The following is a 72,089-nucleotide window of genomic DNA, read 5'->3' as shown; positions in this document are numbered from 1 at the left end:
GGGGGGGGGGGGGGTCACACAGGAGCACATTGAGAATGTATTAAAATGGCATTAACATTAACATTGAAGTTCAACCTGGAGTCGACTAGTGTCTCTCTCACAACAACTGTGGATGGTCGTGTCCAGCAGTCCTATTTTAGACATGTTATTAATACACAACCACAACAAAAACAACTACTTTTAAAGAGGTTTAGACATGTTTATTAAATGAAATTCAGCATCTCAACATCTAAAAAGCTATGAGGTCAAGTTTTCAGGATGGATGGGGGCTGGGGTTGGTTGGTGGAGGAGGTATCTCTCTTCAGTTATAGCAGGGGTCATCACCATGCTTTCTTGTGGTGGACAATTTGGTGTAAATTCCATTTTTGCCACAGACATGCAAAATGAGTGGACAATAATATTACCAGAAACACATAAAGAGCCCTGAATGACCTTATAACAGGTCTGTAACTCTGAGAGTGTCTTTATGGAACCAAATGGACCCTTACGGGTCCATTTGGTTTCATTTGCACTCTCAGAGTGGTGGTCCTTGCAAATAAAACATTTGTGAACCACTAGTACTAGTAGGACTCCTAATGTGCCATACATAGTGTCATAGTAAATCAGAGTCATACATATTCTGAAGAAAACTAAATAAGAACATTATAATGGTGTGTAAATCAAAAGATTTGCCACGGACAAGACCAAGTCTTTGCCACGGACACATTTGTCTGTGTACGGACATGTTGATGACCCCTGGTTATAGTCTTGCTTGATCTCTTTTTTTAAAAACATTTTTAGTTGGCAGCCATGACCTGGTCCTGTTTTTTTACCAACACACAGACGTAAAGGGTGTTCAATGGCCCTGATCTATGGAAAAACATGCAAAAGCGTCGCAAGCTGGTTTCTGCCGGACAGCATAATTGTTGCTGTTAACACTTAAAGGGATATTTCACTTTAAAAAAAACTTTGGGTCATTTTATCGTCTTACTCAGGCTTTTGGGAGCACCCCGGACAGTTTTTAAGTTGCTTGATTCAGTATTTAGATATTTGATATTCATTTTATCAGACACGCCCCCTTCCTATACAAACCCATTGTAACTACAAACTCCATTTTAACCATGTTAGATTCATCGGAAACACCCGTCCTTGGTTCTGGTGACTGATATTGTCCTTCTAATACGTGAGGAGACTGTTTTTCATTTATTTTTAATATATTCTTTGGAAAATGAAAATAATTAAATACCACAAAAAAATGTATAAAAAATGGAGAAGAGATCAACATTGGAGCAACACAGACTTTTTAAGCGTGCGTATGTCAGAAGTGTCGGCAGTGTCCGCCGGCGCCGGTCCAGTGTCCACCGTTGTCTGAAAACTGCACTTTTCTGACCTCTGACCTCACTGGACGGTCCGCCACACTCTTTTTTACATCTCTCGGGCTTATCCGAGAGTGTGGCGTTGTAGGGGAGGTGTCCCCGCACGCGTGCGTATGTCAGAAGTGTCGGCAGTGTCCGCCGGCGCCGGTCCAGTGTCCACCGTTGTCTGAAAACTGCACTTTCCTGACCTCTGACCTCACTGGACGGTCCGCCACACTTTTTTTTACATCTCTCAGGCTTATCCGAGAGTGTGGCGTTGTAGGGGAGGTGTCCCCGCACGCGTGCGTATGTCAGAAGTGTCGGCAGTGTCCGCCGGCGCCGGTCCAGTGTCCACCGTTGTCTGAAAACTGCACTTTTCTGACCTCTGACCTCACTGGACGGTCCGCCACACTTTTCTTTACACCTCTCGGGCTTATCCGAGAGTCTGGCGTTGTAGGGGAGGTGTCCCCGCACGCGTGCGTATGTCAGAAGTGTCGGCAGTGTCCGCCGGCGCCGGTCCAGTGTCCACCGTTGTCTGAAAACTGCACTTTTCTGACCTCTGACCTCACTGGACGGTCCGCCACACTTTTCTTTACACCTCTCGGGCTTATCCGAGAGTCTGGCGTTGTAGGGGAGGTGTCCCCGCACGCGTGCGTATGTCAGAAGTGTCGGCAGTGTCCGCCGGCGCCGGTCCAGTGTCCACCGTTGTCTGAAAACTGCACTTTTCTGACCTCTGACCTCACTGGACGGTCCGCCACACTTTTCTTTACACCTCTCGGGATTATCCGAGAGTGTGGCGTTGTAGGGGAGGTGTCCCCGCACGCGTGCGTATGTCAGAAGTGTCGGCAGTGTCCGCCGGCGCCGGTCCAGTGTCCACCGTTGTCTGAAAACTGCACTTTTCTGACCTCTGACCTCACTGGACGGTCCGCCACACTTTTCTTTACACCTCTCGGGCTTATCCGAGAGTGTGGCGTTGTAGGGGAGGTGTCCCCGCACGCGTGCGTATGTCAGAAGTGTCGGCAGTGTCCACCGGTGCCTGTCCAGTGTCCACTGTTGTCTGAAAACGGCACTTTTCTGACCTCTGACCTCACTGGACGGTCCGCCACACTTTTCTTTACACCTCTCGGGCTTATCCGAGAGTCTGGCGTTGTAGGGGAGGTGTCCCCGCACGCGTGCGTATGTCAGAAGTGTCGGCAGTGTCCGCCGGCGCCGGTCCAGTGTCCACCGTTGTCTGAAAACTGCACTTTTCTGACCTCTGACCTCACTGGACGGTCCGCCACACTTTTCTTTACACCTCTCGGGATTATCCGAGAGTGTGGCGTTGTAGGGGAGGTGTCCCCGCACGCGTGCGTATGTCAGAAGTGTCGGCAGTGTCCGCCGGCGCCGGTCCAGTGTCCACCGTTGTCTGAAAACTGCACTTTTCTGACCTCTGACCTCACTGGACGGTCCGCCACACTTTTCTTTACACCTCTCGGGCTTATCCGAGAGTGTGGCGTTGTAGGGGAGGTGTCCCCGCACGCGTGCGTATGTCAGAAGTGTCGGCAGTGTCCACCGGTGCCTGTCCAGTGTCCACTGTTGTCTGAAAACGGCACTTTTCTGACCTCTGACCTCACTGGACGGTCCGCCACACTTTTTTTTACACCTCTCGGGCTTATCCGAGAGTGTGGCGTTGTAGGGGAGGTGTCCCCGCACGCGTGCGTATGTCAGAGTGTCGGCAGTGTCCGCCGGCGCCGGTCCAGTGTCCACCGTTGTCTGAAAACTGCACTTTCCTGACCTCTGACCTCACTGGACGGTCCGCCACACTTTTTTTTACATCTCTCGGGCTTATCCGAGAGTGTGGCGTTGTAGGGGAGGTGTCCCCGCACGCGTGCGTATGTCAGAAGTGTCGGCAGTGTCCGCCGGCGCCGGTCCAGTGTCCACCGTTGTCTGAAAACTGCACTTTTCTGACCTCTGACCTCACTGGACGGTCCGCCACACTTTTTTTTACATCTCTCGGGCTTATCCGAGAGTGTGGCGTTGTAGGGGAGGTGTCCCCGCACGCGTGCGTATGTCAGAAGTGTCGGCAGTGTCCGCCGGCGCCGGTCCAGTGTCCACCGTTGTCTGAAAACTGCACTTTTCTGACCTCTGACCTCACTGGACAGTCCGCCACACTTTTCTTTACACCTCTCGGGCTTATCCGAGAGTCTGGCGTTGTAGGGGAGGTGTCCCCGCACGCGTGCGTATGTCAGAAGTGTCGGCAGTGTCCGCCGGCGCCGGTCCAGTGTCCACCGTTGTCTGAAAACTGCACTTTTCTGACCTCTGACCTCACTGGACGGTCCGCCACACTTTTCTTTACACCTCTCGGGATTATCCGAGAGTCTGGCGTTGTAGGGGAGGTGTCCCCGCACGCGTGCGTATGTCAGAAGTGTCGGCAGTGTCCGCCGGCGCCGGTCCAGTGTCCACCGTTGTCTGAAAACTGCACTTTTCTGACCTCTGACCTCACTGGACGGTCCGCCACACTTTTCTTTACACCTCTCGGGCTTATCCGAGAGTGTGGCGTTGTAGGGGAGGTGTCCCCGCACGCGTGCGTATGTCAGAAGTGTCGGCAGTGTCCACCGGTGCCTGTCCAGTGTCCACTGTTGTCTGAAAACGGCACTTTTCTGACCTCTGACCTCACTGGACGGTCCGCCACACTTTTTTTACACCTCTCGGGCTTATCCGAGAGTGTGGCGTTGTAGGGGAGGTGTCCCCGCACGCGTGCGTATGTCAGAGTGTCGGCAGTGTCCGCCGGCGCCGGTCCAGTGTCCACCGTTGTCTGAAAACTGCACTTTCCTGACCTCTGACCTCACTGGACGGTCCGCCACACTTTTTTTTACATCTCTCGGGCTTATCCGAGAGTGTGGCGTTGTAGGGGAGGTGTCCCCGCACGCGTGCGTATGTCAGAAGTGTCGGCAGTGTCCGCCGGCGCCGGTCCAGTGTCCACCGTTGTCTGAAAACTGCACTTTTCTGACCTCTGACCTCACTGGACGGTCCGCCACACTTTTTTTTACACCTCTCGGGCTTATCCGAGAGTGTGGCGTTGTAGGGGAGGTGTCCCCGCACGCGTGCGTATGTCAGAAGTGTCGGCAGTGTCCGCCGGCGCCGGTCCAGTGTCCACCGTTGTCTGAAAACTGCACTTTTCTGACCTCTGACCTCACTGGACGGTCCGCCACACTTTTTTTTACATCTCTCGGGCTTATCCGAGAGTGTGGCGTTGTAGGGGAGGTGTCCCCGCACGCGTGCGTATGTCAGAAGTGTCGGCAGTGTCCGCCGGCGCCGGTCCAGTGTCCACCGTTGTCTGAAAACTGCACTTTTCTGACCTCTGACCTCACTGGACGGTCCGCCACACTTTTCTTTACACCTCTCGGGCTTATCCGAGAGTCTGGCGTTGTAGGGGAGGTGTCCCCGCACGCGTGCGTATGTCAGAAGTGTCGGCAGTGTCCGCCGGCGCCGGTCCAGTGTCCACCGTTGTCTGAAAACTGCACTTTTCTGACCTCTGACCTCACTGGACGGTCCGCCACACTTTTCTTTACACCTCTCGGGCTTATCCGAGAGTGTGGCGTTGTAGGGGAGGTGTCCCCGCACGCGTGCGTATGTCAGAAGTGTCGGCAGTGTCCGCCGGCGCCGGTCCAGTGTCCACCGTTGTCTGAAAACTGCACTTTTCTGACCTCTGACCTCACTGGACGGTCCGCCACACTTTTTTTTACATCTCTCGGGCTTATCCGAGAGTGTGGCATTGTAGGGGAGGTGTCCCCGCACGCGTGCGTATGTCAGAAGTGTCGGCAGTGTCCGCCGGCGCCGGTCCAGTGTCCACCGTTGTCTGAAAACTGCACTTTTCTGACCTCTGACCTCACTGGACGGTCCGCCACACTTTTTTTTACATCTCTCGGGCTTATCCGAGAGTGTGGCGTTGTAGGGGAGGTGTCCCCGGACGCGTGCGTATGTCAGAAGTGTCGGCATTGTCCGCCGGCGCCGGTCCAGTGTCCACCGTTGTCTGAAAACTGCACTTTTCGGACCTCTGACCTCACTGGACGCGTGCGTATGTCAGAAGTGTCGGCAGTGTCCGCCGGCGCCGGTCCAGTGTCCACTGTTGTCTGAAAACGGCACTTTTCTGACCTCTGACCTCACTAGACGGTCCGCCACACTTTTTTTTACACCTCTCGGGCTTATCCGAGAGTCTGGCGTTGTAGGGGAGGTGTCCCCGCACTCGTGCGTATGTCAGAAGTGTGGTGCAGTGTCCGCCAGTGTCCAGTGTCCACTGTTGTCTGAAAACGGCACTTTTCTGACCTCTGACCTCACAGGACGGTCCGCCACACTTTTTTTTACACCTCTCGGGCTTATCCGAGAGTGTGGCGTTGTAGGGGAGGTGTCCCCGCACGCGTGCGTATGTCAGAAGTGTCGGCAGTGTCCGCCGGCGCCTGTCCAGTGTCCACTGTTGTCTGAAAACGGCACTTTTCTGACCTCTGACCTCACTGGAAGGTCCGCCACACTTTTTTTTACACCTCTCGGGCTTATCCGAGAGTGTGGCGTTGTAGGGGAGGTGTCCCCGCACGAGTGCGTATGTCAGAAGTGTCGGCAGTGTCCGCCGACGCCGGTCCAGTGTCCACTGTTGTCTGAAAACGGCACTTTTGTGACCTCTGACCTCACTGGACGGTCCGCCACACTTTTTTTTACACCTCTCGGGCTTATCCGAGAGTGTGGCGTTGTAGGGGAGGTGTCCCCGCACGCGTGCGTATGTCAGAAGTGTCGGCAGTGTCCGCCGGCGCCTGTCCAGTGTCCACTGTTGTCTGAAAACGGCACTTTTCTGACCTCTGACCTCACTGGAAGGTCCGCCACACTTTTTTTTACACCTCTCGGGCTTATCCGAGAGTGTGGCGTTGTAGGGGAGGTGTCCCCGCACGCGTGCGTATGTCAGAAGTGTCGGCAGTGTCCGCCGGCGCCGGTCCAGTGTCCACTGTTGTCTGAAAACGGCACTTTTCTGACCTCTGACCTCACTGGACGGTCCGCCACACTTTTTTTTACACCTCTCGGGCTTATCCGAGAGTCTGGCGTTGTAGGGGAGGTGTCCCCGCACTCGTGCGTATGTCAGAAGTGTGGTGCAGTGTCCGCCGGCGCCTGGGCTCCTGTCCAGTGTCCACTGTTGTCTGAAAACTGCACTTTTCTGACCTCTGACCTCACTGGACGGTCCGCCACACTTTTTTTTACACCTCTCGGGCTTATCCGAGAGTGTGGCGTTGTAGGGGAGGTGTCCCCGCACGCGTGCGTATGTCAGAAGTGTCGGCAGTGTCCACCGGTGCCTGTCCAGTGTCCACTGTTGTCTGAAAACGGCACTTTTCTGACCTCTGACCTCACTGGAAGGTCCGCCACACTTTTTTTTACACCTCTCGGGCTTATCCGAGAGTGTGGCGTTGTAGGGGAGGTGTCCCCGCACGCGTGCGTATGTCAGAAGTGTCGGCAGTGTCCGCCGGCGCCTGTCCAGTGTCCACTGTTGTCTGAAAACGGCACTTTTCTGACCTCTGACCTCACTGGAAGGTCCGCCACACTTTTTTTTACACCTCTCGGGCTTATCCGAGAGTGTGGCGTTGTAGGGGAGGTGTCCCCGCACGCGTGCGTATGTCAGAAATGTCGGCAGTGTCCGCCGGCGCCGGTCCAGTGTCCACTGTTGTCTGAAAACGGCACTTTTCTGACCTCTGACCTCACTGGACGGTCCGCCACACTTTCTTTTACACCTCTCGGGCTTATCCGAGAGTGTGGCGTTGTAGGGGAGGTGTCCCCGCACGCGTGCGTATGTCAGAAGTGTCGGCAGTGTCCGCCGGCGCCTGTCCAGTGTCCACTGTTGTCTGAAAACGGCACTTTTCTGACCTCTGACCTCACTGGACGGTCCGCCACACTTTTTTTTACACCTCTCGGGCTTATCCGAGAGTGTGGCGTTGTAGGGGAGGTGTCCCCGCACGCGTGCGTATGTCAGAAGTGTCGGCAGTGTCCGCCGGCGCCGGTCCAGTGTCCACTGTTGTCTGAAAACGGCACTTTTCTGACCTCTGACCTCACTGGACGGTCCGCCACACTTTTTTTTACACCTCTCGGGCTTATCCGAGAGTGTGGCGTTGTAGGGGAGGTGTCCCCGCACGCGTGCGTATGTCAGAAGTGTCGGCAGTGTCCGCCGGCGCCGGTCCAGTGTCCACTGTTGTCTGAAAACGGCACTTTTCTGACCTCTGACCTCACTGGACGGTCCGCCACACTTTTCTTTACACCTCTCGGGCTTATCCGAGAGTGTGGCGTTGTAGGGGAGGAGTCCCTGCACGCGTGCGTATGTCAGAAGTGTCGGCAGTGTCCACCGGTGCCTGTCCAGTGTCCACTGTTGTCTGAAAACGGCACTTTTCTGACCTCTGACCTCACTGGAAGGTCCGCCACACTTTTTTTTACACCTCTCGGGCTTATCCGAGAGTGTGGCGTTGTAGGGGAGGTGTCCCCGCACGCGTGCGTATGTCAGAAGTGTCGGCAGTGTCCGCCGGCGCCTGTCCAGTGTCCACTGTTGTCTGAAAACGGCACTTTTCTGACCTCTGACCTCACTGGAAGGTCCGCCACACTTTTTTTTACACCTCTCGGGCTTATCCGAGAGTGTGGCGTTGTAGGGGAGGTGTCCCCGCACGCGTGCGTATGTCAGAAATGTCGGCAGTGTCCGCCGGCGCCGGTCCAGTGTCCACTGTTGTCTGAAAACGGCACTTTTCTGACCTCTGACCTCACTGGACGGTCCGCCACACTTTCTTTTACACCTCTCGGGCTTATCCGAGAGTGTGGTGTTATAGGGGAGGTGTCCCCGCACGCGTGCGTATGTCAGAAGTGTCGGCAGTGTCCACCGGTGCCTGTCCAGTGTCCACTGTTGTCTGAAAACGGCACTTTTCTGACCTCTGACCTCACTGGAAGGTCCGCCACACTTTTTTTTACACCTCTCGGGCTTATCCGAGAGTGTGGCGTTGTAGGGGAGGTGTCCCCGCACGCGTGCGTATTTCAGAAGTGTCGGCAGTGTCCGCCGGCGCCGGTCCAGTGTCCACTGTTGTCTGAAAACGGCACTTTTCTGACCTCTGACCTCACTGGACGGTCCGCCACACTTTTTTTTACACCTCTCGGGCTTATCCGAGAGTCTGGCGTTGTAGGGGAGGTGTCCCCGCACTCGTGCGTATGTCAGAAGTGTGGTGCAGTGTCCGCCAGTGTCCAGTGTCCACTGTTGTCTGAAAACGGCACTTTTCTGACCTCTGACCTCACAGGACGGTCCGCCACACTTTTTTTTACACCTCTCGGGCTTATCCGAGAGTGTGGCGTTGTAGGGGAGGTGTCCCCGCACGCGTGCGTATGTCAGAAGTGTCGGCAGTGTCCGCCGGCGCCTGTCCAGTGTCCACTGTTGTCTGAAAACGGCACTTTTCTGACCTCTGACCTCACTGGAAGGTCCGCCACACTTTTTTTTACACCTCTCGGGCTTATCCGAGAGTGTGGCGTTGTAGGGGAGGTGTCCCCGCACGAGTGCGTATGTCAGAAGTGTCGGCAGTGTCCGCCGACGCCGGTCCAGTGTCCACTGTTGTCTGAAAACGGCACTTTTGTGACCTCTGACCTCACTGGACGGTCCGCCACACTTTTTTTTACACCTCTCGGGCTTATCCGAGAGTGTGGCGTTGTAGGGGAGGTGTCCCCGCACGCGTGCGTATGTCAGAAGTGTCGGCAGTGTCCGCCGGCGCCGGTCCAGTGTCCACTGTTGTCTGAAAACGGCACTTTTCTGACCTCTGACCTCACTGGACGGTCCGCCACACTTTTTTTTACACCTCTCGGGCTTATCCGAGAGTGTGGCGTTGTAGGGGATGTGTCCCCGCACGCGTGCGTATGTCAGAAGTGTCGGCAGTGTCCACCGGTGCCTGTCCAGTGTCCACTGTTGTCTGAAAACGGCACTTTTCTGACCTCTGACCTCACTGGAAGGTCCGCCACACTTTTTTTTACACCTCTCGGGCTTATCCGAGAGTGTGGCGTTGTAGGGGAGGTGTCCCCGCACGCGTGCGTATGTCAGAAGTGTCGGCAGTGTCCGCCGGCGCCGGTCCAGTGTCCACTGTTGTCTGAAAACGGCACTTTTCTGACCTCTGACCTCACTGGACGGTCCGCCACACTTTTTTTTACACCTCTCGGGCTTATCCGAGAGTCTGGCGTTGTAGGGGAGGTGTCCCCGCACTCGTGCGTATGTCAGAAGTGTGGTGCAGTGTCCGCCGGCGCCTGTCCAGTGTCCACTGTTGTCTGGAAACGGCACTTTTCTGACCTCTGACCTCACTGGAAGGTCCGCCACACTTTTCTTTACACCTCTCGGGCTTATCCGAGAGTGTGGCGTTGTAGGGGAGGTGTCCCCGCACGAGTGCGTATGTCAGAAGTGTCGGCAGTGTCCGCCGACGCCGGTCCAGTGTCCACTGTTGTCTGAAAACGGCACTTTTCTGACCTCTGACCTCACTGGACGGTCCGCCACACTTTTTTTTACACCTCTCGGGATTATCCGAGAGTCTGGCGTTGTAGGGGAGGTGTCCCCGCACGCGTGCGTATGTCAGAAGTGTCGGCAGTGTCCGCCGGCGCCGGTCCAGTGTCCACCGTTGTCTGAAAACTGCACTTTTCTGACCTCTGACCTCACTGGACGGTCCGCCACACTTTTCTTTACACCTCTCGGGCTTATCCGAGAGTGTGGCGTTGTAGGGGAGGTGTCCCCGCACGCGTGCGTATGTCAGAAGTGTCGGCAGTGTCCACCGGTGCCTGTCCAGTGTCCACTGTTGTCTGAAAACGGCACTTTTCTGACCTCTGACCTCACTGGACGGTCCGCCACACTTTTTTTTACACCTCTCGGGCTTATCCGAGAGTGTGGCGTTGTAGGGGAGGTGTCCCCGCACGCGTGCGTATGTCAGAGTGTCGGCAGTGTCCGCCGGCGCCGGTCCAGTGTCCACCGTTGTCTGAAAACTGCACTTTCCTGACCTCTGACCTCACTGGACGGTCCGCCACACTTTTTTTTACATCTCTCGGGCTTATCCGAGAGTGTGGCGTTGTAGGGGAGGTGTCCCCGCACGCGTGCGTATGTCAGAAGTGTCGGCAGTGTCCGCCGGCGCCGGTCCAGTGTCCACCGTTGTCTGAAAACTGCACTTTTCTGACCTCTGACCTCACTGGACGGTCCGCCACACTTTTTTTTACACCTCTCGGGCTTATCCGAGAGTGTGGCGTTGTAGGGGAGGTGTCCCCGCACGCGTGCGTATGTCAGAAGTGTCGGCAGTGTCCGCCGGCGCCGGTCCAGTGTCCACCGTTGTCTGAAAACTGCACTTTTCTGACCTCTGACCTCACTGGACGGTCCGCCACACTTTTTTTTACATCTCTCGGGCTTATCCGAGAGTGTGGCGTTGTAGGGGAGGTGTCCCCGCACGCGTGCGTATGTCAGAAGTGTCGGCAGTGTCCGCCGGCGCCGGTCCAGTGTCCACCGTTGTCTGAAAACTGCACTTTTCTGACCTCTGACCTCACTGGACGGTCCGCCACACTTTTCTTTACACCTCTCGGGCTTATCCGAGAGTCTGGCGTTGTAGGGGAGGTGTCCCCGCACGCGTGCGTATGTCAGAAGTGTCGGCAGTGTCCACCGGTGCCTGTCCAGTGTCCACTGTTGTCTGAAAACGGCACTTTTCTGACCTCTGACCTCACTGGACGGTCCGCCACACTTTTTTTTACACCTCTCGGGCTTATCCGAGAGTGTGGCGTTGTAGGGGAGGTGTCCCCGCACGCGTGCGTATGTCAGAGTGTCGGCAGTGTCCGCCGGCGCCGGTCCAGTGTCCACCGTTGTCTGAAAACTGCACTTTCCTGACCTTTGACCTCACTGGACGGTCCGCCACACTTTTTTTTACATCTCTCAGGCTTATCCGAGAGTGTGGCGTTGTAGGGGAGGTGTCCCCGCACGCGTGCGTATGTCAGAAGTGTCGGCAGTGTCCGCCGGCGCCGGTCCAGTGTCCACCGTTGTCTGAAAACTGCACTTTTCTGACCTCTGACCTCACTGGACGGTCCGCCACACTTTTTTTTACACCTCTCGGGCTTATCCGAGAGTCTGGCGTTGTAGGGGAGGTGTCCCCGCACGCGTGCGTATGTCAGAAGTGTCGGCAGTGTCCGCCGGCGCCGGTCCAGTGTCCACCGTTGTCTGAAAACTGCACTTTTCTGACCTCTGACCTCACTGGACGGTCCGCCACACTTTTTTTTACATCTCTCGGGCTTATCCGAGAGTGTGGCGTTGTAGGGGAGGTGTCCCCGCACGCGTGCGTATGTCAGAAGTGTCGGCAGTGTCCGCCGGCGCCGGTCCAGTGTCCACCGTTGTCTGAAAACTGCACTTTTCTGACCTCTGACCTCACTGGACGGTCCGCCACACTCTTTTTTACATCTCTCGGGCTTATCCGAGAGTGTGGCGTTGTAGGGGAGGTGTCCCCGCACGCGTGCGTATGTCAGAAGTGTCGGCAGTGTCCGCCGGCGCCGGTCCAGTGTCCACCGTTGTCTGAAAACTGCACTTTCCTGACCTCTGACCTCACTGGACGGTCCGCCACACTTTTTTTTACATCTCTCAGGCTTATCCGAGAGTGTGGCGTTGTAGGGGAGGTGTCCCCGCACGCGTGCGTATGTCAGAAGTGTCGGCAGTGTCCGCCGGCGCCGGTCCAGTGTCCACCGTTGTCTGAAAACTGCACTTTTCTGACCTCTGACCTCACTGGACGGTCCGCCACACTTTTTTTTACACCTCTCGGGCTTATCCGAGAGTGTGGCGTTGTAGGGGAGGTGTCCCCGCACGCGTGCGTATGTCAGAAGTGTCGGCAGTGTCCGCCGGCGCCGGTCCAGTGTCCACCGTTGTCTGAAAACTGCACTTTTCTGACCTCTGACCTCACTGGACGGTCCGCCACACTTTTTTTTACATCTCTCGGGCTTATCCGAGAGTGTGGCGTTGTAGGGGAGGTGTCCCCGCACGCGTGCGTATGTCAGAAGTGTCGGCAGTGTCCGCCGGCGCCGGTCCAGTGTCCACCGTTGTCTGAAAACTGCACTTTTCTGACCTCTGACCTCACTGGACGGTCCGCCACACTTTTTTTTACATCTCTCGGGCTTATCCGAGAGTGTGGCGTTGTAGGGGAGGTGTCCCCGCACGCGTGCGTATGTCAGAAGTGTCGGCAGTGTCCGCCGGCGCCGGTCCAGTGTCCACCGTTGTCTGAAAACTGCACTTTTCTGACCTCTGACCTCACTGGACGGTCCGCCACACTTTTCTTTACACCTCTCGGGCTTATCCGAGAGTCTGGCGTTGTAGGGGAGGTGTCCCCGCACGCGTGCGTATGTCAGAAGTGTCGGCAGTGTCCGCCGGCGCCGGTCCAGTGTCCACCGTTGTCTGAAAACTGCACTTTTCTGACCTCTGACCTCACTGGACGGTCCGCCACACTTTTCTTTACACCTCTCGGGCTTATCCGAGAGTGTGGCGTTGTAGGGGAGGTGTCCCCGCACGCGTGCGTATGTCAGAAGTGTCGGCAGTGTCCGCCGGCGCCGGTCCAGTGTCCACCGTTGTCTGAAAACTGCACTTTTCTGACCTCTGACCTCACTGGACGGTCCGCCACACTTTTTTTTACATCTCTCGGGCTTATCCGAGAGTGTGGCATTGTAGGGGAGGTGTCCCCGCACGCGTGCGTATGTCAGAAGTGTCGGCAGTGTCCGCCGGCGCCGGTCCAGTGTCCACCGTTGTCTGAAAACTGCACTTTTCTGACCTCTGACCTCACTGGACGGTCCGCCACACTTTTTTTTACATCTCTCGGGCTTATCCGAGAGTGTGGCGTTGTAGGGGAGGTGTCCCCGGACGCGTGCGTATGTCAGAAGTGTCGGCATTGTCCGCCGGCGCCGGTCCAGTGTCCACCGTTGTCTGAAAACTGCACTTTTCGGACCTCTGACCTCACTGGACGCGTGCGTATGTCAGAAGTGTCGGCAGTGTCCGCCGGCGCCGGTCCAGTGTCCACTGTTGTCTGAAAACGGCACTTTTCTGACCTCTGACCTCACTAGACGGTCCGCCACACTTTTTTTTACACCTCTCGGGCTTATCCGAGAGTCTGGCGTTGTAGGGGAGGTGTCCCCGCACTCGTGCGTATGTCAGAAGTGTGGTGCAGTGTCCGCCAGTGTCCAGTGTCCACTGTTGTCTGAAAACGGCACTTTTCTGACCTCTGACCTCACAGGACGGTCCGCCACACTTTTTTTTACACCTCTCGGGCTTATCCGAGAGTGTGGCGTTGTAGGGGAGGTGTCCCCGCACGAGTGCGTATGTCAGAAGTGTCGGCAGTGTCCGCCGACGCCGGTCCAGTGTCCACTGTTGTCTGAAAACGGCACTTTTGTGACCTCTGACCTCACTGGACGGTCCGCCACACTTTTTTTTACACCTCTCGGGCTTATCCGAGAGTGTGGCGTTGTAGGGGAGGTGTCCCCGCACGCGTGCGTATGTCAGAAGTGTCGGCAGTGTCCGCCGGCGCCTGTCCAGTGTCCACTGTTGTCTGAAAACGGCACTTTTCTGACCTCTGACCTCACTGGAAGGTCCGCCACACTTTTTTTTACACCTCTCGGGCTTATCCGAGAGTGTGGCGTTGTAGGGGAGGTGTCCCCGCACGCGTGCGTATGTCAGAAGTGTCGGCAGTGTCCGCCGGCGCCGGTCCAGTGTCCACTGTTGTCTGAAAACGGCACTTTTCTGACCTCTGACCTCACTGGACGGTCCGCCACACTTTTTTTTACACCTCTCGGGCTTATCCGAGAGTCTGGCGTTGTAGGGGAGGTGTCCCCGCACTCGTGCGTATGTCAGAAGTGTGGTGCAGTGTCCGCCGGCGCCTGGGCTCCTGTCCAGTGTCCACTGTTGTCTGAAAACTGCACTTTTCTGACCTCTGACCTCACTGGACGGTCCGCCACACTTTTTTTTACACCTCTCGGGCTTATCCGAGAGTGTGGCGTTGTAGGGGAGGTGTCCCCGCACGCGTGCGTATGTCAGAAGTGTCGGCAGTGTCCACCGGTGCCTGTCCAGTGTCCACTGTTGTCTGAAAACGGCACTTTTCTGACCTCTGACCTCACTGGAAGGTCCGCCACACTTTTTTTTACACCTCTCGGGCTTATCCGAGAGTGTGGCGTTGTAGGGGAGGTGTCCCCGCACGCGTGCGTATGTCAGAAGTGTCGGCAGTGTCCGCCGGCGCCTGTCCAGTGTCCACTGTTGTCTGAAAACGGCACTTTTCTGACCTCTGACCTCACTGGAAGGTCCGCCACACTTTTTTTTACACCTCTCGGGCTTATCCGAGAGTGTGGCGTTGTAGGGGAGGTGTCCCCGCACGCGTGCGTATGTCAGAAATGTCGGCAGTGTCCGCCGGCGCCGGTCCAGTGTCCACTGTTGTCTGAAAACGGCACTTTTCTGACCTCTGACCTCACTGGACGGTCCGCCACACTTTCTTTTACACCTCTCGGGCTTATCCGAGAGTGTGGCGTTGTAGGGGAGGTGTCCCCGCACGCGTGCGTATGTCAGAAGTGTCGGCAGTGTCCGCCGGCGCCTGTCCAGTGTCCACTGTTGTCTGAAAACGGCACTTTTCTGACCTCTGACCTCACTGGACGGTCCGCCACACTTTTTTTTACACCTCTCGGGCTTATCCGAGAGTGTGGCGTTGTAGGGGAGGTGTCCCCGCACGCGTGCGTATGTCAGAAGTGTCGGCAGTGTCCGCCGGCGCCGGTCCAGTGTCCACTGTTGTCTGAAAACGGCACTTTTCTGACCTCTGACCTCACTGGACGGTCCGCCACACTTTTTTTTACACCTCTCGGGCTTATCCGAGAGTGTGGCGTTGTAGGGGAGGTGTCCCCGCACGCGTGCGTATGTCAGAAGTGTCGGCAGTGTCCGCCGGCGCCGGTCCAGTGTCCACTGTTGTCTGAAAACGGCACTTTTCTGACCTCTGACCTCACTGGACGGTCCGCCACACTTTTTTTTACACCTCTCGGGCTTATCCGAGAGTGTGGCGTTGTAGGGGAGGAGTCCCTGCACGCGTGCGTATGTCAGAAGTGTCGGCAGTGTCCACCGGTGCCTGTCCAGTGTCCACTGTTGTCTGAAAACGGCACTTTTCTGACCTCTGACCTCACTGGAAGGTCCGCCACACTTTTTTTTACACCTCTCGGGCTTATCCGAGAGTGTGGCGTTGTAGGGGAGGTGTCCCCGCACGCGTGCGTATGTCAGAAGTGTCGGCAGTGTCCGCCGGCGCCTGTCCAGTGTCCACTGTTGTCTGAAAACGGCACTTTTCTGACCTCTGACCTCACTGGAAGGTCCGCCACACTTTTTTTTACACCTCTCGGGCTTATCCGAGAGTGTGGCGTTGTAGGGGAGGTGTCCCCGCACGCGTGCGTATGTCAGAAATGTCGGCAGTGTCCGCCGGCGCCGGTCCAGTGTCCACTGTTGTCTGAAAACGGCACTTTTCTGACCTCTGACCTCACTGGACGGTCCGCCACACTTTCTTTTACACCTCTCGGGCTTATCCGAGAGTGTGGTGTTATAGGGGAGGTGTCCCCGCACGCGTGCGTATGTCAGAAGTGTCGGCAGTGTCCACCGGTGCCTGTCCAGTGTCCACTGTTGTCTGAAAACGGCACTTTTCTGACCTCTGACCTCACTGGAAGGTCCGCCACACTTTTTTTTACACCTCTCGGGCTTATCCGAGAGTGTGGCGTTGTAGGGGAGGTGTCCCCGCACGCGTGCGTATTTCAGAAGTGTCGGCAGTGTCCGCCGGCGCCGGTCCAGTGTCCACTGTTGTCTGAAAACGGCACTTTTCTGACCTCTGACCTCACTGGACGGTCCGCCACACTTTTTTTTACACCTCTCGGGCTTATCCGAGAGTCTGGCGTTGTAGGGGAGGTGTCCCCGCACGCGTGCGTATGTCAGAAGTGTCGGCAGTGTCCGCCGGCGCCTGTCCAGTGTCCACTGTTGTCTGAAAACGGCACTTTTCTGACCTCTGACCTCACTGGAAGGTCCGCCACACTTTTTTTTACACCTCTCGGGCTTATCCGAGAGTGTGGCGTTGTAGGGGAGGTGTCCCCGCACGAGTGCGTATGTCAGAAGTGTCGGCAGTGTCCGCCGACGCCGGTCCAGTGTCCACTGTTGTCTGAAAACGGCACTTTTGTGACCTCTGACCTCACTGGACGGTCCGCCACACTTTTTTTTACACCTCTCGGGCTTATCCGAGAGTGTGGCGTTGTAGGGGAGGTGTCCCCGCACGCGTGCGTATGTCAGAAGTGTCGGCAGTGTCCGCCGGCGCCGGTCCAGTGTCCACTGTTGTCTGAAAACGGCACTTTTCTGACCTCTGACCTCACTGGACGGTCCGCCACACTTTTTTTTACACCTCTCGGGCTTATCCGAGAGTGTGGCGTTGTAGGGGATGTGTCCCCGCACGCGTGCGTATGTCAGAAGTGTCGGCAGTGTCCACCGGTGCCTGTCCAGTGTCCACTGTTGTCTGAAAACGGCACTTTTCTGACCTCTGACCTCACTGGAAGGTCCGCCACACTTTTTTTTACACCTCTCGGGCTTATCCGAGAGTGTGGCGTTGTAGGGGAGGTGTCCCCGCACGCGTGCGTATGTCAGAAGTGTCGGCAGTGTCCGCCGGCGCCGGTCCAGTGTCCACTGTTGTCTGAAAACGGCACTTTTCTGACCTCTGACCTCACTGGACGGTCCGCCACACTTTTTTTTACACCTCTCGGGCTTATCCGAGAGTCTGGCGTTGTAGGGGAGGTGTCCCCGCACTCGTGCGTATGTCAGAAGTGTGGTGCAGTGTCCGCCGGCGCCTGTCCAGTGTCCACTGTTGTCTGGAAACGGCACTTTTCTGACCTCTGACCTCACTGGAAGGTCCGCCACACTTTTTTTTACACCTCTCGGGCTTATCCGAGAGTGTGGCGTTGTAGGGGAGGTGTCCCCGCACGAGTGCGTATGTCAGAAGTGTCGGCAGTGTCCGCCGACGCCGGTCCAGTGTCCACTGTTGTCTGAAAACGGCACTTTTCTGACCTCTGACCTCACTGGACGGTCCGCCACACTTTTTTTTACACCTCTCGGGCTTATCCGAGAGTGTGGCGTTGTAGGGGAGGTGTCCCCGCACGCGTGCGTATGTCAGAAGTGTCGGCAGTGTCCGCCGGCGCCGGTCCAGTGTCCACTGTTGTCTGAAAACTGCACTTTTCTGACCTCTGACCTCACTGGACGGTCCGCCACACTTTTTTTTACACCTCTCGGGCTTATCCGAGAGTGTGGCGTTGTAGGGGAGGTGTCCCCGCACGCGTGCGTATGTCAGAAGTGTTGGCAGTGTCCACCGGTGCCTGTCCAGTGTCCACTGTTGTCTGAAAACGGCACTTTTCTGACCTTTGACCTCACTGGAAGGTCCGCCACACTTTTTTTTACACCTCTCGGGCTTATCCGAGAGTGTGGCGTTGTAGGGGAGGTGTCCCCGCACGCGTGCGTATGTCAGAAGTGTCGGCAGTGTCCGCCGGCGCCTGTCCAGTGTCCACTGTTGTCTGAAAACTGCACTTTTCTGACCTCTGACCTCACTGGACGGTCCGCCACACTTTTTTTTACACCTCTCGGGCTTATCCGAGAGTGTGGCGTTGTAGGGGAGGTGTCCCCGCACGCGTGCGTATGTCAGAAGTGTCGGCAGTGTCCGCCGGCGCCGGTCCAGTGTCCACTGTTGTCTGAAAACTGCACTTTTCTGACCTCTGACCTCACTGGACGGTCCGCCACACTTTTTTTTACACCTCTCGGGCTTATCCGAGAGTGTGGCGTTGTAGGGGAGGTGTCCCCGCACGCGTGCGTATGTCAGAAGTGTCGGCAGTGTCCGCCGGCGCCGGTCCAGTGTCCACTGTTGTCTGAAAACGGCACTTTTCTGACCTCTGACCTCACTGGACGGTCCGCCACACTTTTTTTTACACCTCTCGGGCTTATCCGAGAGTCTGGCGTTGTAGGGGAGGTGTCCCCGCACTCGTGCGTATGTCAGAAGTGTGGTGCAGTGTCCGCCGGCGCCTGTCCAGTGTCCACTGTTGTCTGGAAACGGCACTTTTCTGACCTCTGACCTCACTGGAAGGTCCGCCACACTTTTTTTTACACCTCTCGGGCTTATCCGAGAGTGTGGCGTTGTAGGGGAGGTGTCCCCGCACGCGTGCGTATGTCAGAAGTGTTGGCAGTGTCCACCGGTGCCTGTCCAGTGTCCACTGTTGTCTGAAAACGGCACTTTTCTGACCTTTGACCTCACTGGAAGGTCCGCCACACTTTTTTTTACACCTCTCGGGCTTATCCGAGAGTGTGGCGTTGTAGGGGAGGTGTCCCCGCACGCGTGCGTATGTCAGAAGTGTCGGCAGTGTCCGCCGGCGCCTGTCCAGTGTCCACTGTTGTCTGAAAACTGCACTTTTCTGACCTCTGACCTCACTGGACGGTCCGCCACACTTTTTTTTACACCTCTCGGGCTTATCCGAGAGTGTGGCGTTGTAGGGGAGGTGTCCCCGCACGCGTGCGTATGTCAGAAGTGTCGGCAGTGTCCGCCGGCGCCGGTCCAGTGTCCACTGTTGTCTGAAAACTGCACTTTTCTGACCTCTGACCTCACTGGACGGTCCGCCACACTTTTTTTTACACCTCTCGGGCTTATCCGAGAGTGTGGCGTTGTAGGGGAGGTGTCCCCGCACGCGTGCGTATGTCAGAAGTGTCGGCAGTGTCCGCCGGCGCCGGTCCAGTGTCCACTGTTGTCTGAAAACGGCACTTTTCTGACCTCTGACCTCACTGGACGGTCCGCCACACTTTTTTTTACACCTCTCGGGCTTATCCGAGAGTCTGGCGTTGTAGGGGAGGTGTCCCCGCACTCGTGCGTATGTCAGAAGTGTGGTGCAGTGTCCGCCGGCGCCTGTCCAGTGTCCACTGTTGTCTGGAAACGGCACTTTTCTGACCTCTGACCTCACTGGAAGGTCCGCCACACTTTTTTTTACACCTCTCGGGCTTATCCGAGAGTGTGGCGTTGTAGGGGAGGTGTCCCCGCACGAGTGCGTATGTCAGAAGTGTCGGCAGTGTCCGCCGACGCCGGTCCAGTGTCCACTGTTGTCTGAAAACGGCACTTTTCTGACCTCTGACCTCACTGGACGGTCCGCCACACTTTTTTTTACACCTCTCGGGCTTATCCGAGAGTGTGGCGTTGTAGGGGAGGTGTCCCCGCACGCGTGCGTATGTCAGAAGTGTCGGCAGTGTCCGCCGGCGCCGGTCCAGTGTCCACTGTTGTCTGAAAACTGCACTTTTCTGACCTCTGACCTCACTGGACGGTCCGCCACACTTTTTTTTACACCTCTCGGGCTTATCCGAGAGTGTGGCGTTGTAGGGGAGGTGTCCCCGCACGCGTGCGTATGTCAGAAGTGTTGGCAGTGTCCACCGGTGCCTGTCCAGTGTCCACTGTTGTCTGAAAACGGCACTTTTCTGACCTTTGACCTCACTGGAAGGTCCGCCACACTTTTTTTTACACCTCTCGGGCTTATCCGAGAGTGTGGCGTTGTAGGGGAGGTGTCCCCGCACGCGTGCGTATGTCAGAAGTGTCGGCAGTGTCCGCCGGCGCCTGTCCAGTGTCCACTGTTGTCTGAAAACTGCACTTTTCTGACCTCTGACCTCACTGGACGGTCCGCCACACTTTTTTTTACACCTCTCGGGCTTATCCGAGAGTGTGGCGTTGTAGGGGAGGTGTCCCCGCACGCGTGCGTATGTCAGAAGTGTCGGCAGTGTCCGCCGGCGCCGGTCCAGTGTCCACTGTTGTCTGAAAACTGCACTTTTCTGACCTCTGACCTCACTGGACGGTCCGCCACACTTTTTTTTACACCTCTCGGGCTTATCCGAGAGTGTGGCGTTGTAGGGGAGGTGTCCCCGCACGCGTGCGTATGTCAGAAGTGTCGGCAGTGTCCGCCGGCGCCTGTCCAGTGTCCACTGTTGTCTGAAAACGGCATTTTTCTGACCTCTGACCTCACAGGACGGTCCGCCACATTTTTTTTACACCTCTCGGGCTTATCCGAGAGTGTGGCGTTGTAGGGGAGGTGTCCCCGCACGCGTGCGTATGTCAGAAGTGTCGGCAGTGTCCGCCGGCGCCGGTCCAGTGTCCACTGTTGTCTGAAAACAGCACTTTTTTGACCTCTGACCTCACTGGACGGTCCGCCACACTTTTTTTTACACCTCTCGGGCTTATCCGAGAGTTTGGCGTTGTAGGGGAGGTGTCCCCGCACGCGTGCGTATGTCAGAAGTGTCGGCAGTGTCCGCCGGCGCCGGTCCAGTGTCCACTGTTGTCTGAAAACGGCACTTTTCTGACCTCTGACCTCACTGGACGGTCCGCCACACTTTTTTTTACACCTCTCGGGCTTATCCGAGAGTGTGGCGTTGTAGGGGAGGTGTCCCCGCACGCGTGCGTATGTCAGAAGTGTCGGCAGTGTCCACCGGTGCCTGTCCAGTGTCCACTGTTGTCTGAAAACGGCACTTTTCTGACCTCTGACCTCACTGGAAGGTCCGCCACACTTTTTTTTACACCTCTCGGGCTTATCCGAGAGTGTGGCGTTGTAGGGGAGGTGTCCCCGCACGCGTGCGTATGTCAGAAGTGTCGGCAGTGTCCGCCGGCGCCTGTCCAGTGTCCACTGTTGTCTGAAAACGGCACTTTTCTGACCTCTGACCTCACTGGAAGGTCCGCCACACTTTTTTTTACACCTCTCGGGCTTATCCGAGAGTGTGGCGTTGTAGGGGAGGTGTCCCCGCACGCGTGCGTATGTCAGAAATGTCGGCAGTGTCCGCCGGCGCCGGTCCAGTGTCCACTGTTGTCTGAAAACGGCACTTTTCTGACCTCTGACCTCACTGGACGTCCGCCACACTTTCTTTTACACCTCTCGGGCTTATCCGAGAGTGTGGCGTTGTAGGGGAGGTGTCCCCGCACGCGTGCGTATGTCAGAAGTGTCGGCAGTGTCCGCCGGCGCCTGTCCAGTGTCCACTGTTGTCTGAAAACGGCACTTTTCTGACCTCTGACCTCACTGGACGGTCCGCCACACTTTTTTTTACACCTCTCGGGCTTATCCGAGAGTGTGGCGTTGTAGGGGAGGTGTCCCCGCACGCGTGCGTATGTCAGAAGTGTCGGCAGTGTCCGCCGGCGCCGGTCCAGTGTCCACTGTTGTCTGAAAACGGCACTTTTCTGACCTCTGACCTCACTGGACGGTCCGCCACACTTTTTTTTACACCTCTCGGGCTTATCCGAGAGTGTGGCGTTGTAGGGGAGGTGTCCCCGCACGCGTGCGTATGTCAGAAGTGTCGGCAGTGTCCGCCGGCGCCGGTCCAGTGTCCACTGTTGTCTGAAAACGGCACTTTTCTGACCTCTGACCTCACTGGACGGTCCGCCACACTTTTTTTTACACCTCTCGGGCTTATCCGAGAGTGTGGCGTTGTAGGGGAGGAGTCCCTGCACGCGTGCGTATGTCAGAAGTGTCGGCAGTGTCCACCGGTGCCTGTCCAGTGTCCACTGTTGTCTGAAAACGGCACTTTTCTGACCTCTGACCTCACTGGAAGGTCCGCCACACTTTTTTTTACACCTCTCGGGCTTATCCGAGAGTGTGGCGTTGTAGGGGAGGTGTCCCCGCACGCGTGCGTATGTCAGAAGTGTCGGCAGTGTCCGCCGGCGCCTGTCCAGTGTCCACTGTTGTCTGAAAACGGCACTTTTCTGACCTCTGACCTCACTGGAAGGTCCGCCACACTTTTTTTTACACCTCTCGGGCTTATCCGAGAGTGTGGCGTTGTAGGGGAGGTGTCCCCGCACGCGTGCGTATGTCAGAAATGTCGGCAGTGTCCGCCGGCGCCGGTCCAGTGTCCACTGTTGTCTGAAAACGGCACTTTTCTGACCTCTGACCTCACTGGACGGTCCGCCACACTTTCTTTTACACCTCTCGGGCTTATCCGAGAGTGTGGCGTTGTAGGGGAGGTGTCCCCGCACGCGTGCGTATGTCAGAAGTGTCGGCAGTGTCCGCCGGCGCCGGTCCAGTGTCCACTGTTGTCTGAAAACGGCACTTTTCTGACCTCTGACCTCACTGGACGGTCCGCCACACTTTTTTTTACACCTCTCGGGCTTATCCGAGAGTGTGGTGTTATAGGGGAGGTGTCCCCGCACGCGTGCGTATGTCAGAAGTGTCGGCAGTGTCCACCGGTGCCTGTCCAGTGTCCACTGTTGTCTGAAAACGGCACTTTTCTGACCTCTGACCTCACTGGAAGGTCCGCCACACTTTTTTTTACACCTCTCGGGCTTATCCGAGAGAGTGGCGTTGTAGGGGAGGTGTCCCCGCACGCGTGCGTATGTCAGAAATGTCGGCAGTGTCCGCCGGCGCCGGTCCAGTGTCCACTGTTGTCTGAAAACGGCACTTTTCTGACCTCTGACCTCACTGGACGTCCGCCACACTTTCTTTTACACCTCTCGGGCTTATCCGAGAGTGTGGCGTTGTAGGGGAGGTGTCCCCGCACGCGTGCGTATGTCAGAAGTGTCGGCAGTGTCCGCCGGCGCCTGTCCAGTGTCCACTGTTGTCTGAAAACGGCACTTTTCTGACCTCTGACCTCACTGGACGGTCCGCCACACTTTTTTTTACACCTCTCGGGCTTATCCGAGAGTGTGGCGTTGTAGGGGAGGTGTCCCCGCACGCGTGCGTATGTCAGAAGTGTCGGCAGTGTCCGCCGGCGCCGGTCCAGTGTCCACTGTTGTCTGAAAACGGCACTTTTCTGACCTCTGACCTCACTGGACGGTCCGCCACACTTTTTTTTACACCTCTCGGGCTTATCCGAGAGTGTGGCGTTGTAGGGGAGGTGTCCCCGCACGCGTGCGTATGTCAGAAGTGTCGGCAGTGTCCGCCGGCGCCGGTCCAGTGTCCACTGTTGTCTGAAAACGGCACTTTTCTGACCTCTGACCTCACTGGACGGTCCGCCACACTTTTTTTTACACCTCTCGGGCTTATCCGAGAGTGTGGCGTTGTAGGGGAGGAGTCCCTGCACGCGTGCGTATGTCAGAAGTGTCGGCAGTGTCCACCGGTGCCTGTCCAGTGTCCACTGTTGTCTGAAAACGGCACTTTTCTGACCTCTGACCTCACTGGAAGGTCCGCCACACTTTTTTTTACACCTCTCGGGCTTATCCGAGAGTGTGGCGTTGTAGGGGAGGTGTCCCCGCACGCGTGCGTATGTCAGAAGTGTCGGCAGTGTCCGCCGGCGCCTGTCCAGTGTCCACTGTTGTCTGAAAACGGCACTTTTCTGACCTCTGACCTCACTGGAAGGTCCGCCACACTTTTTTTTACACCTCTCGGGCTTATCCGAGAGTGTGGCGTTGTAGGGGAGGTGTCCCCGCACGCGTGCGTATGTCAGAAATGTCGGCAGTGTCCGCCGGCGCCGGTCCAGTGTCCACTGTTGTCTGAAAACGGCACTTTTCTGACCTCTGACCTCACTGGACGGTCCGCCACACTTTCTTTTACACCTCTCGGGCTTATCCGAGAGTGTGGCGTTGTAGGGGAGGTGTCCCCGCACGCGTGCGTATGTCAGAAATGTCGGCAGTGTCCGCCGGCGCCGGTCCAGTGTCCACTGTTGTCTGAAAACGGCACTTTTCTGACCTCTGACCTCACTGGACGTCCGCCACACTTTCTTTTACACCTCTCGGGCTTATCCGAGAGTGTGGCGTTGTAGGGGAGGTGTCCCCGCACGCGTGCGTATGTCAGAAGTGTCGGCAGTGTCCGCCGGCGCCTGTCCAGTGTCCACTGTTGTCTGAAAACGGCACTTTTCTGACCTCTGACCTCACTGGACGGTCCGCCACACTTTTTTTTACACCTCTCGGGCTTATCCGAGAGTGTGGCGTTGTAGGGGAGGTGTCCCCGCACGCGTGCGTATGTCAGAAGTGTCGGCAGTGTCCGCCGGCGCCGGTCCAGTGTCCACTGTTGTCTGAAAACGGCACTTTTCTGACCTCTGACCTCACTGGACGGTCCGCCACACTTTTTTTTACACCTCTCGGGCTTATCCGAGAGTGTGGCGTTGTAGGGGAGGTGTCCCCGCACGCGTGCGTATGTCAGAAGTGTCGGCAGTGTCCGCCGGCGCCGGTCCAGTGTCCACTGTTGTCTGAAAACGGCACTTTTCTGACCTCTGACCTCACTGGACGGTCCGCCACACTTTTTTTTACACCTCTCGGGCTTATCCGAGAGTGTGGCGTTGTAGGGGAGGAGTCCCTGCACGCGTGCGTATGTCAGAAGTGTCGGCAGTGTCCACCGGTGCCTGTCCAGTGTCCACTGTTGTCTGAAAACGGCACTTTTCTGACCTCTGACCTCACTGGAAGGTCCGCCACACTTTTTTTTACACCTCTCGGGCTTATCCGAGAGTGTGGCGTTGTAGGGGAGGTGTCCCCGCACGCGTGCGTATGTCAGAAGTGTCGGCAGTGTCCGCCGGCGCCTGTCCAGTGTCCACTGTTGTCTGAAAACGGCACTTTTCTGACCTCTGACCTCACTGGAAGGTCCGCCACACTTTTTTTTACACCTCTCGGGCTTATCCGAGAGTGTGGCGTTGTAGGGGAGGTGTCCCCGCACGCGTGCGTATGTCAGAAATGTCGGCAGTGTCCGCCGGCGCCGGTCCAGTGTCCACTGTTGTCTGAAAACGGCACTTTTCTGACCTCTGACCTCACTGGACGGTCCGCCACACTTTCTTTTACACCTCTCGGGCTTATCCGAGAGTGTGGCGTTGTAGGGGAGGTGTCCCCGCACGCGTGCGTATGTCAGAAGTGTCGGCAGTGTCCGCCGGCGCCGGTCCAGTGTCCACTGTTGTCTGAAAACGGCACTTTTCTGACCTCTGACCTCACTGGACGGTCCGCCACACTTTTTTTTACACCTCTCGGGCTTATCCGAGAGTGTGGTGTTATAGGGGAGGTGTCCCCGCACGCGTGCGTATGTCAGAAGTGTCGGCAGTGTCCACCGGTGCCTGTCCAGTGTCCACTGTTGTCTGAAAACGGCACTTTTCTGACCTCTGACCTCACTGGAAGGTCCGCCACACTTTTTTTTACACCTCTCGGGCTTATCCGAGAGAGTGGCGTTGTAGGGGAGGTGTCCCCGCACGCGTGCGTATGTCAGAAGTGTCGGCAGTGGCCGCCGGCGCCGGTCCAGTGTCCACTGTTGTCTGAAAACGGCACTTTTCTGACCTCTGACCTCACTGGACGGTCCGCCACACTTTTTTTTACACCTCTCGGGCTTATCCGAGAGTCTGGCGTTGTAGGGGAGGTGTCCCCGCACTCGTGCGTATGTCAGAAGTGTGGTGCAGTGTCCGCCAGTGTCCAGTGTCCACTGTTGTCTGAAAACGGCACTTTTCTGACCTCTGACCTCACAGGACGGTCCGCCACACTTTTTTTTACACCTCTCGGGCTTATCCGAGAGTGTGGCGTTGTAGGGGAGGTGTCCCCGCACGCGTGCGTATGTCAGAAGTGTCGGCAGTGTCCGCCGGCGCCTGTCCAGTGTCCACTGTTGTCTGAAAACGGCACTTTTCTGACCTCTGACCTCACTGGAAGGTCCGCCACACTTTTTTTTACACCTCTCGGGCTTATCCGAGAGTGTGGCGTTGTAGGGGAGGTGTCCCCGCACGAGTGCGTATGTCAGAAGTGTCGGCAGTGTCCGCCGATGCCGGTCCAGTGTCCACTGTTGTCTGAAAACGGCACTTTTGTGACCTCTGACCTCACTGGACGGTCCGCCACACTTTTTTTTACACCTCTCGGGCTTATCCGAGAGTGTGGCGTTGTAGGGGAGGTGTCCCCGCACGCGTGCGTATGTCAGAAGTGTCGGCAGTGTCCGCCGGCGCCGGTACAGTGTCCACTGTTGTCTGAAAACGGCACTTTTCTGACCTCTGACCTCACTGGACGGTCCGCCACACTTTTTTTTACACCTCTCGGGCTTATCCGAGAGTGTGGCGTTGTAGGGGATGTGTCCCCGCACGCGTGCGTATGTCAGAAGTGTCGGCAGTGTCCACCGGTGCCTGTCCAGTGTCCACTGTTGTCTGAAAACGGCACTTTTCTGACCTCTGACCTCACTGGAAGGTCCGCCACACTTTTTTTTACACCTCTCGGGCTTATCCGAGAGTGTGGCGTTGTAGGGGAGGTGTCCCCGCACGCGTGCGTATGTCAGAAGTGTCGGCAGTGTCCGCCGGCGCCGGTCCAGTGTCCACTGTTGTCTGAAAACGGCACTTTTCTGACCTCTGACCTCACTGGACGGTCCGCCACACTTTTTTTTACACCTCTCGGGCTTATCCGAGAGTCTGGCGTTGTAGGGGAGGTGTCCCCGCACTCGTGCGTATGTCAGAAGTGTGGTGCAGTGTCCGCCGGCGCCTGTCCAGTGTCCACTGTTGTCTGGAAACGGCACTTTTCTGACCTCTGACCTCACTGGAAGGTCCGCCACACTTTTTTTTACACCTCTCGGGCTTATCCGAGAGTGTGGCGTTGTAGGGGAGGTGTCCCCGCACGAGTGCGTATGTCAGAAGTGTCGGCAGTGTCCGCCGACGCCGGTCCAGTGTCCACTGTTGTCTGAAAACGGCACTTTTCTGACCTCTGACCTCACTGGACGGTCCGCCACACTTTTTTTTACACCTCTCGGGCTTATCCGAGAGTGTGGCGTTGTAGGGGAGGTGTCCCCGCACGCGTGCGTATGTCAGAAGTGTCGGCAGTGTCCGCCGGCGCCGGTCCAGTGTCCACTGTTGTCTGAAAACTGCACTTTTCTGACCTCTGACCTCACTGGACGGTCCGCCACACTTTTTTTTACACCTCTCGGGCTTATCCGAGAGTGTGGCGTTGTAGGGGAGGTGTCCCCGCACGCGTGCGTATGTCAGAAGTGTTGGCAGTGTCCACCGGTGCCTGTCCAGTGTCCACTGTTGTCTGAAAACGGCACTTTTCTGACCTTTGACCTCACTGGAAGGTCCGCCACACTTTTTTTTACACCTCTCGGGCTTATCCGAGAGTGTGGCGTTGTAGGGGAGGTGTCCCCGCACGCGTGCGTATGTCAGAAGTGTCGGCAGTGTCCGCCGGCGCCTGTCCAGTGTCCACTGTTGTCTGAAAACTGCACTTTTCTGACCTCTGACCTCACTGGACGGTCCGCCACACTTTTTTTTACACCTCTCGGGCTTATCCGAGAGTGTGGCGTTGTAGGGGAGGTGTCCCCGCACGCGTGCGTATGTCAGAAGTGTCGGCAGTGTCCGCCGGCGCCGGTCCAGTGTCCACTGTTGTCTGAAAACTGCACTTTTCTGACCTCTGACCTCACTGGACGGTCCGCCACACTTTTTTTTACACCTCTCGGGCTTATCCGAGAGTGTGGCGTTGTAGGGGAGGTGTCCCCGCACGCGTGCGTATGTCAGAAGTGTCGGCAGTGTCCGCCGGCGCCTGTCCAGTGTCCACTGTTGTCTGAAAACGGCATTTTTCTGACCTCTGACCTCACAGGACGGTCCGCCACACTTTTTTTTACACCTCTCGGGCTTATCCGAGAGTGTGGCGTTGTAGGGGAGGTGTCCCCGCACGCTTGCGTATGTCAGAAGTGTCGGCAGTGTCCGCCGGCGCCTGTCCAGTGTCCACTGTTGTCTGAAAACGGCACTTTTCTGACCTCTGACCTCACTGGACGGTCCGCCACACTTTTTTTTACACCTCTCGGGCTTATCCGAGAGTGTGGCGTTGTAGGGGAGGTGTCCCCGCACGCGTGTGTATGTCAGAAGTGTCGGCAGTGTCCACCGGTGCCTGTCCAGTGTCCACTGTTGTCTGAAAACGGCACTTTTCTGACCTCTGACCTCACTGGAAGGTCCGCCACACTTTTTTTTACACCTCTCGGGCTTATCCGAGAGTGTGGCGTTGTAGGGGAGGTGTCCCCGCACGCGTGCGTATGTCAGAAGTGTCGGCAGTGTCCGCCGGCGCCGGTCCAGTGTCCACTGTTGTCTGAAAACTGCACTTTTCTGACCTCTGACCTCACTGGACGGTCCGCCACACTTTTTTTTACACCTCTCGGGCTTATCCGAGAGTGTGGCGTTGTTTGGGAGGTGTCCTGGCATGACCTTCTTTCCAACACGGATGCCGGGAAGGTTCAGGTTGGGTTGTGTTAGTTCTAAAAGTGTGAGATACTGATTCTACTACTAAAAAGCTACTTATACTTGCTGCTAACATTACAGCTATAAATCATGCTTTGGCTAAATGCTGCTACTATTATTGTGCTACTCATTCTACTGCAGTCGAGCTGCTACTTCTACTACTATGCTGAGGATACTAATGTTTATCATGCTACAGGAAAAAGGTTACTGCTACATGGTAACATAGTGTCAGCAGTGGGCAGACAGAGGGAGCCCTGCTGACTGAGGCACGTTATCTAGTGCATTGCTTATTTCTCACCTCAAATATTTTCAGATGCATACTTTGTCTGTTTAAGTACTAAAGCAAGATACGCACCGTCTGGCCACATCTCGAGTTGGACAAAAAACACAGCAGGTGAAAGGCGGAACTCATATAATAGTCATTATTCATTGCAAGGATAAAGGGGGTTTACTTGTCTCTGTCTCATACAGGTGCTGCTGGCTTAAGTTTCATTGGATGGTTGCAGAAAGAAGAAAAACATTATGATGATAATTGCAATTAAAAATTGCCTTATTGCAAACAAAGTCTTAAAGATGCATTGCGGTCTGCCCTTATTGCAAACCGTGCAGCTACAGTACTCTTCAGCTGCTCAGGTTCCAGCATTCACAATGAAGCAGCAGGTTGCCGGTCTGCAGCCATGAACGCTACTACGTTCACCATGAGTGAATGAGATAATCCCAGCTGTATGCTTGCAGATCTCCACAGCGTCCAGATGAGAAGGATTGCATACTTGCTCTTGTGTGTGTGTCTTTCCAAAAGTCATATAGGTGGTGTTCTGCATGCTTGTGGAACTTGAAGCTTTCGTGGATTGCTATCTACGTATCTGAGATTGACATCAGACATAAGTATGCTGCTGAAAGTGTTGGCTGGGTTCCACTGCACTGATTTAGGTAGTATGATTCTGTTTTGTATTGCATTCCTTTATCTGTGCGTGATGGGTAAGGTCCGCAGTATGCTTACTGCTGCATATAGTTATTTCATTTTACGCTCATTAATTTAGTTTAGCTTAATAAAATAATTTCTGAGGCCTGCAGCATGCTGCTGCTACACATAGTTCACACTTTTGTAGGATGCATTTTTTATACATCTTAAAGACTGTAATCAGATGAATTATTCCTAACCCTAACCCCAACTAAAACCATATTTTGTCTCTGTTCTCCATGATCCAGTACCTGCAAAGACGTCCTCAAGATGGTTATTGTTCCTGACCGACAAGGGAAAGCCAAAGTCATGGTTTACGGCCCGGCTCCGTCTCCTCTGCAAAAGATGTGGACTGCTACGCATCTGTATAACTCACTCATTTCCGCATTGGCGGGGCTACTGTGCAGCTACATTGGTCCCGGCTTAAACTTTGAAAGTTGCTCAAAAAGCAATGAGTGGCATGTACTGTATGAGGAGAGGTTAAATAAGTAGTAGTAAATAAGTGTATCCCTCTTATCTGAGCGGATAGGAAAGTTTGCAGCACGCTGCTGTTGCACACATGTGCTATTAATCAGTGGTGATTACAGGGGTGTTGCGTTGCTAGGGCAACCAGTGGAATCTCAATAGTACATTCTGCAGCACGCTGCTGTTACATATAGTACACATTCCAATTTAGATTGTTGTCCTTTTACGGACGCATGCTGCATCCCTCTTATCTGTGCGGATAGGAAGGTCTGCAGCACGTTGCTGTTACACATGGTAGTAGACTTCATTCTCATTAATTGTAGGATGACCTCTTTTTAAGATGCATGCTGCATTCTTTTAGTATAGCTTAAATAATGAAAGGCTGAGGTCTACAGCAGATGCTGTTACACATAGACTTTTCACATAACTATATATATTCATCAGATTTATTTAAAAAGGAAAGAAATAGAATGTCCTTTTTCGCTCCTATTCGCGGTGCGGCACAAAAGTGGACATCGCTTTAGGACACCGTCTAGGACTCCTGAAGTTCAGGAATCAAGGTTCAGGTTCTGCATTCATCAGGCCTGTTGAACACATAGATGCATGCTCGCATTTGTTTAGTTTAGCTTAACAATCAAATGCTGAGGAACTCCTGAAGGTCAGGATCAACATGGCTGTTGAACACATAAATGCATGCTGCATTTGTTTAGTTTAGCTTAACAATCAAATGCTGAGGAACTCCTGAAGCTCAGGATCAACATGGACTTCGGTATATATATATATATATATATATATATATATATATATATATATATATATATATATATATATATATATAATTGTGTGATAGGATAAACAATCCTTATCCCCTCCTCTCTTCAGTGAACAATGGAACGTCTTCGAGTGATTGATGAGAACAGTCTGGGCCAGAGCTGAATGGTGATCAATACAAACCGGCCAGTCTTCTGGCTTGGCAAGGTGAAACTGCTCCAATGTCAAAAACTTTTAAATTCTGGACTGTAGACCCGGAAATGTAATGTCCCAATAAGCGTACTGTACCATGTCGGCTTCACTTCTGACAAGGTATATCTGCATGAGGAAGAATGAGTGTAACTCACAGGAATACTCGACCGACATCATTATTTTGTGTGACAGGCCAGACAGATAGCAGGCAGTGTTCAGGCCTTGTTCAGCAGGCTGATGTTAGCCGGGTAGAAACTCTTAGGCATTTGATATTGTGGTAGAGCTTGCTTGGCCGTTGTCTCAGTAGTGTTGTAATCATCATTTATTCACTCTAGCTCTCTCTGTCCTTCCCCTCTGTCTATTCCTCTACCCCTTCTCTCTCTCTCTCTCTCTCTCTCTCTCTCTCTCTCTCTCTCTCTCTCTCTCTCTCTCTCTCTCTCTCTCTCTCCCACTTCATTCCTCTGTGTTCCCTTTATTTTCTCTCCAATCTCCTCTCTTATTCATCCAGATCGCTCACTTTGGCCTTGATGAGTTTCGCTCCAAAGTGACGACTATAAGGTTACCCAGGTTACCCTGGAATGCACCCAGATTCTCGCCACCAGAGCACTGTGATGATGTCTACAGGTATTTATCATTCCCTGTGCCATTTTCTGTGTTGCTGCAATTCAACAAGTCAGCTGTGTGTCACTGCAAAGCCCTGTGAATATCCAGCATAATGTTTTGACTGCTCCTTACCTGTTGTGGATGATACGGCTCCAGACCAGCAAAGAAAGTTCAACAGTCATGTTCATATTTCTGTTTCATTAGATGTTTTGTTTTGCAGGAAGTAGATAGGTGTAGCTACTTATGGGACTAGCCCCTGGGACTATTATGGACTTAGCGCGTTGGACCCGGCTCACCGGCCGGTCTCGCGGACCCACACTTTAGCTCCCCTCCGCGGGCGATAAGTCGGGGGGGTCCCGCGGCCTACGGACCGCAGGTACCTGGTTGTACAAGCGCTGCCGCAGTGGTTATAACGCCCATTAGCAGGGTCTTGTTTCCTCGCTGAACAATGTCTCCTTCCCTCTATGGCTCGAGCCGATTTCTCTTGGCTATGGTTTCGCGAGGAATCTCGTTTGACTAACTCGGGCGCAGCCACTGCTGAGTTACGGGACAGCTGGGAGGCAGGGCACGACCAGCATAGATACGTAGCTGCTCGCAGGTTCATGTCAAGTTCCCCCGCCCCCAACCCCATCAAGGTAACTTGCCTTGCGGGTCTACTATCGGGAACTTTGGTTTACTCAACTCCTGCGTGCGCCACCTATGTGGTCTACACCCATATAAGGTACTGTCCCGGCGTGGTCACTTGGCAGTGCCTGCGCACCCAACTCAGACCATGGCGCAGAGATAAGCATATGCTACTGGCAGGATCAACAAGGTAGGTCTCCTGTTCCGCCGCAGACTGCGCGCCAAGCTGAGGCATGCGCCGTGGGGTTGCCAGACCGCGGAGGCCCGCCAAGGCCCCCCGTGAGGCGGGTGAGCTCCCGGCGGCGTGCACTACGACGGTCACCACATCCTCCTTTGCCAGGTCGACGGCATGTTACGGGGGATCAGCGCCCGTGGCCCGTTTCGCAGCTGTTTGGTCGGTCGCCGGAGTACGCGACACACGCAGGGTTTAGGAAACGAATCTCCGGAGCACGCCTTCGCGCCCCCCACGGCAAACGGATCTCCTCGCCGAGCCACGTGAGTGGCTCGAGGCGAGAACTACCGTGGGGGCCCTCGGGCGGTCCATGGCAGGGCAACTAGGGCAGACGGGGCGTCTCGGTCTCGCTAGGCCGGGGTCGGCCGCGGAGGAGTGCAGACCGGGGCCGGGGCCTCTCCGCACGTGGTCCCTCCGCGCCTGGTCGGGCCCGCAGGCTGCAAGCAGTGTCCGCCGAGCAACCAGAGGTGCACCAGAGGTGCCGGCGGGGCCCTTACAAGAGGCGGGCTACGAGTGCCAATCGGTCAGTATCAATCGTGGGTTCCACGGCCCTTGCGGGCGGCGTGGTTCCTCGGAACACAGTGCTTTGACTAGAGTGGCCACCGTGGCCGACGGCGGGCCTTGCATTCGGGCAGGCCTGCCGTCCGTCCCCAGCGTCCGCACGCTGGGTCAATATATCATGGCTGGGAAAAGTTGCCGATACTCCCGGGAGAGAATTTCAAAGGAGGGGGCCACGGCAAAGCCCAGATCCTCCTGGGCTCGACGAGAACCTCCAGGGTGCCTGGCCGCCCGGCCGTGCTCGACCGGAGACCTCTCTCTTCCCATCTGCCCCGGGACCATGCCCCGGGACCATGCCCCGGTCCCGGGCACGGTCCCTAGCTATCCTATGGCACCAGTGGCCACTTTCCCCCCATGCGACATTTCACGCAGGGGAGAGGCCGGGAGCCCAGGGCCTCGTGGGGCCTGCAAACACAGTGCGATTTTCACATTTTTTCCCAGGTTTTTCGGCCGCAGTTGGCCCGGGCAGCCACCCAGGGACCCGGGGGGGGGGGGGGGGAATAGCAGATGAGCTTGTATATCTGCTTTTAAAATGTGTGCAAATCTTTGAATATATATATATTTTTTTAAGCGAACATTTGTAACTCAAATCTTTGCTTCTGGGGGATTCTATAAATGTATTTTAAATTCTAACAGTTTTTTGAAAAAAAATAACGTATGTTGCTTTAATATCATTGGTTCTCAAACTGTTTTCAGTTCAAGGACCCCCACAATTTATGTATTCGGTCGCAGACCCCCATCTCAAAATATTATGTTACAGGGATCCCCCAGAAGCAAAGATTTGAGTTACAAATGTTCGCTTTAAATATAATATATATTCAAAGATTTGCACAAATGTTCACGGTTATTTATTATTATTTTATTATTATTTTTAAATGGCAGATCTACAAGCTCATAGCACGGCATGCTATGATTTTGTCTACTATTTTTTAATAGCCAAAGTATAAAATAATGGTTAAAGTGGTTACACAGATGCGTTCCCGGTTTTAATGGTTTAATGAATTAACTTGTTTTCACACACACACACACACACACACACACACACACACACACACACACACACACACACACACACACACACACACACACACACACACACCTTATCCCGGATGTACAGACGAATAATAATAAAACCCTGGCCCTGTGTTTGAGTCGTCGATCCTCTCCAAGTATGTGTGTGTTTTTCTCCCCGATGATGAACAGGATGGGAATCAAAACCCTCTCCAAGCATGTGAGTAACGGACCGGCTCTGACAGCCTCATCCAGGTAACTTGCGAATCAATTGGTTTTAGTTAGAATAACGGATGGACATACCAAACGACTATTATACTAAAAGAAACATAATGATTATACCAAACTAAACACATTTTAGACCAGGGGAATCATTTTGGAGGTGCACCAGCGCTCTGGTTTCCGCCGTGGGTTAGTTCCGCTCTAAACCAGATCAGAAAACCCACAGTGGACAAGGAGTTGATCCCTGGCTATGATAAAGATAATATGATTGATAAGAGAATCTTATGAGATTGTCCTGGAATGTGTAATGCAACCAGATTTCCAAATTGTTTATGATTTTTAAAAAGTCCTGTAATCTGAGTCCAGCTTGGAGACAAGCGTGTGTGTGTGTGTGTGTGTGTGTGTGTGTGTGTGTGTGTGTGTGTGTGTGTGTGTGTGTGTGTGTGTGTGTGTGTGTGTGTGTGTGTGTGTGTGTGTGTGTGTGTGTGTGTAACATAATGGCCCTCATTTATCAACAAGCTCACAAGCCAGCGTCGCATCGCGACGCGTTGTGAGCTTGTAGATCTGCTATTTTCAAAATATACGAGCGCTCGGGAGTTTAGACCGGTGCAGCGGCGCTGCTGTTATATTTTCATGGCCACCGGGAGATCAGACATTTAACCCATGGTCCAACACACACCAGCCTTCATCCATTAATGTTCTCTCCAGGCTATCTCTCATTAATGCGAAGCGGGACGGGACTCGCCCGTCTGATTGTCCGAGTCTCACTGGGAAATGGGAATAGCCTACATGAGGGCTTTATTTTAGTGTAACTCGAACGCGCACTGCTCGGTATGGGTTAAATAAATGAATATACAAACGTATTCCATTCATGGCGATGTGATTGTATCATAATATGTCATTCATGTAGGCTACAAGCCTACGTGACAAAGATTGTACCGCTACGGTACGGATTACAATACATGAAAAACACAGCTGGGCGTGTGTGTGTGTGTGTGTGTGTGTGTGTGTGTGTGAGAGAGAGAGAGAGAGAGAGGGGCGTGTGCGTGTGCGTGTGTGGCGAGGCAGGCGGGGGAAACTCTTTCTTATTGGCTTTTGATGTCTTTGGTCGTATTCTGGTTCTTCTTCATGTCGTAAAATCGGGGCGTTATGAGAATATTTAAGGGCGTGTTATTTAAATGACGCTAGGTTTCAGCCGTGACATTTGACGTTTATACGCTGCTCCGTTGATAAATGAGGGCCAGTGTATCTTACAGGTTACTGGTCACATGTCTCTCTCAGAAGGATGTCAGTTCTTTGTGGCTTCAGAGGATCCATCAGCACAAATCTGTGTGTCCTAACCTAACCTTCATTATGAGCAGCTCTACTAATGGTATCTATAATACTAAATATACTGTGTTCTAACCTAACCTTCATTATGAACAGCTCTACTAATGTAATGGTATCTATAATATTATATACAATACACTGTGTTCTAACCTAACCTTCATTATGAACAGCTCTACTAATGGTATCTATAATACTATATACAGTACACTGTGTTCTAACCTAACCTTCATTATGAACAGCTCTACTAATGGTATCTATAATAATATATACAATACACTGTGTCCTAACCTTCATTATGAACAGCTCTACTAATGGTATCTATAATACTATATACAATACACTGTGTTCTAAACAGTATATTAAAGGATTTGCAAAAATGTTCACGATTTAAAAAAAAATAGCAGATCTACAAGATCATAGCGCGGCACCGAGTGCCGCGCTATGATCTTGTATATCTACAAAAAAGGTTGTGCAAATCTTTGAATATATATATTTTTAAAGCGAACATTTGTAACTCAAATCTGTGCTTCTGGGGGTCCCTGGAACAACATATTTTGAGATGGGGGTCCGTGGCTAAATACTTATCATTTTGGGGGTCCTTCACATGAAAAGGTTTGAGAACCACTGTTTCTGTTTTATTCTTATTTTACTTTTAATTTAAATTGTATTCTCTAATCTTGTGTTTATTTCACTAATATTGACCAGGCTGTATTGCAATTTAAAATGTTTAAAATTGCATTTTATGATTTGTACTCAAAATGATTGATTCAAAATGTACTTGAGTACAAAAGTATCGGCAAAGTATCGGCATGAAAATATACTTAAAGTACCAAAAGTAAAAGTACTCATTGTGCAGAATGTCCCATTTCACAAAGTTCAAAATGTATTAAAGATATTTTGAAAATAGCAGATTTACAAGTCGCAATGCAACGCATTGTGAGCTCGTAGTTGTTGTAATAATAATCCAAATCTATGAAGTAACTAGGAACTAAAGTTTTCGAATAATTGTAGTGGAGTAAAAGTACAATATTTTCCTCTGAGATTTAGTGGAGTAGAGTAAAAGTATTGAAAATTGTAAATACTAAAGAAAGTAGAAAATACCTCAAAGTTTTACTTAAGTACTGTACTTGTTAGGACTCCCCCCCCCCCCAGTGTAATTAGCTCGATAAATGACATCAATAAAATGATTAAATCACATCTTGTAACAGCATCATAACAGAGTGGAACCATAACCATCTTAAATGGGTGAAGTCGTCCTTTAAGTATTTTTAAAAGCATTTTTGAATACTTAGGTTTTTGTGCACTCCGATACTTTACCTCAAGTATTAATTTAACAGAGTAACTTTTACTATTAATATTTGACCAGCAGTAGTTTTCTTCTAGTGTATGATCTGCTGAATGCTGACTGTTACAAACACACGCCTGACTCACTTTACTCTCATCATCTTTAATCAGATCAAATACATCAACAGACATCATCACTGTCACATAGAAACTATAGAATTCAAACCTGATCCATAAAGGACAAACACTACAATAAAAAACATGTTATCAGTAATAATCATATCAAACATGTCACCATTATGTTGTGATATGATAAGGCTGCCCCCTGGGGGCACGCAGGTTAGTTGAATAAAGATGGCGGACTGATAAGACGCAGACCCGGTCTCTCTCCTATTATTGCATGGTGTCAGAAGTAAAAACGACAATTTTACAGAAACATGGACTCATTAAAACCACCACAGACACTGTGTCTCGACGGGAACACAGCAGAGAACTGGAGAAGATGGATTCAACGCTTCAAGTTGTTTATGTGTGCCAGCGAAAAGGACAAAAAAGCGGAGAAACTACAATGTGCCATGCTCCTTCACTGTGCCGGGGAGCAGGCACAGGAGCTGTATAACACGTTCACATTCGCAGATGCAGAGAAGGACAAGATCGCACCTCTCATCAAAAGGTTTGAGGACTACTGTACACCCAGGAAGAACACAACATACGAGCGTCATGTGTTCAACAACCGGGTACAGAAACCAGATGAGACGATAGATCAGTATGTCACAGACCTACGGATTTTGTCAAAAAACTGTGAGTATGGAGATTTATTGGATGGAATTATCAGAGATCGGATCATAGAAGGAATAAGAGACAATGACACTCGTAGAAGATTGTTGAGAGAAGACCAGCTAACTTTGATAAAGTGCATTGACATGTGTCGTGCTGCGGAGTGCACACAACAACAGATGCAGAGTTTCACCACCGGTGGTGCTCGCTCTGATAGTACTGACACTGAGAACGTAAACGCAGTAACACATGGACAAGATGCGCATGCGCAGAGAGGCAGAGGGCGCTACAGCACCAGAGGCAGAGAGGCTCCGACAGTAAGATCACAACGTGAAAGGAGGAATGATTACACTGAACGAGAGTACATGGTGGACTGTAAATACTGTGGCCAGACACATGCCAGACGCAGATGCCCTGCATATGGGAAATTGTGCTCCAAATGTAACAAAGCAAACCACTTTGCAAAAGTTTGCAGAAGCACAGTTGTACAGGAAATACAGGAAGATAGTGATTCAGATGATGACTTCAATCTCAATATTGAAGCAATCAATATTGATGAGGTTACAAGCAGTGCAGAGGAAAATGCATGGTATGTCACACTGGACATTAAAGACAACAAAGTGAAATTCAAAATAGACACGGCTGCACAGACAAATGCCATCTCAAAACAGCAGGCCAGAATGATACAAAAATTTTGCCCATTTAATATCAGACAGCACAGAAAACGCCTGACTGGGTATGGAGGTAGCAAACTGTCTGTTGTGGGCAAATGCACTCTGCCATGCACTTGCAAGGGAAAGACCTACATGTGTGAATTCTCAATTGTAGACATGCCCACTGCTGAGCCCATACTGGGCCTGAAAGACTGTGAGAGGCTTGATGTGGTCAGACTGGTGAGAAGTGTTGAGGAAAAGGAAGAGCACCCAATAATAGAGGAATACAAAGATGTGTTCAAAGGAATAGGGTGCCTGGCAGAGCCATACCATATTCACATTAAACCAGAAGTGAAGCCTGTTATACACGCACCCAGGAAAATACCAGTGACACTGACCGACAGACTAAGAAATGAACTACACAGAATGGAGAAAATGAAAGTGATAACAAAAGTAGATGGCCCAACAGAATGGGTTAACTCTATGGTGACTGTTGAAAAGCCTAATGGCAAGCTGCGTCTATGCTTAGACCCAAAGGAACTCAACACTGCCATCTGCAGGCAGCACTTTCAAATACCAACAGTTGATGAAATAATGAGCAAGCTGGCTGGAGCATCATACTTCAGCACACTAGATGCTAGCAGCGGATACTGGCAAATAGCTCTCACAGAGGAATCATCACACCTGACGACATTCAACACGCCATTCGGCAGATACAAATATCTACGCTTGCCATTTGGGATAAACAGCGCACAGGAAGTATTTCACAAGAGAGTGTCACAGCTGTTTGAAGATATTGAGGGAGTCGTCACCTACATAGATGATCTCCTCATTTTTGCAAAAGACAAGGAGGAACATGACAGAAGGCTCAGACGTGTGCTCCAGAGAGCCAGAGATGTGAATCTGAGGCTCAACAAAGAGAAAAGCAGGATTGGAATAAGGGAAGTGAAATATCTTGGACACACACTCAGCCAGGAGGGTTTGAAGCCAGACCCCAGCAAGGTCCAAGCAATTGCAGAGATGGAGACACCTACAGATAGGCGGGCTCTGGAGAGGTTTCTAGGAATGATAAAGTACCTAGCCAAATTTATTCCAAATCTCTCAGCGACTACTGAACCACTCAGAGAGCTGCTACAAAAGGACATTGCATGGCACTGGAATGAAAAACATGAGGAAGCAGTACACAAAACCAAAAAGACTCTAATAGACAGAGCACAAATGTCACTCAGGTATTATGATGTCACACAACCAGTGAAAGTGTCAGTGGATGCATCCAAGGCAGGCCTAGGTGCTGTCTTACTGCAGAACGGAGCAGCAGTTGCATACGCATCCAAGGCACTCACCAAGACACAAATGAACTATGCCCAAATAGAAAAAGAAACACTTGCTATTGTTTTTGGATGCCAAAAGTTTCATCAATTCATATATGGCAAGGAGACAGAGATTGAAACTGATCACAAACCACTGGTCTCCATATTCAAGAAACCACTAGGAAACACCTCTCCGAGGATACAGAGGTTGCTTCTCAAACTACAACCATACCAACTGAAGGTGACCCACACACCAGGGAAAGAAATGTATGTAGCTGACACGTTGTCCAGAGCGTTTCTCAAGGTCACAGACGATGACTCAGAACCAGATGACAAACTAGAACGAGACATGGGTGCCCAGATTCACCTCATTGTCAGTCACCTGCCTGTCAGCGAAGACAAAATGCACACAATACGCAATGAGACACTGAGAGATGACATGCTGGCCACCTTGAAAACAATGGTGAAACATGGATGGCCAGAGGGCATAAAGGAGGTCCCGGTCAAAATAAGACCATTCTGGAACTACAGAGATGAGCTCTGTGAAGTGGATGGACTAATGATGAAAGGAGACAAGATCATAATACCACAAAAACTGCAAAAAGACATGTTGAAGGCAATACATGCTGGACATTTTGGGATAGAAAAGTGTAAACTTAGAGCAAGAGAGCTCCTGTTCTGGCCAGGTATGAATAAAGACATTGAGACTGTTGTATCAAGATGCAGCATCTGTCTCACACACAGAAATGCACAGCAAAAGGAGACACTGATTTCTCATGAGACACCAGAACGCCCATGGCAGATTCTAGGGACTGACCTGTTCGCATGGCATGGTCATGATTACCTGATAATTGTGGATTATTACTCCAGATACTGGGAAGTTGAACAGCTGCCAGACACCAGAGCAGCGACAGTGGTTCAAAAGACAAAGATCATACTTTCAAGACATGGGATTCCGGATCTCATAAAATCGGACAACGGTCCCCAATACACACAAGAATACAAGAGATTCAGCAGAGAGTGGGGCTTCACGCACACCACCGTATCACCAAGGCACCCTCAGTCAAACGGCATGGTGGAGAAGAGCGTTCAGATCGTTAAACGCATTCTGGATAAAGCTGACATGGAGGGTTCTGACCCGCACATAGGGTTTCTTGAATACCGCAACACCCCCATAGGCAGCTGTGGCTCTCCAGCTCAAATGCTGATGAGCCGAAGACTGAAGGCACTCATCCCATGCACTACCAAACAGCTCCTACCCATGATACACAAGACGACGCAGGACATACAGGAAACGATTAAAGCACAGAAACAAAAGCAAAAAATTCACTACGACAGGACAGCAAAAGATCTGCCTCCTCTGCACAAAGGTGACTCTGTGAGGGTCCAGGACTATGTCACAGGGAAATGGGGCCCGGCTGTGATCAAAGATGTGGCCGGGACACCACGCTCATACGTCATAGAGACTGCCCAGGGACGTCAGCTGCGGCGCAACCGTAGACATCTCATGAAAACAGGAGGAACGAAGGAGCAGACTGCTGCAGCATCATCTATTGATGGCGAAAATACACCTCAAGAGGAGGTAACAGAAAGACCAATACGAGGGTCAGCAACACAGGTGAACAGAAAGGACACTAATAACACTCATACACCCCTTAAAACCACCCGAGGCGGACGCAATATCAGACCTCCAACGAGGTATGAGGACTAATTGTTTGAAAAAAAAAAATGTGATTTATACCTTGCTGTGTTAAAAAAAAAAAAAAAAAAAAAAAAAAAACATTGTTCTCTTTAACATTTGAATGCCATTTCCTCCCAAAACTTTGTTGTATTTTATTTTGTTTTAAGAGGGGAGGTGTTGTGATATGATAAGGCTGCCCCCTGGGGGCACGCAGGTTAGTTGAATAAAGATGGCGGACTGATAAGACGCAGACCCGGTCTCTCTCCTATTATTGCACATTATACCAATAGAATTACAAACTGATCGTGTATAGTTATACACTACAAAATAACTATTTGTATCATTATTGTTATTATTTAATATAATTACATGTCTGTCTGTCTGTCTGTCTGTCTATAACGCCAAAGTCATTTGAAACTGAATGATGCATTAAGTAAATAATCACTGCAATCAATTTATAATAATAATGAATGACCTGCCATAGAATAATAGCCCTTAATCAATACCAGATCAATATATTCTGTAGGTTTTTTATTGGACGCCAGATGTTCTAACTGTGGTTTTCCACAGTGACATAGATCTTCCCTGGTAACATCTTCAAAGACAGACCATAATAATGACTATTATTAATGAATGGAAACAGTGTGTCAGTGAAAGTGTGTGTGAAGGTGTGTAGGTGTGTGTTAGAATCAGGATCAGAGAAGGACAGCTGTCCTCTGTCCCAGTCCAGCTGGACTCTGATCCTCCAGGGTTTCTGATTCACTGAGAGAGCAGTATCATCATCATCATCATCATCATCATCATCCTCATCCTCATCATCAGGGCCTGATCTTGCTGTGCATTCACCATCATAGCACCCTATATACCAGTCTCCACTCCTTGTGTGGTATCCCTTCCTCTGGATAGACTCCACACACACACCTACTTCCCAGTATTTATTGTCTCCAACCTCAACATCCCAGCTGTGAGACCCTGATTTAAAGCCCTCAGAACCCAGGACACGGCCCCACGAGTCAAACCTCTCTGGGTTGTCAGGAAGCTGCTCATCCTCTTCTTCTACACATATCACACTGGTCAGATCATCAGACAGCATGAGCCATGCTCTAGCAGTGTTGGGGTCCAGGATGACAGGAGTGTAGGAGACAATGTCCTTCATCTTGTCCCAGACTCTGAAGGTCAGGTTCTTCAGGTGTTTGGCCTCGTCTATCAACGCTCCTGAGACCGGCGGTGGGTCCTGCAGGGTGAGCTGGACTCCCTCCATCGTGGTCTTGTAGTTGTGCAGGAATGAGACGTGGTTGTCGGCTCTCGGCTGGTCCTGAACAGCTTGGCTTGCATTGGAGAGGGTTTCCATTTCTCTGCTCAGACCCTCAATCCTCTCCTTCATCTCCTGACTCTTCTGAGCCTCTTCCTCCCACAGAGCGGCGATCCTGGCCTCCTCTTCCTCCTGTAGGAACCCACGAAGATTCTGAAACTGTTCCTTAATCTGCATCTCTGTTTTTCTGACCTGAACCTTGATGTGATTTTCTATTTTGTCGCACTCTTTTTTAACTTTATTAAAATTACATTTCTGTATTTCTTTCCTTAAAGCCTCCAGTGATTCCTGGACCATCTGTTTGCAAAGTCCAGATGCTTCGTCCACGGGTAAGAACTTGTGTCCGGCGTGTTCCTCTGAATTACGACACACGAGACACATCGGCTGTTGGTCTTCCAGACAGAAGAGCTTGAGCTTCTCACCGTGTGCAGTGCAGAGGACCTCAGAGCTCACCGACAAGGAGCTCTGGCCTTCCTCCTCCAAAAGGTTCTCACACAGGTCCTTCACAACAACATTTGTAAGAGGATGGTCTCTGGAGCATCTTCTCTGACAGAAAGGACATTCTTTTGTTGGTCTTTCCGTCCACCATTCCTGCAGGCAGTCTTTGCAGAAGCTGTGGCCACAGGACAGCACAACGGGATGTTTAAAGATGTCTCGACACACGGGACAGGTCAGCTCCTCTTTTGGAAAAGTGAAACGGGAAGCCATTTTCTCTGCTGCTCCCTGATCTAGAATGTTCTCTGAGGCTGTCACACCAGAGGAATACAAGAAGACAAAACAACGATAACATTATGAGTATCAATTGTACAATTATCTACCAATCACACTTGCTATGCAATAGATAGATCTCCCATGTACAGGGTATTTCAGCAACCTTAGCGGACACAACTCAGAACCGTGTCTTTGATGGTTTTATTATACTAACACACAATACAAACACACTCTAAAACTTTTAGACCAGTAAGTTATAAAGATAGAAAAGGAAACACAAACAACAACACAATGAAAAATTACTGACATGAAATGTACACACAGAACTAAAAAACAAATCAGAAATATATACATTTGTCGTCGTGTAAACACGCTCTCAATTCTTACCGCCAATCCCTCGGAGCTCGCAATGGAAAATGACGAACGCAGCAATAACACCGTGGTAACTAATAACACTGATGCCTGCTTAGAACACTTTGTCCTTTTAGTGAGATTTCTCTCTGTTTATATGGGTTTGGTCTACCCATGTGGGTGTAACTTTCTGTTGATTAATCATGTGACTTGTGTATTGTCTTAAAAGTGTAAACAAAGGCTTTAGCACTGTTCTATAACAGTAGCCACTGTCCCCCAGCTCCTCATCTGACCTAATCAATTAACACTCTCATGTGACTCTCATGTGACACATGCAAGTCCCCCGCTGTGGACCCCAACACCACAGGTCAGAGCTGTGGTCTTTAGAATCTGTATATGTGTACCTATTATGACTAAATGTCCCTCTGAAAATAAGATAGTAAATATATAAATTCTACTAGAAGGCCACATGTGCAGGTAACATGTAAATACAAACTCCGTGCCGTTACATCATAATAATGGATTATTCTACATATGCAGGCGTTTACCTCTTCATTTATAACTTTGGTTCATAATTAACACAAATAATAATTTACAATAATAACCGCAAACATCACATGCTTGAAAGCCCTGGATCATTCTACACACAATGTTATCATAAGACAATGAATCAAAGTTCATTTTCTTGTAGATGACTGGTTGTACTGTTGCTCCCAGTCATAAATAAATGTTGTTGTTTTTTTGTGCCTTATAAGAGCATTAGTAGTCAATGGATACTCCCTGAATAATAACTGTTTCAAATACACCAGAAGATGTGGTTTGGTAGACAGACAACCCAGTTTGTTTTATATTCTTAATATACTTTTAATGTAAACTGCCATCTCAAATGTTGTGTTCATTTCACTAACATTGACCATGCTGTACTGCATTTTATGATTTGTAATGTTATTTTCTGCCTAGACCCCAGGAAGAATAGTCTCCACTACGATGTAGACTAATAGGGATCCTTAATAAACAATAAACAGTGTTCTGAAGCACAACTGGTCTGACGGTGCACTTTAGAACTAGGGTTGTGGAAAGTAACTAGATATATTTACTCAATTACTGTACTTAAGTAATTTTTTAGATGCTTTTACTTTTCTTAAATATTTCAATTTTTTATACTTTATACTTCTACTCCACTACATCTTAGTGTCAAATATTGTACTTTTTTCTCCACTACAATTATTTGACAGCTTTACTTAGTTACTTTGAACATTCAGGTTATTATTTCAAAACATGCATTAATCACTTAAGCCCTATATTATACTTCGGCTCTTCAAAAATAGCTGATCTACAAGCTCACAATGTGTTGTGATGCGACGCGTTGTGAGCTTGTAGATCTGCTATTTCTGAAAGATTTCGACAAATTGTGAAAACTTTTGATGATCAACTATTTTCGGTATTTGTAAAACTTGCTAACGGGTCCATTTGGTTCCATTTGTACCCTCTCAGAGTTAAACTAACATTGATTTTACAAAATAAATTGGGGTCCCAGAGATTGAAATGCCATTCAATGGGGGTCCGTAGCCTAATGCATGTCAGACTGGGGGGTCCTTGAAATTAAAATGGTTGAGAATCAATGCTAGAGCCGTGAAAGTCTTCTCTTATGGGGGTCCCTCATATATCTTTTCAAATGGGGGTCCGCAGGTTTGAAAACCACTGGTTTAAGTGGTTACACAGATGCGTTCCTGGTTTTAATGACTTAATGCCTGCAGGAAGCTCTGAAAATGGAGATGTTTGGCTTGACCAGTGGTTTTCAATCTTTTTTATGCCAAGGACCCCTAAATTGATAAACATTTGGCCGCGGACCCCCATCTGAAAATGTTTTGTGCCAGGGACCCCCAGAAGCAAAGATTTAGAGTTAATATGTTCTCTTAAAATAAATATATTCAAAGACATAAACACATATTCGAGATGTTTGAAGAAATAGCTGATCTACAAGCTCATAGCGCGGCACTCGGTGCCGCACTATGAGCTTGTAGATCTGCTATTTTTGAATAGCCAAAGCTAAGTGGTTAAAACATTTCTGCCGCTATGTTAACTGATTTTGCTGGGGACCACCTGGTACCCCCCAAGGACCACTGGTGGTCCCCGGACCACTGGTTGAAAACCACTGGGCTAGACAATTTTTTTTTTTTTTATTTAATATTTTATTAGGCAAAAAATGTAAAAGAGCACAGTTACATTTAAAATACTTTGTCTAACAGGTCTGTTCATAAAAGTCCTTGTGGACTTGTTTCCAATGAGGGCCTTGGTATTCAATTCATAGGCATATATAGTGGCACCACAGTTCAAATATCATTACAAAATAAACAGCAAAAAAAATAACACTATGTACAACAAAAAAATGGTGAAAAAAAAAAATGTACAAGAACAGGGGGGGGGAGGGTCTGCTGTCTAACGGGAAAATGGTACTACCTCCTCCTTTGGCCTCCTGAAAGGTGATTTTTTTTTAAGGCTCTTTGAAATGAGCCCAGCGAACTGCATTTTTTGAGGGATGGAGTTAGACTATTCCAATCCTGGGTGGCAGTGCTGTAGAAGGAGAATTTGCCCATGTTTGTTTTATGGGTGGGTGGTACCAAATTGTTGTTAACGCTCCCTCTGGTATTGTGACTGTGGGTGTCGCTAACCTTTTGGAGGTATTTACTCAGATATGCGGGAATAGGGGGCATATCGGGCAAATTTGCATTTACAATTTTGAAGGCCAGTCCCATTTTTAGTTGTTTAACCCTGTCTTCCACCCTGAGCCAGCCTAGGCTGGCAAAATGGGTGGGAGAAAGGTGGGTCATGGGCCCCAATCCGAGGAGTAGCCGAATCAGTTTGTTTTGGGAGGTTTGAAGCTTAGTCTTCAGTGACACTGAGGTGTTGGAGTACCAGGAGGTGCATGCATAGTCAAAAAGTGGTTGAATCAGGGCCCCAGAGAGGGTCCTGAGGGCCTGAGGGTTGACAAAAGAGGAAACTCTGCCCATAAATTTGGTTCTCTGGTTTACTCTTTTGACCACCTTTGTAGCCATGCTTTCACCTGTCAGGTATTTGTCAAGAACACAACCCAAATAGGTAATCTCTTCTTTGCTAGAGATAATTGTGTCATCGACTTTGACCTTGAAATCATTTACATCCATCTGTCTGAGGGAATGTTTGGTCCCAAAGAGAATGGATTCAGTTTTCCCAAGGTGTAGTGACAGTTTGTTATCGGTAAGCCAAGTACGGATTTTTGAGAGTTCGGAGCTGAGCGCCTCCTCAACTTGCAACTTGTCCTCTCCCGAGATCAGGAGTGCCGAGTCATCAGCGAACAGGAACAATTTGCAGTTACAGGCAGCACTCATGTCGTTAATGTATAGAAGAAACAGTAACGGCCCTAGAATGCTGCCCTGAGGAACCCCACAGCTCACCGGGAGGGATGAGGACATGGTTCCGTTGATGTCAACCACTTGTTCTCTTCCCTCCAGGTAAGATCTCATCCAGTTTAGTGATGTGCAGTCAAAACCAATCGCCCTCAGCTTATCAAGTAAAATTGAGTGGTTTACAGTGTCGAACGCTTTTTGGAGGTCCAACATCTGCTAATTAAAGGGAAAAAACGCGCGTGTCTACAAGCTCATATCGCGGCACAGAGTTCCGTGCTATGAGTTTGTAGATCTGCTATTTTTTTTTAAAGAATCATGAAAATGTGTGCAAATCTTTGAATGTATATTTTTAACTCAGATCTGTGCTTCTGGAGGTCCCTGGAACAACATATTTTGTGCTTGGGGGATCCGCGGACAAATACATACCATTTTGGGGGTCCTTTGCATTAAAACCGTTTGAGAACCACTGATATTTACTAACATTTTGAGCAGTTTTAAAAGGATGCCTGGCTAATAAGCCAAATATGCCTTAAGGAGATTGTTATGTTGACATCTGTCATAAAACACGTGGATTTACTGTACACACTGTTTAATTCTAAACGGTTTGGGGATCTTAGTATAATTTGTATGTTCAATTTGAACCAAACCGAAAACAATATTTTTTGTGATTTTCGTCCTCCCAAAACAAACAAATGTTTTCCTTTTTTCATTCTGAATTGAAAAATAGTGAAAACGCTGAAAACAAATGACAAAAATGACCCCTTATTTCAGTCCTTTTGTCTTTTTTTGATTTGTAAAAAAATAAGAAATGGCTCTGTCTGTACTCCTCCCCGTCTATCTCTCCTTCCCTCTGTCACTCACTACAGGTCTGAAGTCACCAATCCATCAGCTGTCAATCAACCTGTTACCTGGCCCCACCTTCATCCAATCACCACCATCTGCTGTCTATAAAATGCTGGGTCCCTCCCACCTCAGCTCAGTCTCTCAACCATTTCACCTGTTTGTAGCCCTGTCCTTGTAGCCTTGTTTGTAGCCCTCATTTATGTTCCCAGAGCAAACTTTGGTAACTTAGTGTCTGTTCTCCTACCTTTAATCTGCTTTGTATATGCTGCTGCCTTGGGACAGGAAAGACAGAGGCCTCTATACATAGACACCATGTAGGCAGAGCCTTTGTTAAGCACACTAGGTAAGGGGTGGTTGCCACTTATGTATTTTTGAACATTGTTTGGTTAGAGTAGTTGGGTAGGCAGGCAGGCTTTTTTTTCACTACTTAGTCTGTCTTTTGTTTACCCTAGCTACTTCTTTGTTATTTTGGCAACACCCGTGTCCCCTGGTAGTGGCTTACCTTTTTGTTTATGCACTGTGCATATGGTAATGTCAATATTGTAAATATTATTCCTGCTTAAGAGTAAAAGCACCCTGCACCTTTTGCTCCAAGCCAGTGTGGTCTCCCTTGTTTGCACCTCTAATTGCTCAACATCCCGGTTATGCAAAATGTATTTCATTGTTACCAATCCATCCCTAGACCCAAAAGGGTTTCGTAACATATATAGATAAAGTTAATATTTTATTATTATGTAGCCTACTTAAACCCTCTAGGCCTATTCCCAGTTAAAACGGACCCACCAAATCTCTCTGCCAAGGTGTATTAAAGACATAGTTCAATGTTGAAAATGAGTGGTAAGTAAAAGATAAATTCTGCAATGTAGAAATACTCCATTACGAGTAAAAGTCAGAAATTCAGAATTTACTTAAGTAAAAGTACACAAGTACTATTGGTATCAAAATGTACTTAAAGTACCAAAGTAGAAAGTACCTTATGTAGAATGTCCCATTTCACAAGTTTTCAAATGTCTAAAAATCATTTGAAATGCGATGCATTGTGAGCTTGTAGATCGGCTATTTTCAAATGGCCGAAGTGGGTAATGTATCTTTTGTAATTTGTATTAATAATCAAAATCTACAAAGTAACTAGTAACTAAAGTTTTAAAATAATAGTAAAAGTAAAAGTAAAAGTATTGGAAATTGGAAATACTCAAGTAAAGTACAAATACCTCAAAATTGTACTTAAGTATACAGTACTTGAGTAAATGTACTTTACACCACATAGACCTGGTTGCTTATTTCTCTCACACAACCTGGCAACACTGGACGCTGTATATGTATGCTGTCGCACTGGACGTTGAACAAAGAACGAGGAGGTCTGCAGCTAACTCTGTGACTGACTACTCTCTAACTACTCTAGACTAGAGTATAACTACTCTATAACTAACTCTATGGTCTGCAGGAGGACTTTTCTCCTTCAACTGAACAGAGGCTGCGAATACCATCCTGGGAGATCAGATCTGTTGTTGAATCATGCCATCCTGATAGCAGGAGATCAGATCACGTCAGACATGATTGAACAGAACACAACAGGTTTGTTTTATTAAAACACATTCTTACTTAGATAGTTGATTTACCGTGAGAAGATAATGTGGAGGTTTTTGTATTTATTTGTGTAGGACTTAGCCTAGCCCATGGACCCACTTGTTCCTGGTTTTAGATGTTTTTTTTTAACATTTACAACTCTCACATGTACATAAACGTTCATATTTCAAATATAAAGTGCTGACCCCCGAGCCACGGCTGTTACAAGTTGAGCCGGACCGCGATAAGTACCCGTATCTCTCGTATTGTTCAATATAAAGCATTTTAATCCGATCGGTAGCCATTCTTTTTTTTTTTTTTTTTTTTTAGTAATGTATCAAGAGTGCAATACACCTTCCAACCAGTAGTGTCGCATAGTTGAAAGCATCGGACAAAATTCGGAGAAAATGGCTGGCGATCGGATGAAAAAGCTTTTTATTGAACAATACGGAATATACAGGTATTAGACCTTTTGCGGCTCAACTTGTTACATCCGTGGCATGGGGGTCAGCACATTATATTTGAAATCTGAACGTTTATGTAGATGTAGCAGCTGTGAATGTTAAAAAAATCTAAAACCAAGGAACAATTGGGTCCATGACTGTCATGGTATGACGGTCATGTTTAAGGGCTAGGCCTGTGCTAATGTTAGCTTGATGTTCGATGTTATCATACAAGCTTTACCACTGTACTACCAGTGGTGAAAGTAGCTAAGTACATTTACCTAAGTACTGTACTTTAGTACAATTTTGCGGTATATTTTACTTTACTGGAGTATTTCCAATTTTCAGTACTTTTACTTCTACTCCACATACATCAGAGGACAATAGTCTACCCAGCCAGCACGCCCACGTGGGACCCATATGGGTTCAATGCGGGCTACTTGGGTACCAAGTGGGCATGGGCTTGAACTGGGCAAATTATGAGGGTCCCACTTGGGCTGCATGTGGGCTAACTGGGCGTGGGTTGGAAGCGTGCAAGCCCATGTGGTTCCCGCGTGGGCTGCATGTGGGCTAACTCGGCGTGGGTTGGAAGCGGGCAAGCCCACGTGGTTCCCGCGTGGGCTGCATGTGGGCTAACCGGCATGGGTTGGAAGCGGGCAAGCCCACGTGGTTCCCTTTTACTCCAGTACAATTATTGGAATGCTTTAGTCACTACATTGCAGATTTGTATTGTATTATTACAAACATACATTACCCCCTTCAGCCCTATATATATATATATATATATAGATCGGCTATTTGAAAATAGCCGATCTACAAGCTCACAACGTACTAATGTCGTTCTCAACAGTGGTGTAAAGTAACTTAAGTACATTTACTCAAGTATTTAACTGTGCTTAAGCAAATTTTTGAGGATTTCTTTTACTTTACTGGAGCATTTCCAATTTGCAGTACTGTTACTTCTACTCCATCTCAGAGGCAAATATTGTACTTTTACTCCAGTGCAATTATTCGAAAACTTAAGTTACTAGTTACTTTGTAGATTTTGATTATTATTATAAAATATACATGAACCACTTAAGCCCTATATACATTTTGGCCATTTGAAAATAGCAGATCTACAAGCTCACAATGCGTCTGTCGCATCCGAGCTTGTAGATCGGCTATTTTCAAAAGATTCTTTATACATTTTGAACTTGTGAAATGGGACATTCTGCACAATGAGTACTTTTACTTTTGGTACATTAAGTATATTTTGATGGCGATACTTTTGTGCTTTTACTCAAGTGCATTTTTAATATGGGACATCTGTAACAGAGTATTTCTACATTGCAGTATTGATAATTTTACTTAAGTAAAACGTAAACGAGTACTTTTTCCACCACTGCCAGTGGTTCTCAAACATTTTAATTTCAAGAACCCACAATTTCATATGCATTATGCCACGGATCCCTATAATAACAGAGAGTTACTCTGAAAGGTTTCATATTTGTACACTCTCAAAGTTACAGATCTCTAAGGGTCCATTTGGTTCCTAATTATCAATCATTTTAATGGCTTTAGACCGCCTGGAACCCCTCAAGGATCACTGGGGGTCCCCTGACCCCACTTTGACAACCAGTGGACTTACAAATGGTGTTTCATTGGCCACTGGGCCGCACGTCAACACCGGCCACTCTTCATATCAAGTACAATCACCGTATACCATAACTCCACTGCACGACATACAGTGGTGGAAAAAGTACTCAAATGTTTTACTTAAGTAAAAGTATCAATACTGCAATGTAGAGAAATACTCTGTTACAAGTAAAGGTCTGGAATCAAAAACGCATGCAAGATGTTGCACATGAACTCTGCAGCCGCACTGAGGCGCTCCAACACAAACACTCTGACATTAAGCTTCACACAACAAACATCAGCAGCACACACAACATTCACCACAATGACAAAATAATTACGTCCGTGCAAAAATAAGCAAGGGCTCGCTTATTTTGGGGTTAAAAAATCGTGGGATAAAAATTTCCCCCAAAAAAGTTTAAATTTTTTTAAAAATAATTTAACTGAACTTGAGTCTTGGGACCCCCGCGAAACATCGCGGACCCCCGTGAAACATCGCGGACCCCATCGGCTGTTTTTTTTTTTTCATGAAGAAATTTCCCCCAAAAGTTTTTAAAATGTTTTAAATAATTTTACTCCCAGGGGGTCCGCGGACCCCCTGGGAGTCTTGGGACCCCCGCAAAACATCGCGGACCCCCGTGAAACATCGTGGACCCCATCGGCTGTTTTTTTTTTCATGAAGCTGGTTGCTTGTTTCTGGCGCACATCTGGCAACACTGACCTGTCTGCTTGTCACAAGCCCCCCAAACGTGGCAACCCAGATGCCTCACACGTGCACCGTTCCAATGACCAAAACAATCCAGTCCAGGGTTTGAAAATAACCACTTCACACGTGCACCGTTCCAATGACCAAAGACCCACCCGTGTGTGTGTGTGTGTGTGACCAAAACTCCACTTCGGGATTTCGCAAAGACCCACCCCTCTGTGTGTGTGTGTGTGTGTGTGTGAGACAACGGAGCACAGCAGAGCGGTGAAAGACGACACAGACGATGGCACAGTGTGTGTGTGTGTGTGTGTGACCAAAACTCCACTTCGGGATTTCGCAAAGACCCACCCCTCTGTGTGTGTGTGTGTGTGTGTGTGTGTGTGTGTGTGTGTGTGTGAGACAACGGAGCACAGCAGAGCGGTGAAAGACGACACAGACGATGCCACAGTGTGTGTGTGTGACCAAAACTCCACTTCGGGATTTCGCAAAGACCCACCCCTCTGTGTGTGTGTGTGTGTGTGTGTGTGTGTGTGTGTGAGACAACGGAGCACAGCAGAGCGGTGAAAGACGACACAGACGATGGCACAGAGAAAGTGCGAGTCCACGCATACGCATGCGCAGTGCGCAGTGCGCAGTTTTTCGGGCAGTTTACCAGTTACCGATTATTACCGATTACCTCGCGCATGCGCCTTATCTCGGAATGTATATATAGATGTTGTAACAATCCGCCTTTATAACTAAAAGGATAATTATTAACTAAAGGGGGGAAAAAACGGATCGGTAGGTTTTTACAGCTCATGTGAATAGGAAAAGTTCATATTTCTCACGGCTTCAATCATGTTACATACATTCAACAAATATAATAACATGGATAGGTCGAGTGGAATAATAATACAATAATGTGCAATTGTCACCACCACCAGAGCCTCCATGTATTCCACCTCCAGTGGGCCCCGCTGATGGGTCTGTGGTCCAGAAGGAAGGCGATCACGGCGACCCGGTGCCTCTTCGTCGGAGTACCAGGAGGCGATCGGTGCCACTCCCCCCCGCCTCAGGGAGTGAAAAGGACGAGGATTCGTCTTTTTCAGGCTGTGATGACGGCTCTGATGAGTGGGAACCAGCCAGTGGTAAGAATACATACTTTTTATCGTATTGTATCGGTTATCTAGTTGATATTACATGGGGAAAACTATCAGAAACTCCTGTGTGTAACACACAGGAGTTTCTGATAGTTTTCTCCAGTTTTCACACCTGGCAACAACAATGTGAAACACAAAGTGTGTTTCACATTGTTGTTGCCAGGTCTTTTTATTATAAGCCACTCTGGGCTTGTTTTTCTGTAAAGCGGCTTGTAGTCGATTGATTGATTGATTGATTGATTGATGTACTTTTATTTAGTAAGACATGAGAATAACAGTACATGGAAGTACAAATTCACAATACAAGGTCTACTAAACTGGAAGACTCATTAAGCACTGAGCTTCTTTAAGAGTCAATCAAGATGGTTGCGAAATTGCGATTGTGAGCTTGTAGATAACAATGTAGGTGAAACGTATGTATCAAATATGGTTTTATTGAAAGGCAATCCAAGGTTGGAGCCTAGAAAGGAAACGTCGGGGAATGTCCGATGCTCTACAGCTTGGAGCGCCTCAGTGCGTGTAAACGGTTCATGTCGGAATTGTATTATTGTGAATGTGATTTTCACTGCTATTTTCCATAGTCTTGAAGTGCTCATGTGGCCTAATAGTGACTATAGGCCAGATGAGCACTTAAAACCGAGTTGAAAATAGCCGTGACAATAGTATAGTCTCTTCTTGTGGCATATAGTCGATTGTTTTCATAGACCTGGTTGCTTATTCCTCTCCCAAAATCTGGCAACACAAGAAAAAAGCAGGGACTTCTCACTCACTGCACTGTCTAAGACCCGCCCACTCTAAACAGTGATCGGTCTCCATTCAGATGAAATGATGTATGTATTCTGAATACATTATGCATGTGATCTATATGATGATGACAATTTTGACAATGCAGCCTATTTACAATGACAGAATGACAGATGCAGTAGGCTAAACTATGTATTGTGTGGTTCCATAAAAATGGCAGATCTACAAGCTAGTTGTGAGCCTGTAGCAATTTTTATCTTGCTTTATTTGATGCAATAATGAACCCTGTAGTAAAGTTGTACAGGATGGGTATGTACAGTTTTGTTTTGTTTTTTAAACTGTTGGTTTCCACTTACTACTGCAGAGAATGATCTGTGTTAACAGACATGCTCATATGGTCATTGATTTTATCAAATACATTTGCAGTGTAATTATTTGTTGGTGAAGTCGTTAATTCACTAATCATTTTATCACTTTGGCTGCCTTACAGCTCCAATTTATGGAAAAAGTATTAAATTGATGGCCTTTCAGTAAAGTTCACCCTTCGGTTTAGTTATCCTTGGTTCTAGCAGTGTTTTCCAATGTTTTCCAAATTGGATTGTTTTCCAAAACTTTCCGAATCGGAATTTTTTCTAAATGTTCCAAATCAGATTTTTTTCAAAATGGAATTAGTTGTACACCCTGATCAAAATTGGAATAACACTAGTATGGCATCTCACACTTGAATAAAAAACAGGCACAGATATGCTACCAACAGCAGAAATTCTTCCAACTACCACATCACCAAAACAGCGGAAACTGCTCGGTAAATGTCATTGTAATGATTTCTATCATTTTATCTTTTGCCTCTGTGTGTAAAGAGGTTTCCCCTGAACAGCAGGAAAGGAGCCGCAGTCTGGTCAAGGAGGAACCAGATAATCCACTTCTGGTCAAGGAGGAACCAGATGATCCACTTCAAAGACCAATAGAGCACTGTGCTCCATTGATCTCTGAATGTGACAGTGATGCCGAGTGGGATGAGACCAGGGAAGATCAGTCGTCTTCAAATGGAAGGAAGTCACACAAGACACAAAATGCGGAAGGGACTCATACGGGGACATTTAGTTGTACAGAGTGTGGTAAAGGCTTTCGTCAAATGTATCATCTGAAAATACACATGAGGAGTCATACAGGTGAAAAGCCCTTTAGTTGTACAGTTTGTAACAAAAGCTTTGCTCAGAATCGCACTTTGACAATGCACGAGAGGATCCATACAGGACATAAAGGGAGGTTTAGTTGTACAGAGTGTGGAGAAGGCTTTCATCACTGGTCTTTTCTGAAAAGACACATGAGGAGTCATACAGGGGGGGGAAAGCCGCCCTTCAGTTGTCCATTTTGTAGCAAAAGCTTTGTTCGTTATGGAAATTTGACATTGCACAAGAGAAACCATACTGGGGAGAAACTGTTTAGTTGTGCAGATTGTGACAAAAGGTTTACGACTTTGGCATGTTTGAAGAATCACATGATGATTCATACAGGAGAGAAACCCTTTATTTGTAGTGTTTGTGGTAAAGGCTTTAAAATAAAAGGTTATTTGAGGACACACATGAATACTCATATGGGAGAAAAACCCTTTAGTTGCACATTGTGTGACGAAGGTTTTAATCAGAGCAGAGGTCTTGAGACGCACATGATGAAGCATACAGGGGAAAGAGGTATGACTTCAAGGAAAACTACCTGTATTTGTGAAGTTTGTGGCAAAACATTTATGCAGCGTGGAACTCTGGCGATACACATGAAGTTACATTCAGAGGGAGGAAACTATAATTGTACGGTGTGTGGGAAAGTCTTTAGTCAAATGAGTTACCTTAATGGTCACATAAAGATTCACACAGAGCGTACGCGTCCATTTAGTTGTACAGTTTGTAGCAAACATTTTCTAGCAAAGGCTAATTTGAAGGTGCACATGAAAAGACACATGAAGCGTCATTCAGGGGATCGTCCGAGCCCCCGTCGCTTTATTTGTATAATTTGTGAAAAAAGGTTTTCAGAAAATTTTAGTTTGACGGCACACATGAAGATTCATTCAAAGGATGAACTCTGTTGTTGTACCGTTTGTGGTAAAAACTTCAATCAGACAAAGTATCTGAACGCACACATGATGGTTCATACAGGGGGAGAATCCTTTACTTGTACAGTTTGTGAAAAAAGCTTCAATCGCAAAGGAAGTCTGAAGACGCACATGCTGATTCATAACAGGGATAGTTCAACATAATTAAATAATTTCTCAGACATCTAAGTTGACAAGATATCTCACCATGACTAATTTAAATCAACATAATTTCTGTTTACTTTTCACTCTTATGTATTGTTTTGACAGTACAATATATTTAATTGCTTGATTATACATCCCATGCACACCATGTTGTGTGCATGTTGTGTCCATATTGATCTGACTTTGTTATGGTTTTACTGTGTGCTGGATTTGCTGTGATGTTTTGTACATTACATCATTTGATTATATGACAATGTATGCGTATTGCTTTTATTTTTATGAATTTCATTCTAGTGAAGCTCCCTCTGCTCCCCCCACCCCCTTATGTCTCACACACACACACACACACACACACACACACACACACACACACACACACACACACACACACACACCATACATAAGGACCACAGTGGCAATAAGCTCTTACTTGCATTTATTAAATAATGTAAATGTTTTTTCAGTTTTTTTGCTTTTCATTTGTTACATAGAAAAGTATGGTCTTTTAAATGGCTATATGGTTCCACAAAGAAACATAACTCACTAAAGAACCATAGTGAATAGTGTGCCATTTTTCTCATATGGTTGTAGAGAACTCAAATTCTTTGAGGAATCAGAAATTGTTCCTTAAAGAACAATTTTGAGATGGCTTTTAAAGTTGCATTGAAATATACATATTACAGTAGATCATTTTATTTTGAAGTTTCAGTCTGAAACGGCCTCGCAACCAATCAGAAGGTCCCATCCCTTCAGGCTATGGAAGGCTATGGAATGGTGGAATCTCACTCACTGCAGCAACAGTGTTTAGGCTGGTATGCTCAAGTACTGTATTTCAAAGCACTTTTTTCCTTTTTCTTTTCTTTTCTCGTTTTCCTTTTCTTTTTTGGCATTAATGCACGTGTGGAGTTATCTTACAGTATATGACATAAAACAGATTTGTTTTTAAATAATTTACAGGTGATATCACGTTTTTCTTCTTTTTGAAGATGGAGGGAACATGTTCCCACCGTCCTCCCCGAGCTCAGTGTCCGTGTTAACAGGAGAGATAATCAGAGGAGCAGAGTTTCTACCACCATCATTAAGACATGGACTGAAGTATGGATAGAGTTTCTCAGTGAAGGTGCAGCCAGTGAAAGAGTAGAGATGAACTCTGGTCTCCACATCGTAAAAGGAGACCAGACCCTTCTCATAATCAACAAACACTCCCACTTTCTGGAAATATTGTTTATTATTTGGCTACAACATGGAGCAGCAGATTCTCAAAAAGCCAGTCAAAGATGAGGAATAGCAATATCCATCTAAAAGCACCACACCTGACACTGATACCGTCGGTACATTGGACCAGTGCCCATGTTGTTTGACTACTTCAAAAGAGTGAGTGACGCCCACATGCACAATACCAGAAGGTCTCATTCCCCCCAGATTCGGCACAAACATGGGGATGAATGCTATTATGCCACCAGAATGTGGAATGCCCTATCAACAGTCATCAAAAATGTGACTCCCTAGTCCTACCCTCCTTCAAAACTGCCATAAAAGAGCACCTGTCCTTAATTTTATGTGGTACTGAATTTGCAGCTCAACAAAAGCTTCATCTTAAAGTATGACGGAGGACAATTTCACAATAAAAAAAAATATCTGCGATACGATTATTATGAGCGTCTTTCTATCACAATAAACGATAACGATTAACGTCCCATCCCTACACCTGACCTGACTGGCCTTTTCTCCACTGAAATGTGTGAAAAACAAACGCAGATGCCAGCCAATCAGAGTGAAGGATGATCTTTTTGTTGTCGTGTCCAACATCAAGATGAGAACCAGTGTTTTGCGAGAGAAATAAGCAACCAGTTCTATGAAAACAAAGCCCTAAAGAAGCGACTAGGCCAAATGAGCACACCAGGGGCTAGCATCCTGTTTCTAAATTGAGGCAGAGGAAGTGACAGTTCATATAATGGCCGCTAGTTTATCTATTTCCCCCATGATTTCCCCCCTACTGGCTGCAGAAGCAATAACTCTATTCAAGCAAATGGGTTTTTGGCCTGACTTTACACTTGATTTTATTACCTAAATAAACATCATAAATATTATGCTTTCAGTCGCTAGTTTAAACTCTTCTTTCAATCACCATGATATGCGTTTAGTAAATTATCGTCCCATATATTTTTTTAAATTAATGATAAAGTAGGGTATGTTTCGAGGGCTTCTACCAAGTGAATATGCGTCCTCGCTGCAGTTACAGCCAATAGCAGTCCATTCCGGTTTCATTTCGGGACCGGAAGTCCAAAGATCACAACGCTCATTGCGTCTGCGATGCGTTGTGTGCTGTCCCCGGGTCAACGTAGCGCGTGGAAGGAACACGTTATTCCAACCAGTTCCCTTCCCCTCCATCAGGCGCCCCGGCTGTCATGGGGGAGGCGGTATAGCGACCAGGATTACTACATGTTTTTGTGAGGGTATTAACTACCCTAGGAGAGTACACAGGGAGAACATGCAAACTCCACACAGAGTAGGCCCTTTTGCCAACCCCACCTAGGGTCTGGGCGCTGATGACGCGGAGGAGAAGACACGCCCCCAGTGCCCACAGCGGGAATCGAACCCAGGACCTTCTAGCTGTGAGGTGACAGCCCTACCGACCAGGATTACTACATGTTTTTGTGAGGGTATTAACTACCCTAGGAGAGTACACAGGGAGAACATGCAAACTCCACACAGAGTAGGCCCTTTTGCCAACCCCACCTAGGGTCTGGGCGCTGATGACACGGAGGAGAAGACACGCCCCCAGTGCCCACAGCGTCCTCGGTGGGAATCGAACCCAGGACCTTCTAGCTGTGAGGTGACAGTCCTACCGACTGTGCCACCGTGCCCCCTAGAATGTCCCATTTCACAAGTTTTCTGATGTGTAAAATGTATAAAAATCTTTTGAAATAGCAGATCTACAAGCTTAGGCCTACAATGCGTTGAATCGCAACGCATTGTGAGCTTGTAGATCGGCTATTTTCAAATAGACAAAATGTATATAGGACTGAAGTGGTTAATGTAGGATTTGCAATAATTGCAATCTACAAAGTAACTAGTAACTAGTAAAGTTCAAAGAGTAAAAGTATAATATTTGATTGATTGATTGATTGGTTGATTGATTGATTGATTGATGTACTTTATTTAGTAAGACATGAGAACAACAGTACATGGAAGTACAAATTCACAATACAAGGTCTACTAAACTGGAAGACTCATTAAGCACTGAGCTTGTTTAAGATGAGATCCCCATGCACATTTGTCTCTGAGATGTAGTGGAGTACAATTAAAAGTATTGGAAATTGGAAATACTCAAGTAAAGTACAAATACCTCAAAAGTGTACTTAAGTACAGTACTTGAGTAAATATACTTTACACACTACTGGTTTTCATAGACCTGGTTGCCTATTTCTTTCACACAACCTGGCAACACTGGACGTTGCATGCTGTCGCACTGGATGTTGAACAAAGAACGAGGAGGAGGTCTGCAGCTAACTATGACTAACTCTATAACTACTATATAACTAACTCTATGGTCTACAGGAGGACTTTTCTCCTTCAACTGAATACAGGGGCTGATAATACCATCCTGGTACTAGGAGATCAGATCAGATCTGTTGTTGAATCATGCCATCCTGATAGCAGGAGATCAGATCACGTCAGACATGATTGAACAACAGAACACAACAGGTTTGTTTTATTAAAACACATTCTTACTTTAGATAGTTGATTTACAAGTCACCGTGAGAAGATATGTGGAGGTTTTTAAACCGATCGTGATGTATTTATTTATTTATTTGTGTAGGCCTTAGCCTAGCCATGGTTCACATGGTGCCCGTCTGTCACAAGCGTCATGGAACCACTTGTTCCTGGTTTTTGATTTTTTTTTACATTCACAACTGCTACATCTACAGAAACGTTCAAATTTCAAATATAAAGTGCCGACCCTCAAGCCACGGATGTAACAAGTTGAGCCGCAAAAGGTCTAAGTACCTGTATATTCCGTTTTGTTCAATAAAAAGCTTTTTAATCCGATCGCCATCCATTTTTGACGAATTTTTGTCCTATGCTTTCAACTATGCGACACTGCCGGTTGGGAGGTGTATTGCACTCTGATACTTTACCAAAAATAATAATATATATAATAGAAAATGGCCGCCGATCGGATTAAAGTGTTTTTTTATTGAACAATACGGGACATACGGGTAATTATCGCAGTCCGGCTCAAGTTGTTACATCCGTGGCTAAGGGGTCAGAACTTTATATTTGAAATCTGAACGTTTATGTACATGTGAGAGTTGTAAATGTAAGAAATCGAAAACCAGGACCTTGGGTCCATCCATGACTGTCATGGTATGTCAGTCATGTTTCAGGGCTAAGAACTCACTATGTAGGCCTGCCCTGTGCTAATGTTAGCTTGTTCGATGTTTTCATACAAGCTTTACCACTGTACCAATGGTGAAAGTAGCCAAGTACATTTACTTAAGTACTGTACTTTAGTACAATATTGAGGATTTTATTTTACTTTACTGGAGTATTTCCAATTTTCAGTACTTTTACTTCTACTCCACATACATCAGAGCACAATAGTGTACTTTTACTCCACTACAATTATTGGAATAGGCCTACTTTAGTTACTAGATACTTTGCAGATTTGTATTGTATTATTACAAAACATACATTAACCTCTTCAGCCCTATATATCCCAGCCAGCACGCCGACGTGGGACCCATATGGGCCCAATGCGGGCTACTTGGGTACCAAGTGGGCATGGGCTTGAACTGGGCAAATTATGAGGGTCCCACGTGGGCTGCATGTGGGCTAACGGGGCGTGGGTTGGAAGCGGGCAAGCCCACGTGGTTCCCGCGTGGGCTGCATGTGGGCTAACTGGGCGTGGGTTGGAAGCGGGCAAGCCCACGTGGTTCCCGCGTGGGCTGCATGTGGGCTAACTTGGCGTGGGTTGGAAGCGGGCAAGCCCACGTGGTTCCCGCGTGGGCTACATGTGGGCTAACCGGCATGGGTTGGAAGCGGACAAGCCCACGTGGTTCCCGCGTGGGCTGCATGTGGGCTAACTGGGCATGGGTTGGAAGCGGGCAAGCCCACGTGGTTCCCGCGTGGGCTGCATGTGGGCTAACCGGCATGGGTTGGAAGCGGGCAAGCCCACGTGGTTCCCGCGTGGGCTGCATGTGGGCTAACCGGCATGGGTTGGAAGCGGGCAAGCCCACGTGGTTCCCGCGTGGGCTGCATGTGGGCTAACCGGCATGGGTTGGAAGCGGGCAAGCCCACGTGGTTCCCGCGTGGGCTGCATGTGGGCTAACCGGCATGGGTTGGAAGCGGGCAAGCCCACGTGGTTCCCGCGTGGGCTGCATGTGGGCTAACCGGCATGGGTTGGAAGCGGGCAAGCCCACGTGGTTCCCGCGTGGGCTGCATGTGGGCTAACCGGCATGGGTTGGAAGCGGGCAAGCCCTCGTGGTTCCCGCGTGGGCTGCATGTGGGCTAACCGGCATGGGTTGGAAGCGGGCAAGCCCACGTGGTTCCCGCGTGGGCTGCATGTGGGCTAACCGGCATGGGTTGGAGGCGGGCAAGCCCACGTGGTTCCCGCGTGGGCTGCATGTGGGCTAACCGGCATGGGTTGGAGGCGGGCTAGCCCACATGGTTCACACGTGGGCTGCATGTGGGCTAACCGGCATGGGTTGGAAGCGGGCAAGCTTCTATTTGAAATAGCAAGCTCACAACGTACTAATGTCGTTCTCAACAGTGGTGTAAAGTAACTTAAGTACATTTACTCAAGTACTTAACTGTACTTACTACAATTCTGAGGGATTTGTTTTTACTTTACTGGAGCATTTCCAATTTGCAGTACTTTTACTCCAGTGCAATTATTTGAAAACTTAAGCTACTTGTTAGTTTGTAAATTTTGTTCATTATTATAAAATATACATGAACCACAGCCCTATATACATTTTGGCCATTTGAAAATAGCAGATCTACAAGCTCACAATGCGTCGGTCGCATCCGAGCTTGTAGATCGGCTATTTTCAAAAGATTCTTTATACATTTTGAACTTGTGAAATGGGACATTCTGCACAAAGAGTACTTTTACTTTTGGTACTTTAAGTATATATATATTTTTTTCGTTCAAGGTTTTTTTATTTTATATTTTCACATACATGTCTATATCAAAGGGTATACAAAAACAGTGAATGTATGTTACCCCTCCCACCCCCCCAAACTTTAAGTATATTTTGATGGCGATACTTTTGTACTTTTACTCAAGTGCATTTTTATTACGGGACATCTGTAACAGAGTATTTCTACATTGCAGTATTGATAATTTTACTTAAGTAGAAAAAACGTTTCAGTACTTTTTCCATCACTGCCAGTGGTTCTCAAACATTTTAATTTCAATAACCCACAATTTCTTATGCATTATGTCACGGATGCCTATAATAACAGAGACTTACTCTGAGAGGTTTCATATTCGTACACTCTCAAAGTTACAGATCTCTAAGGGTCCATTTGGTTCCTAATTATCTACCATACCATAACGTACCATAACTTACCATAAAGCCACTGCATGACGTACAGTGGTGGAAAAAGTACTCAAATGATCAATACTGCAATGTGGAGAAATACTCTGTTACAAGTAAAAGTCTAGAATAAAACATTTACTTCAGTAAAATACAAAAGTATTGGCATCAAAGTGTACTTTAAAGTACCAAAAGTAAAAGTACTCATTATGCAGAATGTCCCATTTCACAAGTTTTCAAATGTATGTAAATGTATTAAAATCTTTTGAAAATAGCCGATCTACAAGTTCACAATGCGTCGCTATGAGCTTGTAGATCGGCTATTTTCAAATGGCCGAAATGTATATAGGGCTGAAGTGGTTACTGTATGTTTAGTAATAAAAATAAAAATCTACAAAGTAACTAGTAACTAAAGTTTTCAAATAATTGTAGTGGAGTAAAAGTACAATATTTGCCTCTGAGATGTAGTGGAGTAGAAGTAAAAGTATTGAAAATTGGAAATACTTGAGTAAAATAAAAATTCATCAAAAGTGTACTTAAGTACAGTACTTGAGTAAATGAGTCGTATATATATAAGTACCTGAGATTAAAACATTTTGTTCTGGTTTTATAAACATTAATATTGCTATCTATGTAAGATGAGGTGTTTTGGTATGAAAACCCACGTTGTTAATGTAACAAAGTATCCTATACCATAATATACCACCAGAACCTCCATGTATTCCACCTCCAGTGGGCCCCGTTGGTGGGTCTGTGGTCCCAAAGGACGGTGATCACGGCGACCCGGTGCCTCTTCGTCGGAGTACCAGGAGGCGATCGGTGCCTCTCCCCCCCGCCTCAGGGAGTGAAAAGGACCAGGATTCGTCTTTTTCAGACTGTGATGACGGCTCTGATGAGTGGGAACCAGCCAGTGGTAAGAATACATACATTTTATCGTATTGTATTGGTTATCTAGTTGATATTACATGGAGAAAACTATCAGAAACCCCTGTGTATTTCACATTGTTGTTGCCAGGTCTGTTTTTTATAAGCCACTCTGGGCTTGTTTTTCTGTAAAGCTGCTTGTGGTCAATCAAGATGGTTGCGAACTTGCGATTGTGAGCTTGTAGATAACAATGTAGGTGAAACGTATGTCTATCAAATATGGTTTTATTGAAAGGCAATCCAAGGTTGGAGCTTAGAAAGGAAACGTCGGGGAATGTCGAACGCTCTACAGCTTGGAGCGCCTCAGTGCGTGTAAAGAGTTCATGTCGGAATTGTATTATTGTGAATGTGATTTTCACAGCTATTTTCCAATAGTTCTCAAGTGCTCATGTGGCCTAATAGTGACTATAGGCCAGATGAGCACTTGAAACCTAGTTGAAAATAGCCGTGACAATAGTATAGTCCCTTCTTTTGGAATATAGTCACTTCCTTAGGGCTTGTTTTCATAGACCTGGTTGCTTATTCCTCTCCCAAAATCTGGCAACACAAAAAAAAGCAGGTACTTCTCACTCACTGCACTGTCTAAGACCCGCCCACTCTAAACAGTGATCGGTCTCCATTCAGATGAAATGATGTATGTATTCTGTATACATATTAGCCTATTTACAATGACAGATGCAGTAGGCTAAACTATGTATTGTGTGGTGCCATAAAAATGGCAGATCTACAAGCTAGTTGTGAGCTTGTAGATCTGCTATTTTTATTTTGCTTTATTTGATGCAATAATGAACCCTGTAGTAAAGTTGTACAGGATGGGTATGTACAGTTTTGTTTTGTTTTTTAAACTGTTGGTTTCCACTTACTACTGCAGAGAATGATCTGTGTTAACAGACACACTCCTATGGTCATTGATTTTATCAAATACATTTGCAGTGTAATTATTTATTGGCAGAGTGTGGACAAAAGTACTCAATCCCGATACTTGAGTCATTGCCTTTATTTGAGAGGGTCAGTATGTATTAATGAACTAGGCATTCAAATACAGTACATTAAAGTACAGTTATGAAAGCAGTGTAAATATAAAGGAATTAGCAAGAATGCCGTCCTAATTTTCATCTGTAGTCTCTGACATTTAACAATAAAAACAAGATGCCACAGAACACAAGGCAAAAACAGAGCTTGTGGATTGGCTATTTTCTCTATTTTTGAAATAGAGCTGAAGTCGTTAATTCACTAATCATTGTATCACTTTGGCTGCCTTACAGCTCCAATTTATTGAAAAAGTATTAAATTGATGGCCTTTCAGTAAAGTTTACCCTTTGGTTTAGTTATCCTTGGTTGTAGCAGTGTTTTCCAAATTGGATTTTTTCCAAAATTTTCCAAATTGGAATTTTTCCATATCGGAATCTTTCCAAAATGGAATTAGTTGAAGACCCTGAGCAAATTGGAATAACACTAGTATGGCATCTCACACTTGAATAAAAAACAGGCACAGATATGCTACCAACAGCAGAAATTCTTCCAACTACCACATCACCAAAACAGCGGAAACTGCTCGGGAAATGTCATTGTAATGATTTCTCTCATTTTATCTTTTGCCTCTGTGTGTAAAGAGGTTTCCCCGGAACCAGATGATCCACTTCTGGTCAAGGAGAAACCAGATGATGAACTTCAAAGATCAATGGAGCACTGTGCTCAAGATCAGTCGTCTTCTAATGGAAGGAAGTCACACAAGACACAAAATGCGGAAGGGACTCATATGGGGACATTTAGTTGTACAGAGTGTGGTAAAGGCTTTCGTCAAATGCATTTTCTGACAATACACATGAGGAGTCATACAGGGGAAAAGCCGCCCTTTAGTTGTACAGTTTGTAGCAAAAGCTTTGTTCGTTATGGATATTTGACATTGCACAAGAGAAACCATACTGGGGAGAAACTGTTTAGTTGTGCAGATTGTGACAAAAGGTTTACTACTTTGTCAAGTTTAAAGAGTCACATGATGATTCATACAGGAGAAAAACCCTTTATTTGTAGTGTTTGTGGTAAAGGCTTTAAAATAAAAGGTTATTTGAAGACACACATGAAGACGCATACAGGAGAAAAACCCTTTAGTTGCACATCGTGTGACAAAGGTTTTTATCAGAGCAGAGGTCTTGAGACGCACATGATGAAGCATACAGGGGAAAGGAGTATGACCACAAGGAAAAGAAGTAAGACCACAAGGAAAACTACCTGTATTTGTGAAGTTTGTGGCAAAATAATTACGCAGCGTGGAAATCTGGTGACACACATGAAGTTACATTCAGAGGGAGGAAACCATAATTGTACTGTGTGTGGGAAAGTCTTTAGTCAAATGAGTTACCTGAAAAATCACATAAAGATTCACACAGAGCGTACGCGTCCATTTAGTTGTACAGTTTGTAGCAAACATTTCCGAGCAAAGGCTAATTTGAAGGTGCACATGAAAAGACACATGGAGCGTCATTCAGGGGATCGTCCGAGCCCCCCTCGCCCCCGTCGCCCCCCTCGCTTTAATTGTATAATTTGTGAAAAAAGGTTTTCAGAAAAATGTAGTTTGACAGCACACATGAAGATTCATTCAAAGGATGAACTCTGTTGTTGTACCGTTTGTGGTAAAAACTTCAATCAGACAAAGTATCTGAACGCACACATGATGGTTCATACAGGGGGAGAATCCTTTACTTGTACAGTATGTGAAAAAAGCTTCAATCGCAAAGGAAGTCTGAAGACACACATGCTGATTCATAACAGGGATAGTTCAACATAATTAAACCATTTCTCAACATCTGAGTTGACAAAATTAAATCAACATAATTACACACACACTTGAGGACCACAGTGGAAATGAGCTCTTACTTGTATTTATGTGTGCGGCTGCATGTTTTTATCCCATATGTCAATGTAGATGGCAATAAAAAAATCATTCAAATGCTTTTTTTTTTTGCTTTTCATTTGTTTCACAGAAAAAATATGGTTCTTTAAATGGCTATATGGTTCCACAAAGAAACATAACCCACTAAGGGCGCGCTCCCACCAAAACATGGTTGGCTGCTGTTAAATGCAGGTTGTGCGTGGCCACAGTTTTTTTGCAGCCAGTGGATTCTAAAAAACGGGAGTGACCCCCCTGTCACTCACTTTCAGGACCCTCCCCGTAGCCCGCACCGCCTTCTGCCTTGAGCACCATGGTGCTTCCTGAGTCTTGTGACGGTCCGCCTTCGACTCACCCGATTGGACAGAGGAGGAAAAGCAGCTCCTGCCTCCTGCAGTTATATGCTTCAAATGGACAAGTCGTGTAGAGCGGATAAACGCACGGTCTGCGCGACAGGCGGAAAGATGCGCTCTTGCGTGAATCCATGCATTTGCATTGACAAAGCATTGGCAGATTCCGCCCCAGAGGTAAAATAAAAGTGCGGTGGGAGCGCGCCCTAAATAACCATTTTATCTAGTGATTCTTTTTCATATGGTTATAGAGAACTCCAGTTCTTTGAGGAATCAAAAATGGTTCCTGTAAAGCAGTGTTTATCAACCCTGGCAAACGTCCCAATTTTGGGCCGGGGCTACTGCTGAGGTGTGCCGCGCCGTTTGAAGACGGTGTGAACCCAGCCCCTCGAGCGATCATCCGTCAATCGATACGGCCATCATCCGTTTCACACACAGCCACGGCCCACGCCCGAGTCCATTCAGTGTAGCGACCATCACCCATAGGAATGCAAATATGTTGGCCTACCTGGTACTGTATAAAAAGGGCACAGGGTATATGCTTTGGCACTTAGTATTACTACATTGTGGGTCGGAACAGGCCGATACGGCGGCCAAGAGCCAAGAGGGGCTGTCATATTATAACCTGCCATGATGATGAATGTCCGACAATAAAACACTAACTAACTAACTGTACTAACTTTAAATCAACATAAGTGTTAGATTTCTTATAAAGTGCTTCTAAATCGCTCCAGGGTGTTAGTGTGAACGTAATCCGTGTAGTTTGGTGTTTAATTACTCCACGGAGATCGGGAGATGGTCTGTTCACTCGCAGCTGCGGTAACCGAAAGTCTCGCCCCAAAGCACGCTACCCCCATTTGTTTTTGCGGACCAGCGGTTCTTGTTTTTGTTTTACTGAGGATAAGGTTAGAAATAAGTTTAGTATTAGGCATAGTTTTACTGATGTTACGTTTAGGAATAAGGTTAAGTTTAGACATAGTTTACTGAGGTTACGTTTAGGAATACCAGGTGGGCGACTGTGTTTTGGGGCGAGTGTTTTGGTAACCGTCTGTAGTGGGTAACTGCGCATGCGTCCGCAATAATGCTATCACTTTTTACTCTGGTAAGGTGAAATCGAACTCCTCCAGTCAGCACTGACCCAAGTTTGTATATTTGTAGGCCAAAGACATTATGTAATGTTTGTAAGGTTTCTTTATTACATCTTGTGTACATGAGTAAATATTTTGTAGCAGCAATAAAATTGTTGGGGGGACATTTTTATATATATATATATATATTATATATTAATATATATATATATATATATATATATATATATATATATATATATATATATATATATATATATATATATATATATATATATATATATATGTATAGTATATATAATATATGCACACCGTATATATAGGTGTGCCCTGGGATCTTTTGGCTATGCCAGGTGTGCCTTGGCACCAAAAAGGTTGGGAAACACTGCTGTAAAGAACCATTTTGAGGTAGCTTTAAAGTCGCAGTGAAATTACATTTTTGATCATTTTCTTTTGAAGTTTCAGTCTGGAACAGCCTCTCAACCAAGAAGAATGTCCCATCCCTTCAGGCTATGGAAGGCTACGGAACTGTGGAATCTCACTCACTGCAGCTGTGTGGAGCAGTGGGCTAGCTGTGTTGCCATGTCTGCTTATTCTAAGTGACTTTGGGCTTGTTTTTCTGTATAGACTTGTAAATATTGGTAGATGCTGATTGGGCTGGTTTCTAAAGTGTAGTTGCTTATTTGGGCATGCTTCCTATAATGTTTAAACTGATGTTTCTCAAACTTTTTAATGTCAAGGACCCCCAAATTAATGTTTTTGTCCGCAGACCCCCATCTGAAAATATTTTGTGGCAGGGACTTCCCATTATTCCAAACTAGAAAAAGTGCTCCTTGGAGCACAGGTCTTTGCCAGGTCAGGTAGGTTATTGTGGGCCAGCAATGTTCTGAATTCGCCAATCAGGATGGAATATGAAAATTCGGACGGATCCATCTTGACCACTTGACTATAGGGCATAGCAGTGGTGGCCATTTTCTGGTTCCACTCCAAAATAGTCAATGCATTTTTCCCATTGACATTTCCAAAAATATTTATATCAATTCATTTAAGCCTAGAATCAAGCCATCCACGGTCCTGGTGAATCATGACCATAAAACATTTATTTATGTGATTTTTAAAAAAATTATATATTTAATTATATGATATACTATATTTAATAAATACCCTTTGTTTTGCCTTTAAAAAAAATAAAAAAAATCAAACGTTTTATGGTCATGATTCACCAGGACCCTGGATGGCTTGATTCTAGGCTTAAAATAATTGATATAAATATTTTTGGAAATGTCAATGGGGGAAATTGCATTGACTATTTTGGAGTGGAACCAGAAAATGGCCGCCACTGCTATGCCCTATAGAGATTATGTGTACCAATTTGTGTGATTTTTGGATAAAACAACAAACAAAAAAGAGTAATTTCATTTTTTTTTTAAACATAAGACAAGGCCTCCTTGACGCTAAATAAGGCAGATGTGGAAAATGCAGGGCAAAGGTTTTTCCATGTCCTCTAGGGAGTGTGCATACAAAGTTTTACACAGATCGGCACAGTTATAGGTAAAAACACGAATTGGCCTGTTATAGCACCACCATGAGGCTGATTTGAAAATGTAATGTTTTGCAAAAATCGGCCTCCTGGTGGCACTATAATAGGATCATGTTAAAAGGGTGGCATTTCTTCCTTGGCCTAATGGGAATTTGCGTGCAAAATTTCACGGAAATCGCACACTGTGTTCATGAGGCATTTTGTTCAAAACAGAGCACTCCTGCAAACTTTGGAAGCCAATCAGGATGAAATATGAAAAATCTGAAAGACATTTTTTGTTTAGAGATACTGGCCCTCATTTATCAACGGAGCGTATAAACCGGCATATATTTTTCCATATATTCGGCCCAGGGGCGGACGCACGGTAAGGCATGTGCCTTACCTCGAATACACTGTGCCTTCCCTCCGCCAGACAGCTTTTTGTGTATTAACTATGAATATCGCCCCCTATACTTAAGGCTGACAAACAACGTAATACGCATCCATTCTCTCTCTACGTCCTGCGTGTCTGGAGGATGTTGAGTCTTTTGAGCCAATGTGTATTCTCAGAATCCCTTTTCACGCTCGAGTGTGAAATGTGTCTGCCTGTGTCCCTTATTCACATCCGTTTTTCTACGTCATGAAATAAGCACACAATATAAACGCCACACACACAATGTCCCGGCCTCATTCTCTTGAGTCATTTTTGATTCTTGAGACAGCAGAGACTGCCAGAGGGAGAGCAATGGCACCGGCAAGAAAAATAAAGTTTGTCCAGAGCAAACTCATTTTCGACCCGACGACGCCTAAACCTGTACCGCCACCTCCTACACCAGCAGACGCGGCAGCAGCAGCTCTTGGCTCAGAGCCAACAACACCACCACCACCACCACCACCACCCCCACTGGAGGGGCACACAGAGGCTAGGGCTGCTTTTGCATCCATTCCTACAGCGCCCACTAACGTCGGGTTCGGGGATGATTTATCAGCTATGGAAGAACCAGCAACTCAACCACAGCTAACAAAATTCCCAGCTACTGAAATACATGGGAAATTACACGCATACAGCAGCAGATGGTATCAACAATACCCATGGCTTGAATATAGCAAGAAAGGAGACTGCTTTTTGTAAACCATGTCGACATTTCCCTGAGGTGCATGTGGAATTTACAAGAGATGGGTACAACAATTGGACAAATCTGGGAAATGCCTGCATAAAACATGATCGGAGCAACCCGCATGGCATTGCATTACAGAAGCTGGAGGCCTTTAAGGCCAGTCATGGGCCAAAGAGCCGTGGAACTGTACTGAACCAAATGCATGGAGATGACCAATTTTTTTTTTTTTCGACACAGGGAACAAGTTAAACTGAGTTTGGACGTAGTTATGGTTTGCGCAAAGATGGGAATTCCACTGAGAGGACACGACGAAACGGCGGAGTCGCTCAACCCGGGGTGTTTCTTAACCATATTGAACCACACGATGCATTATGACCAACGATATGACACAAAAATGCCAAGACATGCTACGATGACAAGCCACCGCATTCAGGACGAGCTGCTTGAGGCTTCAGCATCAGTCCTGCTTGGTAAAATAAAGGCTGAACTCGTGGACAATATTTTGCACTGCTCGCGGATGAGTATAAAGATCTTGCCAAACGGGAACTAGTTGCAGTTTGTATTCGATTCCTGGATGGAGGACTCATCAAAGAGCGGGCAGTAGGATTCATTCACACCGCAGATTTGACTGCACGGGGCATCACAGACAAGATTTTGGAAGTCATTTAACCTCTCGACTTGGATCCAAAACTCTGTGATGGAGCATCTGTCATGTCGGGGCACAAGGGAGCAAGCGCTCCTAAAAGAAACCTTTCCGAGCGCAGTTTATGTACACTGCAATTCTCACCGGCTGAATTTAGTGCTTTCCGCTGCCGCCAAAGCATCCTTGGATATTAGCATCTTTTTTGACACTGTAAATCAAATCAGCAACTTTTTCACTGGGGCTCAGCAGCATGCTCGATTCATGGAGATACAGAAGGAAATGGGAAGAGAACGGTGTCTTGAACTACAACGAGCATGCGACACCAGATGGAGCTCAAAGTCGGGGTCAGTGCATAAAACATTGGAGTTGCTGGACGAAATACTGGAGGCACTTGCCGAATATACCGAGGGTCTACGTACACCAAGTCAACCAGAGGCAGAGACCCTGCTGAATGTGATTCAAACTAAAAAGTTCCTTTTTCTGCTTGCATCCTTTTGCAAATTATTTGACATCGATTTTGCCACAAAGGGGTTACAGAGCGCAACACTGTGTGTAACAACCTGCATATCTTTGATTGAACAACTGAAGGCAAAGTTTGTGACTTTTCGTGATGATTCAAAGGGTGACTTTGCCAAGGTGCTTGGACTGACAGATGAACTGATGGAAAAGCATGATGTAACTAACTGGGATGTTACTCAGTCTCGTAAGCGCAAGCTGCCTGCTAAATTCGATGACTTTACTGTCACAACATCATTGGGGAAAACGTCACG

General features: G+C 48.1%; 2 long non-coding RNA genes across 2 annotated transcripts; both read left to right on the top strand.

Moving 5' to 3' along the window:
* Positions 1 to 49,098: 49,098 nt before the first annotated feature.
* LOC308093566 lies at positions 49,099 to 56,056 on the top strand. The gene is made up of 3 exons (XR_013933885.1): positions 49,099 to 49,345; positions 53,026 to 53,229; positions 54,846 to 56,056. It is a non-coding gene; the product is annotated as an uncharacterized lncRNA (long non-coding RNA).
* Positions 56,057 to 59,765: 3,709 nt separating this feature from the next.
* Positions 59,766 to 66,508, top strand: LOC308093573. The gene is made up of 3 exons (XR_013933886.1): positions 59,766 to 59,947; positions 63,497 to 63,700; positions 65,325 to 66,508. It is a non-coding gene; the product is annotated as an uncharacterized lncRNA (long non-coding RNA).
* The last annotated feature ends 5,581 nt before the right edge of the window (positions 66,509 to 72,089 follow it).

The sequence above is a fragment of the Gymnoscopelus braueri genome (genome assembly GCF_963280865.1).
Source record: "Gymnoscopelus braueri genome assembly, chromosome: 2".
NCBI lineage: Eukaryota > Metazoa > Chordata > Actinopteri > Myctophiformes > Myctophidae > Gymnoscopelus > Gymnoscopelus braueri.
This window is presented reverse-complemented; position numbering and strand designations above follow the sequence as displayed.